Raw genomic sequence first — 70,061 nt, 5'->3', positions numbered from 1 at the left:
AAATTAGCCTCTCATTAAAAAAAAAAAAAATCCAAACCAAACCTCACAAATGTATAAAATGTTTTCCAGTGCTGGGCTTAAATTTACCATAAATATTTTTTCTCCTATGAAATTATGTGTCACATTTTAGACATCAGGATACTGGGTCCTAAGCTAGCCCAATCTGAATTTAAACTTTTCTACCTTTTAAGAACTAACCAATACACTATAAAGAATGTACCAGTGTTGGCAATAATAGTTCACAGCTAGTTTCAAATCTCAAATTCTGGAAATGCCTTTGCCTGGCTGGCATGTTTTGTTGGCTTTGGGCATTGTGCAAATAAGATGCCTTTGAACAGCTCTTTCTATTTCCCCCCCAAATAATTTGAAAAACACTCTTGACTTGGTCAATGGCTTGGGCCACCAGCTGGTTTGCCATTTCATTGTTTAGACATGAAATGGATTCATCTGTCCATCACCAATCAAGCTCTATTAACTACTAACATAATCACAGTGTTCATGCATATATTTCTTTTGACACTTCAAGTTTCATGAACTTGTTCTTAGAAATCAGTGGTAAAAGAACGAGGTGAAAGCTCTTCTCACCCCCCTCCAACAGTTGTGTACTCTGTGGAAAACATGTACTATGTTCTGTGTCTCTAAAATAGGCTGGGTGCATTGTCCTAGAAAGAGCCAGCTTTTTTGGTAAAGAAGCTTAGCCGACTCTAATTGTACGATAGGATGTAGTGTTCCAATTAATAAAGCAGACATTTCATTACAAATAAACTGGAAGTGAATTTTAGAAATATGATTTGATTGAGCCAGAGAGTAAGAAAAATAAATTGAATATTTCCTTTTACCCAAAGTGACATTTTCTTCAAAAGTTTTAGCACCCAGATAATCAAATGTGTCAGCAATTGTATTGAGTTATAAACATTATTTGACTCATTAAGCCACCCAGTTCAATCTTTTAATTTTTACTTGGGAAGTGCTTCTATTTCCAGACCAGTGGGACAACCTCTGTGGGGCCCCTTAGTTGAAGGCTCCTGGTCAGTGGCTGGCTCCCCCCCCCCCCCCCCCGCCCCGCCCCGCCCCGCCCGGGGATGGAGCACAGACTCTTGAAATGTTTAGATTCCAATGTGCTTTTTGTCTTCAGATGCCTCCGTTCTGTTCATGTTCTGTCTGTCATCTGTCTGGAGCATTGCGAGGTGAATACTTTGGGACTCTTCTGGTTCTTTTATTTATTTATTTTTTTAAATTTAAATTCAATTAGCCGACATCTAGTGCGCACTTAGTTTCAGACGGAGTGTGCGATGATTTATCCGTTGCGTTTTCTGGTTCTTTTACAAGACCTAGTCGCTGCTTGGCCCTGGGATGCAGGGGTCCAGGGACGCCCCCGGTTCCTCCGTGAATCACCCAGGCGGGGTGGGGAGGGTGCAGGCGGGGGAGGGTGCAGGCTGGGTGGGGGAGGGCGGGGAGGGTGCAGGCGGGGGAGGAGGAGGGCGGGGAGGATGCGGGCGGGGGAGGGAGAGGGGGAGGGGGAGGGCGGGGAGGGTGCGGGCGGGGGGGGAGGGGGGAGGGCGGGGAGGGTGCCGGCGGGGGAGGGTGCGCGAGGGGAGGGTGCGGGAGGGGGAGGGGGAGGGGGAGGGTGAGGGCGGGGAGGGTGCCGGCGGCTGGCTCCAGCGAGTCACCCGTGGGTACCTAGCGCCTCCCACGGCGGGCCTCGGGGCTGGGGGCCAGGGCTCCGATTCCCATTCCCAGGAGGTGAGGCTGAAGTGAAACACTCTCCCAACTCTCCCAATTCAAGGAAACAAATGAATGGACGAGGGCAGAGAGTTGAGCCTCCCGCCGGGCCTTCTTAGACACCAGTACTTACCATTTCTTCTCCGGTGCGAAACACGCCTTTTTCAGGGCGATCTGTTTAAGCAGGCACTGGAGCATCTTGAATCCTCGGCCTCGGAAATGGATCCCCTGCCCGGCGTTTTTACAGACTGGCCACCCCCGCTCCCCCCCCCCTTCCCCGCTCCCCCCCTTCTTTCTGCTGCGGATCCGCCCTCTTTACGGGGTCACGGGGGGGGGGGGGGGAGGGAGGGGAGGAGAGGGAGGAGGCTCTGGCCTCGTCCTGCCCGGGGACCGGCTCACTCACCTCCTCACCTCAGGCTCAGAAGGAAGGAGACATTGCCAGGAGCACTTCCTCCCCCCCCCCCCCCCCCCCCCCCCAGCCCATCAGAGCTGCAGACAGTCAGCGCCTCCATCTGTTTTTCTGGCAGCACGGAATTCACTGGAAAGCTCCCTGCCAGCCAGTCTCCAGTCTCGGACTGCGCCTGCCTGGGGGCCTGCGACTCGCCCCTCCTCCCCGCCGCCGGCCTGTGGAGCCTGCGCCTTCCCCCAGCCACCCCCTGCCTGCGGGCTTGCGCCTCCCCCTTCCCTGGCCTCCCCCCCCTTCCTTGCCTGGCTGGGCTGAGAAACCTCGCTGTCATGAGAAAAGAATCCACAGGTCCTGAAACTTGCTATTTTTAGGACTTGGTGGACTTGAGCCAGTTTCCTGAGTGTAGTAATTACCCAAATATTTTATTGAATACGGCCTTCGAAAAATAACAACACTCATCAACTCTACTGGGAAATTCAAGCAGGTTTAAAATGGCATGTAACTGATTCACAAAGACAAATGACAGGCGCCTGCGCTCTCCTGGGCTGGCCCCACCCTGTCTTCTTCTGCCCTCACCTGCCCCCACCTGCTCCTGGTCCTGTCCCCTCCCTCCCTGCACCCGCCCCCCAGCAGGGCAGGGTTGGCTCCCAGGCACACCTGGCCAGACCATCTTCTCTACTCAATGCAGGCCGTGGGTCCTGGACATCTCAAACCTTATGTTTCCAAAAGGGAATGCTTCCTGCCTCCCCCAACCACCGGGGTGCTCCATCTGAGGAGAAGACTTGGTCCATGCCTCACTCGGGCCACCAAACTGAGACCTGCTTTTTGCCCTTCCCTTCCGCTGACGACCCAGGTGACCCTGATGACTCTACCTTCAGATGACGAATCGGCCTCTGGGTCCCCTGGAGCCCCACCCCCCTGTACCAGTGTCCATGTCCCTTCCCGTGGAACTGGTGCCCTGCCTCAACGGGCACCCTGCAGCCCAGTTCGTCCTTCACAGACACACGTGAGGACCTGTTAGAGAATGTAAACCCCATTTTCGATTGCTCCCTCAGCGTCCTGCAGTCCTCCCCTTGGTGCCCTGGCCTGTTAAAGACAAGTCACCTACCTATCTGTGTGTCCTGAGACGGATCTTCCCTCTGGTTGCTGAATATCAAGTTCAGAAGCTCGTGACTCCAGGGATGGCTTAGCGAAGACTGCAAAGAGAGATGCCTCCAGCTGACCCACCCCAGTTTACATGATGGAACCAAACACTCATGCCAAGGTTCATCTGGGAACCAAGAATAGTTAGAGAAATAGAAAAATTAATGAGTTCATTAGAGTGGGGAGCAGTGAGCTGTTCCCTTCCATCAACAGGGAAATCTGGAGCCTGCCCAAGAGCAGGAAGCGGGGAACAGTGCTCCCTGGGCCACATCTTCCCTTCATTAGAGGACAGACCTGCTGAGACAAACTCGCAAAGGAAATTCCAGCTTCTCTAAGAACCTCAGAGAGATGGCATCATGAGCCCACATCGGGCAGGTGCAACTCGCTGGTTCTCTGGCAAATACGTCTTGTGTGCTGGTCCTCTTAATCGTCATTCTATCTGAAGCCTAAGTTACAATTCTTGTCCTCATTCTGCAGATGAGCAAACTGAGGCCATAGAGGTTAATCAGCGTGCCGGAGACCTCACAGTCAGGAAATGGCAGAGCCATTGCAAAGAAAACTGGCTCCACGGTCCCCATTCCTGACCAAAGAAACTGATCTGAGTTTGGGAATGCGCTGTGTGCCCTGGTTCAAGTCCCAAAACAGGGAAATTTCAGCGAAGTCCACAGGCCAGACCGTCGGGCTCCGGTACCCTGAAAGGCTTCCCAATGACCTTGGTGGGAGGGGGTACGGCAGCCCAGGGACCACTCAGCTGCAGGTGTCAGGTGTCGGGTGGTAGAGGTAGAGGATCTGGAGTATAACATAGACAGGAAGTGTGCCTTGTGGTCTAGTCCTAAAGGTTACAGCCAGGGAGCAAGGGGAATCAGGAAGTGAGGGAGCCTTCAGTAGGTAAGAATGATACACAAGAAACGGGAACATTCCTGTGTCACATTCAGGTTTGTCTCTTACACCCCAGATTCACATCCATTTATATATGTGTACGTGTGTATATATGCATGAGGAAACGCTGGTCCTATAAATGGAATGCAGGTCACACAGAAGACACGTGCCACACGTCAAGTGTCCTGTGGTGCTTTTAGAATAGATCCATGCTATTCTAAGGCAGTGGCTAAGGCAGTGGCTAAGGCAGTGGCTCCTGTGCTCCACCACCTAAGGCATCCACCCCAAGCTCCTGGGTGGGAAGCTGGCAGCTCTTCCCTCCTCCATATGGGATCAGTTATGGGGCCCGATGATGATTTTACGTCTGAAACATTTTGTGGCAGAGTCAGTAGTGTCTGTTGGCCAGACCCGTTTCCTTCCTGCTCTGGGCTCTCAGCTTGACGACACTTTGGAGACTCTGCCACATGAGGTGGGGCCACAGGCCCGAGTTCTGTGTGGGGCCACCACAGGCCTGGCCCCTAGGCCTCCAGCAGGACCTCTGACCCTGTATGTTCCCTCTCAGGCCGGCACTCTTCAGGGGATGGCAGGGCCCAGGGGGACAGCAGAACTTCTGGACGGAAGAGGCTGGGTCCCTGAATGACTACATGGAGTGGAGCCTCCCTGTCATGGCCAGGCCCCATCACAGACCCACACTGGGCTGGGTGTCAATAAGAAAGAAACTGACTTGGCCATGTGCTGGGACTTTAGGTTGTTCCCTCCAAAAATGATGGCTACTTGCTGAATCTCTCCTCTCCTAGATATTCCTTCTGGAGCTGACGCTGTGCCCATTGCTGCCTTTGTACCTCTCTCCAAGTCCTCCCCACCTCCACCTCACCTTCAGCCAAGATTTATTTCATTTCTATCACTGTTCCAGCTACCAAGGCACAGTGAGCCTCTCAAAGCCCAAGTCAGTCCCATCTGCTCCTGGGTGTACACCTTCCTTCCAGGGGCTCCTTCCAGGGGGCACCTCCCAGTGCAGCCTTTGAGTGGTCTCACATGGCACACAGTCTTCCCATGCCTGCTTCGGTCCACACCGCCGGCCTCATGTTGGTTCTCTCATAGACACAACAGGGCCTAGCCACAGGAGCAGCGGGGGGCCTTTCTGTCCTCAGGGCTGCTTCTCTCACCGCCTCCTCCTGGAACCTCCTTCCATCTCTCTGCCCTCTACCTCCCTCTGTTGGCTTAATTCTTCCTCATCTTGTAGGATCAGCTTGGCAACACCTCCTCTGTATCCTCCTCACCGCCCCTCCTCCCCCCAATAACCTGCCCACCATGCATGCCACTGTGTTTTTGTGTTTTCTGCACCAAGGACACTTGGCACAGAGACGGGGTTGGTTGTCTGTGTGCCTGACACCACAGGGCCTCAACAACTACACATGGGCCCTGACAATAAAAAAGATGTGTCTGGATATCGCCGGACGTTCCCCAGGAAACAAAATGGGCCCCCTTGAGTGAGAAGTCCTGCTCTAGGGTCATGAAGCAGGTGGAATCATCTGCTAAGCCTCACAAGAAGTCAGAGGGCACCTCACAAGAAGTCATCTTGATGAGGTCACCCTAGTCCGTGTTAACCTGAAACTAGATTTTGTCCAAAGTGGCTCTCAGAAGCAAAGTTGTAGGGACCAAGTTCAGACCAGATTCAGGGCCTACAGGATACCCACCCGCTGCTGCTCCTCTGCGAACAGACTCCACTCTTTTTCAACGTGGCATATGCCCGACACAAGCAGTATCTTGACATTGGCCTAGGCTGTTCTGGATCATTCTGTATCTTAACATCCCAGCCTTTCATGCAGGTAAGGGAAGCCTAATAACCAGTTCCAGTCAAGGAGATACAGGGGCAAGTCTAGTGTGGGAGTTTGACATTTTTGCTTTTCTGAGAGAAAAGGTCACAGGCAGCAGACACCACCCTCCTTCCTTGATGAGGGCACGAGGGTTAGAGCTGGGGCAGCCAGGGAACAAAGGCTGAGGGGCCGGTGGGGTCACAGCGGGGCCAGGGTGGGCCTCCTGGAGCCCAAGCCCAAGCCCTCTACTTATTGCAGGAGGACAAGACCTCTTGGCTCTGGCTCTGGGTGGAATCAGCTCACCAGGAAGGGAACGGAGAGCCAGTTGGGAGCACAGCCTGGGGTTTTCATTTCCAGGTGCCCTGCCCCGATGAGAAGGAGAGCAGGGCAGGGGGAAGGTCACTCTGGGGAGAAACAAGGCCATTTCTCCTACTTCCAGGTGGAAACTTTTTTTAATTAGGCTCCAAATATTTACCACTACTTTATTCCTTAATTTTCATCATTGAGACATGGAAAAGGTAGAAGATTTATATGATCTGAAGAGAAACCAGAGTTATCACTGAGACTTTTAAAGTGGAGAATATGCCTAATACTTCATTTATCTCACACTGTGAGGAAACAGGACTTTCTACACAAATTGGTATCACATTTGACAACTGAGACTTATCATTTTCTGTGTTCACAGACTTCCAATATTCTCTGCTTTATACCTATTTAATATTTAATATTAATTTTAAACACTGTCAAATATCTATTTTCTGCTTTTTCAAGCCAATGTTTTTAAATGTGCTGTAACTTATGTAAGAACTTTTTAAAAAATTCAATCTCATTTATATTAATAAAAATTGTATGTATTTAAGGTATACAACAAATATATACAAAATTCCATCTATTTAAGGTACACAACGTGGTGATTTGATACACCTCTACACAGCAACAGGATGATTACAGTGAATCTAATTAACATATCCACCTCCTCACCTAGTTTACCCCCTCCCTCCCTTTTTTAGGTAGAGCCTTTTGAGATCCTCCCCGCTCCCCTCGCCCCCCCCCCCCCCCCCCCCCCCCCCCCCCCCCGCTACTGCCCCCCACCGCCCCCGCCATAGAGCTCACTTTCTGGTGAAAGACCATGTGTGCCTACCAGGATGAGGGCGTGCCTCCCTGGACAAAGAGAGTCCAAGCATAAGTTGGGGGAACCCTCTTTCTACATTCCCTACAGACCACTCCCCCAATTCTCCCATGTTCCATTGTGTCATATTCCAGGTGACATAAAGCTAATTTTTTTGTGGGGTCCCATTCGTAGGATTTGCTTTGCTGAGCCCCCAGCTCTGGTTGTCCCTATTGGGCCTTGATTGTGGGCCAGCCTCAGATTCCTCATCTGGAAAGCAAAAAGTCTGAGCTGACCATCTGCAGGGCATCTGCTTCTCAAATTCCATGAGAGGGGCAGTCCTGGGATCCTGTGTGGTTTGAAGGGGATGTTTCCTACCACAGAAACACTGGAGCAGGGCTTGAGGCAATGTTCATCGAAGGAGCTCACACTCATGTCACCAAAGAGAGCACCAGATGCTGTGAGCCTCAGGAGGGACACAGCAGCACCTCTGCAGTGAGACTGAACGCGGATTCAACGCTCAATTTACAAAAAATATAGATGACAGGGAACGTGTTAAATGATACCACAGGGAGGCATAATTGGCAAAATCCAGACTGTAGGACAAATGAACCATGTTTTTGAACAACAGTTTACTCCCCCTTCCCCAACAAAAGATGACAGAGAACAGATTAAAAGCATTAGAAGGTACAAATCAATCAATTGCAATATACAGATCTTTTATTTTGACAAAACCACCAATAAAAATTTTATAAGGTGAATCAAAGACATTTATCATGGATCAGATATTATGGTATTAAGTAAGCCATTAGTTAATACTTTGATGTGGTAATGTAGTTATCTTTCAAAATAAATATGCTTACTTACGAAGCATACTGAGTTATTTATGGGTGAAAGGACATATAATCAGGGATTTGCTTCAAATTCATCGGAGATGGAGAAAGCAGGTGAGGACAACGGTGAACAAGTGTGACCTTGAATTGACAGTTCTTGAAGGGGTTCAACACATGTAGTCTCTCCAATGTTTTGTTTGTTTGTTTTTAGAGATTTTATTTATTTATTCATGAGAGAGAAAGAAAGGCAGAGACACAGGCAGAGGGAGAAGCAGGCTCCATGCTGGGAGCCCAACGTGGGACCCGATCCCAGGTCTCCAGGATCACTCCTGGGCTGAAGGCTGCGCTAAACCGCTGAGCCACCCGGGCTGCCCAGTCTCTCCAATGTTATGTAAGTTTGAAACTTTCCATAATTCAGGACCAAAGGAAGATACTTCTGCAGGAAAACTCACTCCCAGGATTTCCTTTAATGAGTGGCACTGGTGCCTGAAACTTTCAAAGAGTTCAGCATCCACCCTTGCAGGCAGGAACCTACCTCTCTGAAGAAAACCTTTCTTCATGGCTGAACACAGAACCACTAGGGCATGGTGCAGATGAACCACCACCTGCCCTACCCCATCATATTATTTGCCTTCTGGCGGCCAGAGATTACCCACAAGATAGACATGACTCACCAGGTCTTATAGGCTGCCCTCCGCGATATGCTAGCGTTTTCTGAATTGGTTGCTGTGTCAAGGTGCTTTCTGCAACAAATGACAGTGTGGCCTGCCCAGAACATGCAGCAACTCGTGAGGGTTTATCACTTCGGATGCTAGGGGCAGGAGGGCAGGGGGGCGGGGGGCTTGACAGGGGGCTGTGGTGTGGTCAATTCTGCTGCTTGCTGGGGCAGTCTGGGCCATCTTTCCCTCCTCTGGCCTGGTTGCCAGGGTGCTGTCACCTCTCTGGACTCAAGGGGGCTGCAATGATGCCAGGCATCCTACGCAGATAGAACCATGTCCACTGGTGAAGCAGGGAGTGTCCTCTGGCACATCTCTTCTTCACCTGGAAGATTTTCCCAAGAGTGTCCCAGCAGCCTTCTCCTCTAGAATGGAGGTGTACATTGAGCTTATGTTGGCATTGGCAGAAAGAATGACACCATTGGGAGCGCCAGAGACCCCTTCTGTACACCTGGCTGTGCAAATACTTGAGCAGAACCAGGGCTCTTGGGGCTCCTGGGTGGTGGGGCCAAAGGACTTGTGTGGGCAACCAGCAGCATCTGCTTGGAGGTCGACATTTTGAACCAGCAGAATTCAGGCTCATGCCTGCTTGTCTGGGTTCTCATGAGAATGGACATTGCTGACACCTTGGGCAGGTCCTGCATTCCTGCCAGCTGTAGAAGAGTCGCTTTATACCTCTTCACATCAGGCAGGTGCTCTCTTCTCCTGGGTCCTAGCCCCTCCTCGTTCAGGTCACACTGGGGTCTCCATTGTCTGCCCCCGGCATCCCACACCCCTTGCCATGTGACTGCAGCCTCTCTGGTCAGGAGGTGAGGGCTATTTCCCCACCTCTTGAATCTTGTCAAGGCCTGGTCACTTGCTTGGGCTCAAAGAATGGTGATGAGGTGCAGGCACGCCAGTCCTTCATACCTGTTGGCTGGCTTTCTTGAAACCCTTTTAGCCATCCTGAGAACAAGCTGGGGCTAGCCTGCTGGATAATGAGAGACACATGGGCCAATCAACCCTGGTGTCCCAGCTGCCAGCCAGCCAACTGCCCACCATGGGAGTGTGGCCATTCTAGACCAGCCAGTCTCAGCCCATCTGCCAGCTGACTGCAGCCTCTAAGTGATCTGTAAGCCAAGGTCAGCTATGTCTGACCCAGATCAGCAGAACCACACAGTTGGGAGCGCCCGGGTGGCTCAGTGGTTGAGTGTCTGCCTTTGGCTCAGGTGGTGATCCCTGTGTCCCAGGATTGAGTCCCCCATCAGGCTCTCCACAGGCAGCCTCCTTTCCTCTGCCTATGTCTCTGTCTCTCATGAATAATAAATAAATAAAATCTTTTTTTTTTTTTAAAGAACCATACAATCAATCTGTTGATCTGTAGACTTGTGAGCAATACTAAACATTTACATGGAGCCACTGTGTTTGGGAGTGTTTTATTATCCTGTAGTAGCTGACTAATGCACACACACCCGGATTTTTTTTTTTTTTTTTTTTTTTGGTTACTTACATAAACTATTCAGTTTCTGAGAGCAACTGAGTTTGGAAACCCTGAATTAGGCAGAGATTTTCAAACTTCACTGTGCTTAAGAATTGCCCAGGGAATTTACTTAAAATACAGATTCCTGGACCTCACTCTTAGAAAGTTACAGATTAGGTGAGCCCTTGCTATCTGCATTTTAACCAGCATATCTGATTCTTGCACAGGAAGTCCACGGTAGTCTGTGCTTTGGAAACTATTTGTAAGAATGAATCACTAAAAGCATAGTATAATCTCTCATGCTCCTCCTCTAACATAAGGATAGAGAGAGAGAAAAGAGTTGGTTTTGGCCACAGAAGGAAAAAGCTGGGCTTATCTGGGAAAAGTGGTAAGCAATGAGAAAGATTTCCCCTGGCCAGAGTCACAGGGATTGCATTTGACTTAGTATTATTTCTCGTTTTACAGAAAGAAACATATTGCTTCTAATTTGCATAAAAACTTATGATGAAATCATATATAACGAAACCCTGGATCTAATTACAAGAAGTAGACTATGGCTGATGAGCCAAAGTTAGAGGCATTAGCTAGAGACAAACTGCAAAGATAGAGCAGGAGGCTGTAGGGGAGAAACAAATTTAAAACGTTAAGAAGTAAACAGTAATCTGGGATAGATCCTGGAAGCCAGGCAAGGCTTTCATTCCCATTGAGTTGGTCAACCAGTCGGTCATTTCACCAATTTCCATCCAGGACCTACCGCATGGCAATCACAGTCCTCAAGCTCACAGATAGCAGGCAAAAGTACAGATAAAAAGCCATCTCCTTGTGGAACTTAGACTCTAATGGGGGGGGGGGGGGCAGGGACACAGGATAAGCAACGTAAATAAAATTCATGAGATGGCACAGGGGATCGAATTGTGCCCCCCCCTCTGCCCCTCCCCCAGATGAGCCTCAACTCCTAACCTTGGATACCAGTAGAATGTCAGCCTTATTTGGAGTTCGGGTCTCTGCAGATAGAATCAAGGTAACATGAGGTTATTAGGGTGAACCCTAATGCAGTACAAATGGCATTCTCATAACAAGGAGACATAGACACAGGGAAAACTCTATTCAGTGATGGAGGCAGAGTACGGAGTGAGGCCCCTACAAGCCAAAGAAGGCCAAGGAAATCAGCAGAAGTTAAGAGAAAGCTATGGAGCAGATGGTCCCCTAGAGACCTCGGGGACAGCAAGGCCCTGCCAACACCTTGAGTTCCGGCATTTAGCCTCTAGAACTGTAAGAGAATACATTTGTGTTGTTATAAGCCCCCCGGTTTGTGGTATTTCATTGTTTGTGGTCCTAGGAAGCCAACGGAGATAAATGCTAAGAGAATAATAAAGCAGGGAATGGGAGTGGGAAGTGTTGAGGGTTAGGTCTGTAGTTTAGATAGAACTAAGGTGTGAGAGTGGATAAAGGGTGACCCATGTGGGTAGGTCGGGGAGGAGCATCCAGGTAGAGGGAACCGCAAGTGCCTGCTCTGCTATGACTGGAACAGGCTGGGTTAGGGGCAGAGCTGGAAGGTGAATGGGAGAAAGTGGGAGAAGAGCCAGACAATGCAGGGGCTTGCAGAGCAGAGTAAGCAGGAGTTAGAGAAAGAAAGCCACTAGAGAGTTTTGGGCAGGAAAGTGACATAATTTGCTTTTACGTTTTTTTTTTTTGTTTTTTTTTTTTTAAGGATCAATCACAAGCTGCTCTGTGGAGGAACTGCCAAAGAGGGCAAGAAGGGAATGTGGGAAACTAGCAAGGAGGCACTGTTTCAAAATACCCTAGAAATAGTGGTGGCTTGAAAGGGCTGTAGGTAAGAAGACGGAGGGAGGGCGGGGTAGTTGTTGGGTTCAGGATGATTCCTGCAGGTTAGACCCCAGAGAATCTGTGGGTTATGGGCCAGGTAGGCTGGGAAGACTCCAGGGACTTGGGCCCTGGGCCCCGGACGCCAGGGGATCCAGAATAATGGCTGTTTGGTTTGGGTGTGATTTTCTCCAATTTAATGCACATGTTCTAATCCTGGGTTTGTAATTTCCACACACACACAATACACAACGCCTGAACCAAAACAGGCATTTGTGTTTTTAATACCATTTGCCAAAAGGCCGTAGTGGGCCGTGCACGGATTTTTCCCGTTGTTGCGGCGTCGGGAGGCTCCCAGCGCCCGGTACCCGGTACCCGCCGCGCACTGCGCAGGGGCCGAGCCGGCTCGGGCCCGTCTCCGCGTCGGAGCATCCTCGGGGCCGGGCTCCGGGAGGCGCTCGGCGTCCGTCTCGGGCTGGGCTCGCGGGGCACAGGCTCTTACGTAAGGACACCCCGGCGTCTGCTGCGCACTCCCGGAGCGTGCGGCCGCGGCACCGTCCCGCCCCCCCCCGCCCCCCCCCGGCCCCGGCCCCGGCCCCGGCCCCCGGCCCCCAGCCCCCGGCCCCCAGCCCCCGGCCCCCGGCCCCCAGCCCCCAGCACCCAGGCGCGCGGGCCGCGGCGCCACGGCAGCACTGCCAGGGCCGCCCGGGGAATCGCGCCAGTGAGCTAACTGCAAACTTCGGACTGCGTTTTCTGCACAAGAAACCGTTTTTAAAAGGGAACAGAAATGCCTGCACGGCACCCGCCGAGGGGGGCCCGCTCCCCCGGGAGGCCGCGGGCGAGCACGTGGGCGGGCGCGGGCACGAGGGACGGCAGGGCGACCGGCCGCTCGCGGACCGCTGGCGGCCGGCGGCAGAGCCCGGGGCACGTGTGTCCTTTCCCTGGGACGGCGGCCGCAGCGCGCCCCGTGCCGGCCCGGCCCCCCACGGATCGGGAGCCAGCGGCCGCACAGCCCGACCCCGCCCCGCGGCGCGGAAACTTCCACACGGCGGCGGCGGCGGCGGCGGCCGGTCTCTGCGCACGCGCAGCGCGACCGGGCGGCTGCCGGGGACCCCGGTCCCAGCGCGCATGTCTCCACGCCTCGGCCTGCGCGCCGCGGCGGGAGGTGGGGCCGGCGGAGGCTGCCGGGGCGCGGAAGGGCGGCGCAGCGGCCTCCTCGCTTGTCCCTCGCCCCGCCGCAGCCCAGTCTGGTCTAGAAGGACCTACGCCGCCGTCGCCGCCCCTCCCGCCCCTCCCGCCCCTCCCAGGCGCGTCTCCTTCCGACGCGGCGCCCTCCCCGCCGCACGGGGAGCGGCCCAGTGCGCAGGCGCGGTAACCAAGGCGGCGGTGTCTAGTGAGGATTTGAAATCGGCCGCGCGTGCGCACTGACGCCCGGGCCCCGGCGAGGGAGGCCGCGCTTCCTCCCCGCCCCGCTCCCTCCCCGCCCCTCATTGGAGCGGAGGCGGCGGCGCCCCCTCCTTCCCCCGCGCCCTGTCGCCGCCGAGAGTGTCTTTTCGCCGCCGCCGCCGCCGCTGCAGGAGCACGGAGCGAGCGGCGCGAGCGTGACCGAGGGCCCGGCGCACGGGGCGGCCCTCCCGCGGGTCCCGGGCCGCGCGGCGCCTGGGCCCGCCCCCTCGGCCCGGCCGCCCGCCCCTCTCCGATGGCCTCTCCCCCCGGCCCGAGTGGAACGCCGCCGCCGCCGCCGCCGCCGCCGCGGCCCCCGCGCCCGCCCCGCGCCGCCTGAAGGCCGCCCGCCAGGCCCGCCCGCCCGCCGCCGCCGCCGCGGCCTGCCCGGGCCCGCCCCGACCCGACCCGCCCCGACCCGACCCGACGGGAGCGCCGCCGCCGCCGCCGCCGCCGCCGCCCCGCCGCCCCCCGGCCCGAGCCGCGGCCACTGCCCCGCGCGCCGTGTGCCCGTGCGTCCGTCCGTCCGTCCGTCCGTGCGCCGCGCGGCGGGGGCTCGGGGCGCGGCGGGGGCGGGGCCGCGGCGGGGCGGGCGGGCGCGCGGGCCCGCGGGGCGGCGCGTGGATGGATCCGCGCGTGGCCTGGATCCAGCCCGAGCAGAAGGGGCCGGCCAATGCCCTGTGGATGCAGATCTGGGAGACGTCGCAGGGCGTGGGCCGCGGCGGCTCGGGCTTCGCGTCCTACTTCTGCCTCAACTCGCCCGCGCTGGACACGGCGGCCGCGGCGGGGGCGGGGGCGGGGGCGGCGGCGGGGCTGGGCGGCGGCGGCGGCGGCGGGGGCCTGGCTGGGCCCGCGCTCCCCGCCGCGTCGCCCCCGCCGCCCGCGCCCGGCCCCGCCGCGCTGCCCCCCGCGCTGCTGACGGCGCTCGGGCCCGCGGCCGAGGGCGCCCGGCGCCTGCACAAGTCGCCGTCGCTGTCGTCGTCGTCGTCGTCCTCGTCCAACGCCGAGTCGGGCACCGAGAGCCCCGGCTGCTCGTCGTCGTCCTCCTCCAGCAGCGCCTCGCTCGGCCGGGCGGGCGGCGGCGGCGGCGGCGGGGGCGGGGGCGGCGGGGGCGGCCGCGGCGGCGCCTTCTTCCACTTCGCCGACGGCCCCCCGAGCGCCCCCGGCGCGGCCAACGGGCACCCCGGGCCCCGCGGCCCCGCGCCCGCCGGCTCCCCGCCGCAGCACCAGTTCCACCCGGGCCGCCGGAAACGCGAGAACAAGGCCAGCACCTACGGCCTCAACTACCTGCTGTCGGGCAGCCGCGCGGCCGCGCTGAGCGGAGGGGGCGGCCCCGGGCCCCAGGCGCCGCGGCCCGGCACGCCGTGGAAGAGCCGCGCCTACAGCCCGGGCATCCAGGGGTGAGTGGGGGCCCCGCCGGGAGGCTGCGCGCCGGGAGCCGGAAGGTGGCCGAATCGTTGACTCGTGCTCTCCGAGAGCGCCTTTCGGGAAAGGATTCCTGGTGCTTTTTCTTGGGTTTGGTTTTTTTCGGTTTTGTTTTGTTTGTTTGTTTGTTTTTCCGGTACTGATACAATGTAACCAACAGGGAGTTTAGAAGTAATTTTTTTTTTATTTTTTCATTTTTTTGGATGACGGCTTGTGCGTTGGCATTTAATTTTAGGCAGAAATTTACGTAAAAAGCATCTTTTGCAGTCTTTGAAAAAAGCGTTAAATAGCACCCGGAAGGAAATAAAAACGTTTGCAGCACGTATTCTTCGGAAGATGCCACCCATGTTCTAAATCTTTGCATCTCAGTTTACAGGGGTTTACAAATCCGATTTAGCTTTAGTGCAATTACAAATGACAAGGACGGTTTGAGAAAGAAAACCAAAAACCTCAGGCTGGGGGGGGGGGGGGGGCCGGAGTGTGAGTTGAGGCAGTTCCAGGTGAGGCTGCGCAGGTGGGAATGCCACTTACCGAGCCCTTTTGCTGCCCTTTTCTCAGCACCTGCACACAAAGCACTTGTACATAGGTTTTGTGTATTTCGAGACTGAAATCATGAACTTTCATCGCAAGTTGCATGCTCTTTGAAGAACTATGTAAGGATTTTCCAGGATTTTTTAGGGTTTTTACAAATACTAAGTTCTATAAATCTGGCAATTGCTACATATTGAAGTTACTTCTTAAAGTAACTTTGTTTTCTTCTAAAACGTTCATTCAAGTTGGAAGATACTTAAGTTGGTACTATTTTAAAGCATGTGAGATATACCCTCAGAGCTCATGTCCTACAATTTGTTTCACCTGGTTTGAGTTAGAAGTGTTACTTTCTCTAAGTTCCCTGAAGCCCCCAGCTTGCATTTCAGTCCCAAGTGGGAGCCATTCTCCTCCCGCCTCTCTCTCTCTCCAGTCCTTACTTGTCAAACTGTCCAAGAAGAGGTGTTGGGGGAACTGATTCCTTGATGTATAGCATTCATACCTGAGTTCCTTGGTTTGGTGGTGGTTGGGGGGTGGTGGTGCAGGTTTCCAGCTGATCATGTCACCGGAACTGACTGTGTCTTGGCACTAGGAAAAGAAGACATGTGGTCTTCACTTGAAGAGCATTTCGGGGGTCCAGACAGTTCCAAGTCTTGCTTCTTCCATGAGCTACTAGGCAGTGGCAGCATCATGCCCTTCCACAAAAAATTCAGGCCCTGGAAGAAGCTGTTTCCTTGCCCCTGGGCTTCTAGTAAGCTTCAATATGTACGTGACTGTTGCTTTTTTCTCTTTTCTTTTCTTTTCTTTTCTTTTCTTTTCTTTTCTTTTCTTTTCTTTTCTTTTCTTTCCTTTTCTTTCCTTTTCTTTTCTTTTCTTTTCTTTTCTTTTCTTTTCTTTTCTTTTCTTTTCTTTTCTTTTTTTAAGTAGAGAAAACACGAGTGGCCGGGCTGGGGTAAGGCAGAGGGGGAGAGAGAGAGAAGCAGCCTCCTGGGGCTTGATCCCAGCACCCTAGGATCTTGACCTGAGCCCAAGGCAGAAGCTTAACTGAATGAACCACCCAGGAGCCCCTGTTGTTTTTATTAGTAAACAAGCCCACCATGTACCACTTTCTTTGCTAGGATCTGAGGCACTGGTTGGCCTGGAAGAGGCGAGTTTCTTGATCCTGACTCTGAACCCTGCCCCTGTCCAGCACACACTAGCACGGTCTGTCCTGTGCAGGTGTGCCGACCTTCGCTCCTCCTTGTCTGTCTTTCATCAGATCCTCTGTACCTTCTCTTTATCCTCGTGCAGGTTTGTCCCCTCTGGTGGAGATTGCTCCAGTGGCCAGAGGTGGTCATCTTACACGCACTGTTGCTGGTCTCTGGGCCTCTCCCAGAACTAGCTGCCAGTGGCATGTTATGGCATGAAAGAGGGCCAGTGAGATAATCTCTTCCATCAGGTTTGGTTAGGTCCGACCCATTTAGAACCCTGTGATGGCACCCCCGTGTCCTCTTGAGGTTAAAGACTAAAGCCTGAGACTCTTAGCCTACCTCTAGGGCGCAACTGCCTGGGGGTCTGCTGAGGGGTCCTACCCCGTCAACCCCTGCTGGCCTGTTAGAACTCTGCTCAGAGGCCACGAGGAGGGTTGCAGAGTAGGTTCTGAAGCAGTGGAGGTCCACATTTTAACTTACCTAAGTAGGGGCCCTGCAGTAATGCTCTTGGTATTAATGTTCCTTTTTTCTCCCTCTTTTGCTGCCCACCCTTCTTTCCTGTGTCTGTGGGTGCTGTGTACCGCTCCGGGTCTAGCCACTTATTGCCATCTCCGCCTAGAGGAGGAGCCTGCTAGGATTGCCTGCCGTGTGTCTAGGAGGGTGGGGTGCCTCCTATTGGTTTGCTACTCTGAATGCTACTAGCAGGCCACCGTTTCAGGAGGGACAGAGCAGAGGAATAGTAAGGCAGAGCAGAACTTGAGCAGTTGAGCTGTGTCTGTAGTCAGAGGTGGGAGATGGTTCTCATGATCTTTCCATCGAAGTTCGCTGGGCTTATTATGGCAGCTCATTTTTTGGTATCAAGAAATAGCTTTGTCTAGAACTTGCTCCTGGCCACCAGCTTACTCAGAGTGATGGGAAGACCACCACCGAGTGTCTGTAGTTTAGAAGGGGAAAGAACTGTGATGAGAGAGCCCTTAGCCTGGGCAGGAGAAAGGAAGCTTGTTGATGAGCAGCTGCGCAGATTTACCGTGCAGTCCCAGGACAGGCCATTCTGGAAGGACCGTGTCTGCTGTCCTCAAGAAAGGATAAGCAGTTCCCTGATGCTGTGGGAGGTTGAGTAGCATCAGCCAAAGCCAGTTGGGCATTTGCGTGGTACCCCGTGTAGCAACCTGCAGTGTTTGTTCTTTTCTGGGGTGGAGGACTCTGCCCTTAGAAACGTGACCAGTGGTGTGGCTTCAGGAGGCTGCCAGCCATCTCATCCTTGGCTGAGGTGAACGAAAAACAAGTGGAGGAGAGCAGGGATCAGGATGGGAACCCTCAAAGCAGTGAAGGTGAAGTGCTTGCTTTGGAGCCGCTCTAGTGCTGGTTCTATATTTTGGTTGGACACTCAAACTTTTGTTTTGGGAGCCGTGTGAAATGTGCTCTGTACCTGGGCTTAGAGACTTAGAGACGCGGGCAGGTGCAGACTGGCTCCTGGGCCCTGTGCGTCCCAACCTCTGGCCCCTGACGCTTTCACAGGCCCTCAACTCCACCACCCTGGCCCAGCAGAGTGCTGTTACTCTGTCCTGGTCAGTCCTGGCAGCTTCAGAAACCTCAGCTTCAAGGCAGAAGTCCCAGGTGAGGAAGGGTGGGAGACTGGATCCAGCTACATTGCTGCATCCTTACTAGTGCCCCGTAGAGCCCCGGGAAGAGCATAGTGAGAGAGAGGAGGCCCCCGTGGCCCTGGCCAGGTATCTGAGTGGGCTTTGGCCTTCTGCGGGTTGTCCTCCGGAATGCTGATAGCGTGTAGCAGTCTTGCAGCATCCTTTCTGCAGGTGCCTCAACAGTGTTTTAATTTTTGACATCATTGTACCCTCAAAGAAAATTCAGTTCTTCCTCTGGTGAGAAATGGACATGTGTCTTTCACAGGATGTGGTTAGCCACACCCCTCAGGACCCTAGGTGGTCTTACCCCATGTGGGTGTGTTCTCTTCACTCTGTTCCAAGAGTCAGAGCCTGGAGGAGGAGTGTCCAAGAACACCACCCCCCCTCCCCTCAACCCCCCCCCCATGCTTCCAGCCTGACTTGGCCCTTCCTCAAGTACTGTGCCTATGCCTCCCTTCCCCAGCACGTCCTCGTGGGGACCCAGTGGGAGGGCGCAGGTGAAAGCCCGGCAGGGCTCGTGGCAGACTACAGCATCGTCACTCCTGTACAGGCCTCGCTGTGTCTCCCACCTCTGCCTGTAAACATCGTGGGACACACAGGAGAGGTTATTGCGAGACCTGCCTCGTGAGGTAGTGGTGGCACACACAGGGAGTTGATTTCTCAGTGTGCGTCATTTGCGACCCCACGGGCGTGAGATTGTGGATGGAAACAGCAATGACCACACCGTGCACACGTTAGCTGCTGCACTGACCCCATGAAATTAGCTCCTATTTGGAGGTTCCTCCCCCCCTTAATAATAACATTGCTTGTTTCTGCCCAGTCTACCACGGCCTGTCACTGCCAGGTGAAATTGAAAATCTAGTGCAGGATGCTGGTCATGACGAAGTTGGGGAAGGTTGCGCCTAGTCACAGATAAACGTGACCAGGGGCACAGTTAGGACTGCTGACGGGTAAATATGACCAGGGGCACAGTTAGAGCTGCTGACACACAGAAAAGGGGTTGCTGCAGAAGAGGAGGGCAGGATAGATGCTCTGGAACAGGATTGGAATGTTAAACAGGCTGGAGGGGATCCTTGGGGAAAATAGAGACCTCAAATGTTTTTTTTGCAGAAAATGGCCTTGTTAACGCTCATGCTGTGGAAGTCAGAGTAGGGTGGAGTGGACCACATCTTGTTGCTGGGGGCTTGTGATGGAGAAGCAGTAAGCAGGGCTGTTTGCTTCTTAGAAATTGTGATGGAGTGCTGTTGAAAATAATCTTTAAGTGAATGTTTTAAAGTATCAATTTTTCATAACTTTAAGATTTGTTTTTCAGGGTAAAGCCTCAGACTTTAAGGTCACTATTTAATACAGAATTTTTGTCTCCCATTGTCAGTGGAGTCCTGTACCTGCGATGGGAGGAGGCATGATAGTTACCCCAGGAAAATGAGGACTTTTTGTGTGTTAGGGTAGGTCGGTATCGTTTAGGATCTGCTTTTTTAGTTATGGCATGAAAGAGGGCTGTAAACAAAACAAAACAAAACAAATAGCACACTGTGATGTTGAAGTTGAGAAACCTGCACAAGAACACAGCCGGACAGGTGAGGGGTCACGGTGTCATGCTCACTGGATCCCGAGGAGATTCCTGTTGGCCGTGGCTCTGGAGAGGCCGCTCGGAAGGCTCTGGTCTTATAAGGCTGCCGAGGGTGTGTGGCACCAGAGTAAAGGCGTAAAGGCAGGTGGGTGATCTTGGTGATTAAGACGGTTGCCCAAATCGCTTCTCGGCCTTTTGGCTAAGATGGTTGCCCAAGACACTTGCTCTCCACCCCCACCCCGTGCCAGTACGTGTCCCAGGTGAGGTGGTCAGGGGTGTATCTTTCTACAGTGTGGGACTTGCACTGCAAATTAAATGTCTTTCTCTGAGATTTCTGTCCTGCAATGGTAGTTTGTTGCTGTGTGACAAATGAGCACAAACTTAACGGTTTAAACCAGTACTCATTTACTCTTTTGTGAACTCTGTGTATCAGAAGCTGGGATAGCTGGTTGGCTTCCTGCTCAGGCTCTCACCAGGCTGCAGGCAAGGTGTTGGCTGCTGTGTTCTGGGCTGGAGCTCAGGGTCCTCCTGCAAACTATTCCTGTTGGCAGAATTCAGTTCCTTGCTGTTGTAGGACTTAGGTCCCTGATTCTTTGCTAGCTGCCAGCGGGGGGCCTGTCTCAGTTCCCTAGAGCCATCTCTGCCTTCGTTGACTTGTGGTCCCTCCATCTTCACACTAGTAACAGGGCTTTGAATCTCTCTGACCGTGTCCCTGCCAGCTGGAGGAAGCCCTCTGCTTTCAGGGCTTATGTATTTGCCTACCCAGGTCATTGTCTCTCTTAAGGGCATGCTATAGTACAGCATGATGACAGGAGTGATGATGATTTTGTCCTGGCCACAGGTTCTGGGGATTGGGGTGTGGAATATCTTCTGGAGGCTTCCTGCCTCGCATGGAGGTGTGCTCCTGTAGGTAATGAGGAGGATGTGGTTTTCTTTTCCAGCAGTTCTCTCCTTTGACTGGACTCCAGCCCATCATGATGACTCTGGTATTGCTGGTCCTGTCCTCTGGTTTTGTCTTCACAGCTGAACTCCGGCAACCAGAGTGACTAGCTCCCAGTGCTTTTCTGTGCCTCTCATAGGTCATCTAAGAGTGGTTTACTTGAAAGCCATGTGAATGAAAACATGAGAATGATGGCGATCAAAGAGTCCCATTTGTGAGACACCCTGCATTGGCCAGCTTAGGAAAGCTGTCATTCTTGTGTGTTGGGCAGGTAGGCGGGGATGCCAGGTGATTCATTCCAGTAGCCTCTGGAATTTAGGTGTAAGTACATAGTAGTCTGTCTTGGTTTGCACAAAACCCCACCAGTTGTATGGCAGCCCAAGTTAGTGGGAGAGCCCTGTGCCTCCTGCGGGCAGAGCAAGAACACTGCTCCGCTGCTCTTCTCTGGTCCCTTCCTGTGGAGTGACTGCTGCTCTTACACAGGTGACAGCTGACCCTTGTTCTCTCGCATCCCCTTAGGGCGAAGGGGCTGTGTCTTTGCCTGTACCCAGTGCCAAGCACGAGCTGCTGCTAGCTACCTCTGAGTAAGCGAGGAAGCTTCTGATGAACAGTGAATGAGCAAGCGAAAGGGTCTCCTAGCTTACATGAACACGGGAGGGGTGGCCAAGCTTCATGGTTTAAGTCAAATGCTAGAGGTAACTTTTGTTGTTTGTTTTGGAATTTTTGAAGACTTGATTGCCAACTCTGAAGTTAGTTAAAAGCAGAATTTAAAATTGATTGCGGTTTATCTGCTTGTTTCTCCCAAGGAGTGCGGTTAAACCAGTTTTATACCTTGCAATGCAGAACTCAAAAGCAGAAAGCTATCAAAAAATTCTGTATTTGAAGGACATCACCATTTAGATTTAGTTGGTTTCTCTGTTATTATGAAACTAATACCTATCCAGGTAAAGTTAGAAAACTCTGGAAAGTATGAAGATATGTTGCCTGTCCTTCAGCCACCTGGTGGGTGTCCTGTGATCGATCACGCTAGGGGAGGCCTGAGCTCCATTTGCCAGAGAAAAGGAGGAGGCACCCAAGCTCCCTCCAGACACACCAGGTGTCTGCACAGAGGTTTGTCTGTTTCCACACGGACAGACGGGGCAGACTCGGTGGGAGCGTCTCTGAGGTTCCCGTTGTCAGAGAATGTCTTTCATTGTCAGCAACATGCCTTTTTATTGTGGGTTTGTGCTCTTTTTTAATTCCCAGATCAGCTGCTCTGCAGAACCATTTAGGTCCTCCTGTGGTTTAAGATTGGAGTTAATTTCCTAAGTGATAACATGTGGATGTAGGTGGTTTCTGTCTTTCTATATTGGAGAGAGATTTCAGGTGATCATCATGTTTCTGGAATTCTGTGGATCTGAAGCAGTGGCTAGGATGCAGGAGTCAAAGGGAAATGAAAAATCAAATCATTTCATTTTTGCTTAGAGCTCTTTGGCTGGCATGTGTCTCCCACCGTTTGGGAGGCATGCCTGTGGCCTTGGGCTCGCTCCATTAGCCTGCATCCTGCACCCCTGGAGCCTCCTTCACAGGCCTGTTTTTCACTGGTTGCATCATGGGTTCTGACTTCTGAGGCTCAGCTTCTCCACCCATGAAGCTAAGTGTCCGTACGACATCCCCCCCGGTAGGACATGCTACATAAAGGAGACTAGGAAGTGCCGTGTGAATTGTCACGTGGAGGTTTGAGAAGGCCACTCCTTTTCTTCCCCTTTCTCCTCTCTTCTCTGAGGAAATTGAAACCAAAAATTAGGCGGGGCTCATTGCCAACTGGACAGATAAAAGCTTTTTGCTCTGAGTTTGAAAATACAACTTTCCCTCTCAGGCTAGAGCTTTTCTCTGAGAAACTGTTAAAGCCTAAAGTTCCAAGTCTTCAGGGACCAATGCGATGTTGTGAGGATACTTCTCCCTTTGAGTCAAGGCATCCTTTTCTGATTTTGAAAATCTAACCAGTGCCCACATAATGTGTTCTGTAGGTTTTAAATACATATCTTTCCAGAGCTTCTTAGGCCCTCCTGTCATATTTCATCAGGTGTGTCATCATGTGTGACTTGTTGAAAGTTGAGGATTTTTTTTGTTGTTGTTCTGTGCACTTAGTAGGAGTGGATGTTATTTCTCTGAGCCCTTTGCAGCTTCTAACTTCTGTGTACAGCAAAGAAAACAAAAGTAAGGGACAGGGCACTGCAGAGCTAGAGCACGCTGTCTAGCGGCTTGCTCTGTGAAGGTTGAAGAGCTCTGGTTTTGTGCGGTCCAGTACAGAGGCCACCAGGATATGTGGCCATTGAGCACCTGTCATGTGACTAATGCAACTGTGGAATTGAATTTTAATTGCATTTAATTTTAATGAAAACTTAAATAGCCTTATGTTTGGACAGCACCAACCTAGAGTAACTTTAGACTCTTTATTTGAAACACAGTGTTTGATTCAGTAACTGCTGCCTAAATAAATCCAAATGGGAACAACAGCAAAAGCTGTAGTACTCAGCAAGCCACCACTGGAAAGCTCTAGAACTGGTGTTTCTGAGTTTCTGGCGTATATTCTTTTCAAAGGGCTGCTGTTTCAATAGCACAGGAAGCATAGTATCGGCTCATGGCGGAGGGCAACGCGGAACAAGCTCGGTACGGCTCAGAGCATCTAGTCCAGCCTGGAGGTGGTGGCCTGGCGCTCCTGCCTACAGTCTCTTGCCGACCGCTCTTCTCAGGCACACAGTGGCTGTCACAGCTCCCAGGGCAGGGGCTCTACAGGGCTCTGCTCTCTGCATCACTTTCTTCCTCCCTGTGTTCTTAGAGCAGGCTCAGGAAATGGGTAGCACCATTCCCCTTCAGCAGATAGAAAACAGACGCCTAGCCAGGCTCACAGCCTTCCAGCGCTGATGTCTGGGAGCTCCAGGCAGTGTTCAGTGAAGGAGACCTCTTCAAGACGTGCGGGAGGGGGGTTAGCAACTCCCAGCTTCAGTGAGTCTATAGAGGGCCCTTTGCTTTTTTGTTTTTCTGAAGAGAGGTCATATTAGGGGAGAGGGAGCACTGAGGTTCTCCTGTAAGGACTTGGACGGTCAAATGACGAAGATGCTGGAGGTGGGGTCGGAGGAGTTTTATGCCAGTCCTGCTGCCATAGTATGCTGAAACTCCTGCTTTCTGCAGACACTCCAGGACTGGCCTGGGAGGTGAGGTGGTCCTGAAGGGAGCAGGACTCCTCCTATCTGGATTTTTTTCTTACAAGTTGTTATCTAGGAAAAATGGAGTATTTGATGAGTTGCTATTGTAACTGAAGACTACGGAGAGATGAAAGCCGGACTAGTAAGCATTTGTTGACTGCCTCCCCCCATTTCTTCTTGTCAGTAGCTCGTTTTAAAGAGAGAGTAAGCTTTTGTAGATAGAACATCTTGCCCAAGGTGCAACCAGAAGATAGGAGAACTGTAGCTTCCCAGCAGGACCAGACACCAGCTTCCCTGCTGGACCAGACAGCCTGTGCCACCGCTGACTCCCCACGATGGGAACAGGTGTGCCTGAATCCAGAGCAAGAATCAGGAACATGGTGAACTGGCAGAGATGGGAGCCATGGTGCAACGCAGTATTTTGCTATAGACATCTCTGAATTTAAGCAAAGAAATTTTAAAAATTGAAGGACAACTCTGAAGAGATAGCCAGCATATAAAAGAGGATACCTTAGCCTAAATAAATCCAATTGCGGAGATCCTAAAGTATTGTGATAAGTTATCTTGTGGAAGGAAATTGATGATGAATCAGTCTAGAGAGAATGTGGCTCCATCAGACACTGACTCACGGGAGACTGATGTACAGTCCTACGTGCAAGCATGATGTAAACAGAACATAGAACGGAGACCAAATTCCAAAGAATGGGAACCTGCAAGAATAGTCACAGGTTAAGGTTTGGAATGAACTGAAGCTTGCAAAATTATTAAGAGTGAAAATGGCCTTATAGGAGTGCTTTTGGGGTAAGACTGTTGGAAGTAAGAAGTTTATGGTTGGGAAGATGGCCCCTTGTTCTCGGCACCTTCCTTTGCAGGTGGGTGCTTCAGCCTTCCTTTTTTCCTGTCAAGTGAGGGGTTTTCAGCACTTGTCACTGTCATCATCATCACTGGCCTGTTGAGCCCGCACCCCTGCATACAGCATCTTGGGCAGCCCTCCTGGTACGCAGGGGGTGGGGAGCATAGCACAGAGCAGAGTGGGCCCACTGGCTCACCCAGCTGGTGGGTGCAGTGCCGGTGTTGGATCTCAGGCAGTCTGATTCCACAGCACATTTTTTTTTTTTAAGATTTTATTTATTCATGAGAGGCAGAGGCAGAGACACAGGCAGAGACAGAAGCAGGCTCCATGCAGGGAGCCTGACGTGGAACTCGATTGTGGGTCCTCAGGATCACGCCCTGGGCTGAAGGCGGTGCTAAACCACTGAGCCACCCAGACTGCCCCACAGCACATCTTTTTAACCACTAGACATGTGGAGCAAAGAAGGGATTGTTCAAAGAGGTGTGGTAATAGGGAGAAAATAATTATATGAGTTCTCATCTCTGGGTAGAGGGACATGATCCTCTCAGGTTGCAGAGAGCATCGTGAAGTCATTGGGCTCTAAACAGTGCAGGTACCCCAAAATGGACATCTTTGTCCTGATCTCCCCAAGAGGAGTCTGGACTAGTTTCTCACAAACCAGGCATGAGGCCTGGTACTTCACCCTGTGTTTCCAGAGTGACTTCTTTACGTGGTCAGTGATGCCACTACCGTGTGTGACACCGTGCATCTTATAGTTCTGTGTACTAATTGCTAAGAGTGCTTTCTGTGGATTTCTAAATCATTATTTTCATTAAATGGATTTGTGTGTGTGTGTGTGTGTGTGTGTGTTTGTTTAAAAAAAGAAAGCTTCAAAATCATGAGTCTACCACCCAGAGATCACCAAAGTGCTGTTAGATGACTGTCGTTGTGGACCTCTCTCTAAGCCCATAGTGGATGGACACATGGATGAATCAGCAGGACTTCTTCTGTTACAATTCATGTTCTCTCTAAATACAGTTTGCTAAATTATTAATTTTGCTTGAAAGTAAAGGTAACATGGAACTTCCTAGATGGAAATACTAGTTTCTAGGAGGAATTGCTGAGACCAAGAATGGAAGAAAATGATGAAGGGCACCTGGGTGGGCCAGTCCATCAAGTGTCTGACTCTTGGTTTCAGCTCAGGTCATGATCTCAGGGTTGTGACATTGAGCATGGAGTCAGGCTGGGCTCTGGGGGGTGGAGTCAGCTTGAGACTCTCTCTCTCCCTCTTCCTCGGCCCCTCCCCCTCGGCTTGTGCTCTTGCTTGCTCTTTCTCTCTCTCAAGTGAATAAATTTTTAAAAAATTATTAAAAAAAAAAAAAAAAAGGCAGCCATCTGCAGGCCAGGAAGGGGGCTCTTGCCGGAACCTGACAGTGCCCAGGCCCTGATCTTGGACTTGCAGCGTCCAGAATTGTGAGAAATAAATGTCTGTTGTTTAAATTGCCTAGTCTGTGGTGTCCTGTTACAGTGGCCTGAGCGGACTAAAATAGCCTTTTACGTCCTGATTTGCGTTACATTATTTGTCACCATGAGTTAAGCGTTTATATTTTGTTCTGTAATTATAATTGCTGCCATTTATTGAGCCTTTCCGGAGTGCCAGGTCCTTTTCTGCATAATCTGTCGGGACTTATTAAATCTTGATGTCAGCACCCAGTGGGGCACCATCCGTATCCTGCTGGGTGTCTGACCCCGGGTGGCCTGGGCTCCTGGTGGCTCTGCAGTCCTGCCTGGACGCAGGAAACCAGTTTGCAGTTGATTAGTCTTGGTTTTGTCTTTACAGAGCCCTCATGCTCACCCCAGGCTCTTCTGGGATGCCATCAGATGTCTGGGTTCCCCGCATGGTCCCTGTTTCTGCTGGGCTTTGTTGAGGGGGCATCTTCCCCGCCAGAGCTCGCGGAGCCATCTCCTTGCCTTTGCGTGCTGCCGTGAGCCTTGCAGGGCGGCCTGTGTGCCACTCTGGCTGTGACCCCGGCCTCACTCCCCATCCGCTGGCCAGGGCGCCCGGGGCCTGAGCCTGGTGGAGCTCCTGGGGCCCTGCAGCCGCAGCCCGGGGCTTAGTCACCGGCTCTGCCCCTGGAGGCCTGTGTCAGTGTCTTCCTGCTGTGTGTGTTCGGTCAGGTTGTAAAGGGAGCTGATGGTGCTGCGCTCCCTGAGGCCCGCCCTGTGCCTAGTACCCGTCTCCCTGGCTGGGAATGTCGTCAGGAATCTGAGTCCCCCGTCGTGAAGATGGTTCCCAGAGGTTAATTTCTCAGTTGCCTTTCCGAAGCCTTCCTCCTGTCCACGCTGGCCCTGGGAGCAGCGTCTGTCTCAGCATGGGCCCCTGATGTCACTCCTGCTCGGAGTGGAGCTGCACCCACAGGGCAGGCTGTGCCTTGGCTTTAGGGAGGCCGCCCCCCCCCCCCCGCCCCCAACCGCCCTGCCAACCCATTCTCAGTTGTCTCCCTGTTACTGGCAGCGTGTCTGTCCCTCCAGGGGGACCTCTTCCCCTCAGATGACCTGAATCCTTTTCTGTTTCCTCTGCATTCATCTTGTTGAGCTCGGCTCTTGTTGCTCCAGCGCGCGGGGCGTGTTCCTGTTCTGCTGCTTGTCATGGGGGGAACCCCGATGTTAGTGACGTGTCCTGACTGAGGTTGCTTTTCTGTTGAATGAGGCCCCATAGCAGGTTTTTCCCGATTTCAGCTTTTGTGTTTCTTGCTGCTGGGTTTATTGTTTCTGTTGTGTACTGTTCCTTTTCTCTCTCTCTCTCTTTTTTTTTTTTTTTTTTTTTTGCTGTGGTGTGTTCATGGGGTTGCTGCCAGGGCAGACCTCACAGGCTGCCTTTATGCTGATGTGGCATACGTGTGTTCCTGCTGTGCCCTTTCCACCTCGCTGGGAGATTTCAGCCTGGGCCGCGGGCTTGAAAGGCTGGCTGCATTCTGGGCTGGCCTCTCTGGGACCTGGCAGCCCCATGGGTGGAGAGTATGGGCTTGGGGCAGCTGGCAGGCACCTGTGTCAGGGCCCGAGTCTTTCTAAAGGGCCTTGGCTTTCTCAGGCCTCTTTGGTCTTCTTCTTCCTGGCCACTGGGCTTCTTCTGGAGCCTGACAGCCTTGTTTGAAGTTGGCCCAGGGTTGCTGCACCCCAGACCCAAGCACCCCTCTTCCCTGGGCCATTGGGCTTCCTCCCAGTACCTGAAGCCTCCCGAGCTCATCTTTGCTGTGGGGGCCTTGGGCTGCTTACCCTTTTGCCAGGATGCTGTCCCCCAACCCTTGCATGTCTGGCTGCTGCTTGCTCTTCCATCAAGGCTCCAGTACCAGCTCCTCACCACCCCAGCTGTAGATGGCTGTGGGTCACCATTTGAAGGCTGCATAGTTCACTCTACTTTTTTTGGTTATTATCTCCCCTCTCCATGCTGCCCTCGGCCCACTCCCAAACTCAGAGCAAGGGCCTTACTTACTTTGTTGTGCTCGCTACTCCGTAGCCAGTATCAGAATAGTGCTTGCTACATAGTAGGTCTACAGGAAATCACTGTAGAAAGATGAGTCACACCTGCTTTCTGCACTTTCATATTGACTTAAACCTTGGATCCGTTAAGTCCTTTCCCATTCTTATTCCAGTAGTGTTTTCCTTTCTCTTAAAACATTTCCCAGTCATCTTGGTGGGGCCTTGGGAGGTTGGTGAGTGCTGGCCCCCCTCCTGAGACTTTAAGAGGTTGCCACGTCTAGTTTGTGCCCAGGAGAATTGGTGCAGATGACTTGTTTCCTCCTTAAACTGGATGGAAACAATCCTGGCTGATTGAATGAAAAGTAAACACGTGATAGTTAAAAGTTATATTAGTTTTTTCTGACAGTGTAAATTGAATTTTACCTGTACAGATACTGGGTTCAGTGAAGTGAGGTCAGTTCATTGCAGTAGACTTCCCAGATGTTACTGCACTAGTGTGCGGGGCACTGGCTCCCGCTGTGTGCATGTCTGCGGGCCCCATGGAACTGGACATAGGCTCTTCCAGGTGCTCTTCGAGTCTTGGTGACATGGAAGGTGATTGTCATGTCTTCTGTCGGGGCGCTGGGATGCCTTGTCCCCTTAGGACGGCATCACCAGTAGTGAGACTGCTCGTGTCTGGCATCTGATATCTCTTGAGTGGTCAAGGCCAGGGAGGGAGCCGGTGGGAACGGAGCAGCTTAGGGAGGTGGAGGCAGAGTGTGGAGATTCCAGAAGCCTGCAGGAGGCAGACAGGGAGGGGCGGTTGGTGGGAAATGGAAGCTCCAGGGAGTGCTTTGAGCATCAGGAGCCAACAGTAGAGGTGCTGCCCTGCCTGAGCTCTCTATGCGAGACATGCGTCTCTGGAGGCGCTTTAACTGCTGAGCCTTCCATAAGGAGGGGTGATGATGGTGCTTCTCAGGATCATGCTCAGTGAAGTGTGTCGTGCAGTGCCTGGACAGAGCCAGCAGGTGGTAAATGTCAGCTAATAAGAAGAATATTGATATGATATGATCACCAACGAATGACAGGCTTTTTCCTGTAGAGTCTAAACGTAGCCTTCGAATCTTACTCAGCACAGCTCTTTGGCAGTGGTGCTGTGATGAGAGTGGGCCCCTAGAGAAGGCCTTAACAGGGAACTAACGCTCTCCCTGGTGGGATGTAGCCAGAGAGAGTTGGGGTCCTTGAGAGAACACCCCCTTCCTCAGAGAAGTCTCCTCAGGCTCATTCTTCTGCATCTGCAGAGGATTTTCTGGGATTGTGGGGGTGGTGTTTTCAGGAGCCCTGTCTGTTGTGGGAGTGAATGCTGCAGTCTAGAGTAGCTTCCTGAACTGGTGGCTTGGGTGGCACTAGAACCAGAATTTTAGGGTTGAAGGGGCCTGTAGCTTGCTGGACCTCTATGCTGAGCCATCAGAGGGGTTCCCTGGCCTCTATGGTCCTGGCCTAGCTCACTTGTGGGCTGGGACGGAGCCAGGAGATGCCCCTGCTGGAGTGCCCCTAACATAGAAGCAGGAGACCAGAGACTTAACACAAGCAGAAATGTCTGTCCTGTGACCTTTGGAAGTAAAGTAGTATCAGTGAATGAAACCAAAGTGATTCCTTTTTTTTTTTTTTTTTTTTTTGGATGGGGGTGTTATGATTATAAAAGCAATAATATACTTATTGAAGAAACTTGGGAAATATGGAAGAGAAATTACCCATAATTTTCCTGCTAACACTTGAGCATATTTCTTTGTATGGTTTTTAATACTACTCTCAATACATTATACAGGTATCATTTTGTATTTATTTAAATCTAATTCAAGATAAAGTGGTTCCTTCAGTCATCAAATAGCTCTTTTAAACAATTAAAAATATTATACAAATGTACATGATCCTCTAAATAGAATTATTACATTTATGACTTTTTGCTCTTTATAAAGGGACCCACAGTGAATTTCTGCACATGTTTCTCTGTGCCAGGTCACCTGAGTGTGTGACTTCCTAGCTTTGTGGCTAAACACTCAAGTTCCAGAGCTACGCAGCTCTGGGTCTGAGTCTTGGCTGCATGATCTTGGGCTGGTTACCATCTGCCTAATGAATACTTAGCTTTTTCATCTGTAAAATGGAGACAGTAGCATTTGCATTGGAGACTATTTGGGGGGCTCTAATGAAAATGCCGGTAATGTGGCTGGTGCTGTGTAGTGTTCCAGAATACTAATGTTTTCAGACTCTTAAACACTAATCTTCCTTACAAGATTATCCCAGTTTGCCTTCCCATTGAGGGTAGGGATCTCTGGAAAGATGACAGATCATACAGCTATTTTAATTTCAAAAATGATGTAGCTACTTGAGCTAGCAAACAAGGCTCAGGCTCTGACTTTTCGACATGGCTGTGTGGTTCCCTCTGAACCACCTACAGGTGGCTGCAGTGGTTGGTAATTGTGCTGTGGCTGCCATGCATGGCTTGATGGTAGGTGGCCTGAGCCAGCACAGAAGAAAGCCAGCACCGTGAAGAGCCTTCTGGACCTCTCCTTGCACCCCAGCTGCTCTCCTGGCTGTGAGCTCCTCCATAGGCTTGAAGGTCCTGGATTGCACTGTGGTCTCTCTAGGGCACCAGTGTCAGGAGACTGAGTCCTTTGGTCATTTTTGCTGCATGATGGGTTGTGGACATGCTAAAAGCAGGTGGTTTTTCTCCAGCTGGTACCTGCGGCATGGGGTGGTTTTGGGGGTTATAATGCAAAAGTGTAGTACTACTAATTCTATCACTGGACTGTCTACTGACTCAGGTTGTGAAATGCTGGGTTAGCTTCATTCTGGTCTGTAGGAAGCTCTCAGGTGCCTCACTGGTTCTCTCTCTAGAAGCCATATCTGAATGTCCTTTCTTCTCTAGCAGTAGATTCATAAGAAATACATTAAATTAAGTATTTTTGTCATGGCTTAATGATAAGCTTTTGGTGTCTGAGTTCTTCCTGTTCTGAGGCGAAGACTCCTGTGGTTCTTTGGTCCCTGGGCCTTTGCTTGGCACTTACAGCATCCTTGGGTTTGCTTTGCTAAGGTAGAAGAGTATCATTTCCTTTGCTGGCCTTCAGTTTAGGTTCTGAAAGGCCCCAGACATCTATCTGAACCAGGGTTGAAAGTTACCCAGGAGGGGTTTTGGAGGGAAGGGGATGAAGAGCTCACTTTTACTGGGAGCTAAATGTGCATGGGCCAGAGTTATAGCATTGATGATTCCAAATGCAGAGCCTTTCTGACCTGGCTGTTTTGTGAATGCTAGATGATTTTAGCTTTTTCGATCTGGGTTGGCCCTGGGTCATAGCAGCTGTGCCTTCCCAGTCCATCTTGCCTACTCCTACCCCAAAGAGGTACCCTCCTCTTCCTATCTGTTGCTCTCAGTCCCCTCCCCTTGTGGCAGCTTCTCCCAAGGGCCTCACTCTTCCACTAACATTTTAAAAGCACTTGCAGGGGTAGCTTTGTTCAAAGCCTGCCTGGAGAAAGATGTGTACACAGGTAGGTCTCCGGAGTAGAGAGATGCTCAAGTGCAGGCCTTTACAAAGCAGCCTGATAGGGCAGCTGCCACATTAACAACATAAGTAGAGGAACGTTCTGGAAACAAACTGGGTTCTAATTGTAGTTTCAGGTGTTTTCATTCCATTTTTGAGCTTGTATTAAAAAAAAAAAAAACTTTGAAGGCCTTCCTCAAGGTTTTCTGAGTAATTGGTGCGCAGATATTAATTGCCTTGTCACGTAATTAAAAATAAATAAAAATGATTTGTAATTAGTTCATTAACTGTATCAACACATGGGTAATTTAAAGAAGATCGTTCATGCCTGAAAATAGAAACAGCCATTCCCTCATGGATGTCTGCACTTGCCGCAGGCTCAGCAGTGGGTACTTCCTGATTAGGGTCTGTGCTGCGGGGTGGGCATTCAGGTCCTCACAGCTCCCGTGGCTAACTCTACTTGGTTTCACTAAGGCATTGTTTGGGGCAACAATCTAGACCATGAATGTTGTGGAGCCGAGGGGAAGGAGCTCCAGTTTCTGAGAAACCTGGCTTTTAATGCCTTGAAAGGCTTTAAGAAGAGTTGGGGGATCGGGGGAGATGGAATCGATTAACAGTCGAAGGTAGTTTCTGGTATTTTCTATCGTATTTTGCATTGTGATGGAAAGCTTGATTTTTCCCAGAGCGTGTGAATTGACCAGGTTCGTGGGGGGCGTTAGGAGTTAGCTGACAGCATGGACAGGGACCATGGGGACAGGGGAGCCCCGGGAGCCAGTGGTCAGGGTTTAAGGTCTCAGTGAGCTGGCAAAGGTCCAGCGTGGTGACCCTTCACAGCATGGCTTGTATTTAGAGGGTTCAGGGACCAAAAGCTGGAGGCCTTGCTGGAGGCCATGCAGGTGTTCATCTGCCTTCCCTGTTCCCCTAAAACAATGAAGACTAAAATCTGACCTCTGACCATGGTTTTCTGTAGAAGAAACGCTGGGATTTAAAATCGAGGGGAGCAGGCAAGCATCATTCACCTATAGGGAAAGGTGTGTTTCCTGTGCCCCCCCTTTCTTCCCATGGGGTTTTATTTAAAATACAGTACTTTGTCTTCACTTCAGGCATCTTTTTTACCTGCTGTAGCGTATCTTCCTGTCCTTGGTGGGAACAGAGAAGTCACCTTTGGGCCACTTGCAGGTTGTGCCAGGGCTGGGGTTCGAGGGTTAGGGGGCTGAACGCCCGAGTGCCCCCAGTGAGGGTGCAGAACCAGCCAGCCCTCCCTGGCTCCAATTCAAAGTTAGACAAAATTGAGAGCCATGTAACCCCACCAGCTCAGCTTCTGAAATCAAAAATCCCCCTCTTGCAATGGGTTGTCTGTGTTCATCAATAGCTCTATTAGCTGTGAAGTCAGATAGTTTGGTTTGCTAACTGAATAACATTTCACCTTTTAAATAGCCCATGGAGTTGGGTTTCATAAATATTTATGGCAACCATATACCAGGTGCTCATAAGAGAGACACTAAATCGTTGCTGACCGTCATCATTTGGTACTAAAAGCAAAAATTAATTTGGAATGTACTAAAAATTAAGCAGTCCTTTACTCTTTGAATGGATTTGGAGTCTTATAAGAGAGCAACTGTAGATAAGATATGTCTTTTTCATTTTTCACAGAACTTTATTTTCTAGTACTTAGTTTAAAAGTGCATTGGAAAATCATGCTTCAGAAGTCTATGATTTTGTGATTAAAACTGAAATTTACGGGATCCCTGGGTGGCTCAGCAGTTTAGCGCCTGCCTTTGGCCCAGGGCAAGATCCTGGAGACTGGGGATCGAGTCCCATATCAGGCTCCTAGCATGGAGCCTGCGTCTCCCTCTGCCTGTGTCTCTGCCTCTCTCTGTGTGTCTTTCATGAATGAATAAATAAATAAAAATCTTTAAAAAAAAACCCTGAAATTTACTGAAAACTGTAATCTTACCATTGCCATCTTAAAATACCCAGAAAATGAATCCTTTAGGGCTCCGTTCACTGTGAGGTGTCAACTGAGATTCTTCCAGATGGAGTCTCAGGGTTGCCCCTGATCTGTACGGGCCGTCCCCTCGCTGGAGTGTCGGCATTCCGCTTCTCAGAGAAAGCCACCAGAGGTGTAGAGGTGTGCTGTATCTGCGCAGCCAGGGCCCGCAGCCCTCGTGTACACAGGGCAGCCGGCCTCCTTTCCCACTGCGCCTGCCCACATTGGTGACCCACTTAGCATGAGGCTGAAGCGCCACCACAAAGCAGCAGAAGTGCCTTCTCTGCCCAGGCCCCAAGCAGCGTGTGCACTTGGCTCCGCGGCTTAGTAGGAGGTTTGTGCAGTGCAGGGGTTCTAGAGTTTGTTTTCACAGCTCCCTCTAGCTGAGAGCAGCAGTGCAGGCCTCACATTGCCCTGGTTCTTGCTCTACTCTTGTTGCCTCCCCAAGATGCCCTGTGGTCAGCTTCTGAGGCCATATTTTGTTGAATCCAAGGTGCCATTGCATGCAAAGAGTTGAACCATTTGCAGTTGTTTTTGTGGGTCAGAAATACAAACTTCGTATAGACAACTTCCTGTAGAGATCAACTGACCTAAAAGGATGCACCATTGTGAAATGTGCACAAAGGAAGAAAAACGTTTAATTTTGAGCTGATCTGATGCCCAGCCATTGATTGAAAATTGCATTCCAGTTTCAGACATGTTAGAGTGTTGAGGGAGAAAGAGTGCCTTCTAGTGAAGATGAAAGAACAGTCTTTGCTCAATTCCATAATTACATCAGTTCCTTTTGGAAAATGCCCTAATCAGGCACTATTGTTACTAACATCTCGTTACGCTATTAAAGCATGGTTTTGTAAATGTAGCAGTGAGTATGTGTTTAAATTATATCAAGAACTAAAATGTTTAGCTTTGACAGACATGGCTCTTTTTTGTCCATATTTAGCTCCAGGGTTTTAAGATGTTTATTTTAGAGGATGTTGGAAAAGAGAGTTCCAGGACCTATTAGAAGGTGTTTTGTTTGTTTTAATTGAGGTAGAGTTGGCCAGCGGGTTACATTACTTTCAGGTGTACCGCATGCTGCTGGAGGAATTCCCTGCATCACCCCGTGCTCCTGGCAGATAACGTGTGACCACCATCTGTCCCCCATACAGCATTGTACAGTATCACGGATCGCCTTCCCTGTGTTGTACTTTTCATTTCTGTCACTTATTTTATACTTGGAAGTTTGTATCTTTAATGCCCTCACTTACTTGCTCAGTCCCCCTACTCCTCTCGCACCCATTTCTTCCGTGTGTTGATGAATCCGCTTCTGTTTTTTGTTTGTTTGCTGTGTTTTAGATTCTACATATAAGTGAAATCATATGCTATTTGTCTTTAACTGTCTTGACTTCACATAATACACTTTAGGTCCAGCCATGCAGTTTCAAATGGCAAGTGTTCATTCTGTTCTGTGGCTGAGCAATCTTCCACTGTATAAGTGTGTGCCACATTGTTACCCACTCCTCTGTCATTGGACACTTGCGTTGCTTCCATGTATTGTCTGTACAGATGGCCAACAGACACGTGAAAAGATGCCCAGCATCAGGAAATGCAAACCAAAACCACGATGAGATGGAACCTCACACCAGTCAGAATGGGTAGTATCAGAAAGACAGGAAATAACAGGTGTTGGCAGGGATGTGCAGAAAAAACACTTGTGCACTATTGGCGGGAATGGGAATTGGTGCAGCCACTGGAAAACAGTATGGAGGTTCCTCAGAAAATTAAATACAGGGACGTCTGGGTAGGCTCAGCAGTTGGGTATCTGCCTTCCACTCAGGGCGTGATCCTGGGTCCTGGGATCAAGTCATACATCGGGCTCTTTGTGGTGAGCCTGCTTCTCCCTCTGCCTGTGTCTCTGCCTCTCTGCCTCTCTCTCTCTCATGAATAAATGAATAAAGTCTTTAAAAAAAAAATTAAATACAGAACTATCATATGATCCAGTAATTTTACTGAGTATGTACCCAAATCAAACAAAAACAATATTTTGAAAAGATATGTACACCCTCTGTTTATTGCAGCATTATTTGCAATAGTGTGTTTTTATCAAGTTTGTCTCCTATTGGAAGGTGTGCAGGTGGTGGAGCTCTGCAAGTGAGCCTTATCCTTGCGGGGGGGTGGGGATGGAGGGCGCACTTCTGCTTTTGTGCACTGTTAGGCCTGCAGGGATGAGAAGAGGGAGGACCTGGGGGAGGAGACATAGCCCAGGCATCCAGTTCTGGAAAAGCTCGAGAAGTGTGCTCTGATGGGGCTGCCCCGTCTGCTTGCTGTTACGTTTTGCCTTAGGTGAGGTTAAGGAAGAAGCAGCCAGATGTACCGCTGGTCACATATGGCTCTTTGGATTTAAATTGAGTCAGATTAAAAATCCAGGTCCTCAGTTGCAGTAGCACATTTCAGGTGCTCAGTAGCCCCGTGGACAGAACATGTCCATCCCCTGGCAAGTTGTGTCAGCTGTACCCTGCTGCAGAGCACGTGGGTCTCCGCTCGTGTCCCCACAGTGGACTTGCTACCTGTGCTTGGGGCCTGCTGGTGATCCCAGACCCACATAAGCCAGCTCTGCTCTGGGAGCTTACTGCCCTGGCTAGGGTGGATGGGAAGAGACACCAGGGCTTTGGAAGCCTCACTGACTTGATACTTTTTTTTTTTTTTTAAGGAATCTATATTTATCATTAAAATTAGAAAATGTGTACAAGCAAAAGCAATATAAAGATCACAGTCTTGTCAAGTTGTCATCTAAAATGCAGTTGGCTTTTTCCTGTTTATTTTTTAAATTTATGTGATGAGCACATTCTTGTAAAAAACAAAAACACCTCAAGCAGTATAGAGGTTCTGAAGTAGAAAGTGGAGTGTTCTCACGCCAGCCCATCCTGGTGTCCAGGGCATGAAATACTGTAGGTGTTGGCATGTGGCCTTTTAGACCGCATGTATTTGGTGCATATATGGGCCAGACGTTCGTATGAAGTGGGCCCACATCTTTGTCTCTGTACCAGCCGTCTGTCCTGGGCATCTTCTCTTATCAGCTCACCACATCTTCTTGTCCTTAATGAGTGGACGGTGTCTCACGGGGGACCATGTCTTATGGCCAGCACTCCTGCGGTGAGCATGCACTGCAGATTCTCCTGTGTGTTTCAGGGTCTCCTATCACAGTTTCCCAGAAGTGATAAATTGTCAGCTTACCCCAGAGAATGCTGCTAGGGCCTGGGCCTTTCTTCAGAGTCCGATTTGTCCTTTTTCTGCCATGGGCAGTTGTCATTTGGTTTTTAATTTGTTTATCTTCAGCATGTGTTTTGGAAAGAAGTTCTGCATTCTTTGTGTTGTGATTGTCGTTTTATATTGAAGTCTAGAAAAGCCTCTTCCGAGTCCAAAATAGCATTTGATTCCCTGTGGGTTTTTCTTCTCTTTGATTTTTTTCACCTGAAAAATTCAACTCTGCATCTGAGTGATGTTTTCAAGTACAGAACAAGGTAGGAGTCTCACACTGTTGTCTTTAGGTTCCTATGTCAGGATTTGGTTTAGCTACAGAGAACAGAAGTAATGGAGTGTTGGTGGTCCAGTCTAGATAACTATTAGGTTATCCCTCTGTGTCGCCTTCCTTCCTTGCTCTACACCAGGGGCCTTTCCTGGATTCTGTGGGCCTCTCTTCCCTTAAGAAACCTGAGGAAGTCTCCTCAGCCTCTGCCAGGGCTCCCTGGCCACTTGAGGCTGTGGGAGGGGCCCCTCAGTATCCTGGTAGACAGCCAGCCGTCTCTGCCATGTGAGGCTGTGTCCCAGGGCCTCCCATTAAATAATCAGTTTCCTGCCGGTTTTGAGATGCCACCTCTGTGATCTATCGTAGAGGAGAGTTTTCTGTGATGGTCACAGCATGGAAATTGTCATGGGAGATTTGGAGACTGACTGCTGGTGGGCTGACATTGAGCTCTATAAGGTAGCAACTAATTTTGGATATAAGGAGACTTCAGTGTGATTTTATTTTTCAGACTTATCTGCTGTGAAATGCTGTTGAGGTTTTGATATGTGAGAAGAGTGCATGTTTATTTCTGAGCAGTAATGATTATCTGGACATAAATGATCATGGATGTACCTATGAACTGCTTTGGAGCATTGAATATGTGGGTGTACTCAGGATGGGAAGTCACAGACTCATAGAATGACCTGTGTTGTAGCTGATGCCTGCAGTTGGGCATGTGGTTAATAGCATTTGATTGTGAAAGTGCGTTGTCAAAAACATAAAATGCAGCTTCTTAAAGTGATGAGAACTATGTGTAATGTTAGTATCGAGTAAAGTAATGCAAATTAGCACTGCTTGGGATGTGAAGTGGTTATGTGTTTTAGGGAGAGCGTAGACCTTAAATGACAAGGTCATAAGCGAAATATTTTTTTAACCCAAACATGCTTTGGTTCATCCCATTCACACTGGTCACACGAGCAAGCATTGTTTTGGTGCCAGGATCAGGTGGTGAGCCGTGAGCCCCTCACCGTGCTGTGGGAAGGGCATAAGGAAGAGTGTGGGAGTGGCGTGGGGGGCAGGGGTGCCTCCCCGATCCAGCATGGTCTCTCTCAATTCCACTGTTCTTCCTGGGGTGGTCTGCCGCCCCAGACCCCATCCTTGGTGCTTCCTCACTTGGAGGGCTCCTTGAGGAGCCCACTGAGCAGGAGCAGGCAGCTGAGGGGCTCTTGGACTTTGCCCAGATGTCACGATGGTTAGACCTTGTGTCTTTCTGGGGCGATGGTGTCATCACACCATGGAGCCCCTGGTCTTGGGGCAGCTCCGGGACTCAGGCAGCGCCTCGCCTCGCCTTGCTCGCCTCACCTTGCTCGCCTCGAGGAAGAGCCAGCAGGGCTGCTTGTCCAGCCAGTGGTCTGGGAGTGCTCCTTCTAGTCCAGAAGGCAAAGCAAAAATACTCTTCCTGATACTCATTACAGCAGGTCACTTTTAGGCCTGATTGAATATACCTTTCAGATAGGTGTGTCATTAGCGTATCTGATTGGCTGGACGGGACCCTTGAAATCAGGAGGCCAGTGTGTTCTACTTGGCACCACTTCTGCTCTGGGAACGTGGGCGTGCCTCGACCTCATTACTAATCTCTTCTGAAATATGGGCAGGGGTGAGGTGATGTGATGCCTCTTGGCTTTGTCACTTGAGACCAATAGGTCCTGTTGAGACGTATTCCCTTCTGGTATGTGGGCTGTTTTGCTAACTATTGAGCTAACATTATTAGGTTATTATTGAGCAAATTTTATTTATCTTCTCTTTGTTTTACTAATCAAACTTATAGTGGAAACAAGTGAATTTGATTTGTTTTATTCCCAGGATTAGATTACTTGCCCCCTAGAATTCATCCTCCAGACTGACTGGAGATGACCATCTTTCCTTCCATGGAAGGAGTCTTCTGTGTAGATCCTTGGCTGGCCCTGAACCTGAACTCCACAAGCCCTGGCCCGCCCCAGGATGGGCTTTTTCACCCTGGGCAGGCAGATAGTGCGAGAGGTGGCTCCTGAGGCAAGGGGACGAGGCAGCTCTCCGAGCTCCCCTTCTGCTGGAAAGGCTACAGTTAGATGTCTGTTAGGAAAAGAGGGCCGCACACACTTGTGCCGCACCTGCATTGGCCCCTGGACCTCCTGGGGGGCTGGCGCCTTCAGGAGAGGACAGCTGGGTGGCGGCCTCGGGGCTTGGTGGCCTGCAGGCCCCGCCCCGCGCCCCTGGGATGCGCTTCCCTTGGTTTTCTGGCTCAGGCTCCCGGGTGACCGACGGGGACACGGCCTTCAGGGCGCTGGCAGATGGGCCTGCGGGACTGCGGGGCACAGCGAGCCGGGATGGGATGCGGTCTGCCCCGAGCCGCCCCTTTATCCTGTGCCTGCGGAGGAGATGAGCCGTCGAGGCTCGCGCAGCACAGCACGAGGGCTTGGCTGTTCCCGCTAACTTGGGTGTGTCTTTTCTTTTGTCCACCAGACTTCATGAGGAAATCATTGACTTTTATAACTTCATGTCCCCTTGTCCTGAAGAAGCAGCCATGAGACGGGAGGTGGTGAAGCGGATCGAAACCGTGGTTAAAGACCTCTGGCCAGCGGCTGATGTGGGTTCACTCTTTACTCGCGCCCGGGGCTGGGGTCATAGGGTGTCCCTGGCCCTAGGCCACCCCCCGTCCCCACCCCTGCCCGGGCCTGGCCCTCGTGGCAGGGCTTCCGCAGGCGCGGCCCCGGGGAGGGCGGTGGGGCGGCAACTGGGAGTTTGGCATGCACATTCCCACGCCCTGCACCTTCGCAAGCAGCACCCTTGGGGTTGGGAGGGTGGGCCTAAGGGAATTTGTTTCTGGAATAGTGCGATTATTCTTTTAAACTCACCTTGAGATTAGAATTCTACCCATTGCCCTCATTCCACAACATAGTGTATGTTCAATTTTGTAGAACTGGAAAAGAATTTCCAAGAATTACCTGACATGAATGTGTGTTGCTTGAGATGGGGGCCATGGGCACTTGGGTGCTTAGCACAGGCAGTGCGACACATGTCCTGTGGACCACCAAGTTGGTGATGGCCCAGGGTGCCTATGCTGATCAATCATTCCTACTCATGATGGTGACAGGAGACCACCCAGTGATGGATGGATGAGCTGGGCTGGTGGATGGCACCCATGCTCCCAGTGAGCAGGTGCAGTCCCTTGAGTCCCTCTGCTTTTTTTTTTTTTAATTTTTTTATTTATTTATGATAGTCACACACAGAGAGAGAGAGAGAGAGAGAGGCAGAGACATAGGCAGAGGGAGAAGCAGGCTCCATGCACTGAGAGCCCGACGTGGGATTCGATCCTGGGTCTCCAAGATCGTGCCCTGGGCCAAAGGCAGGCACCAAACCGCTGCGCCACCCAGGGATCCCTTTTTTTTTTTTTTAAACTTTATTTATTTATGAGAGAGAGAGAGAGGGAGAGAGAGAGGCACGCGCAGAGACACAGGCAGAGGGAGAAGCAGGCTCCATGCTGGGAGCCCAATGTGGGACTCCTCCTGGGATCCCAGAATCATGCCCTGAGCCAAAGGCAGATGCTCAGCCCGCTGAGCCACCTGGGTGTCCCAAGTCCCTCTGCTTTTACAACAACATTCATGACATTCCACGTTTTTGTACTTAAACTTTAGTGCCTGGGGGCTAAGCCCTGCCTTTGCACCTTAGCTACGAGTTTGAAAATTGTCAGCTTTGAGCAGTTGTGGGAAAGGCCAATAATTGTTTCATCTCTTCATTTGAGTTTTTAAAAATTCCCATTTCGGGTGGGTCTTTAACTTAAAGGGTAAGAGGATTTTGATGGTGTTTTGCCACCTTTCCCCCTTGCCCCAGCTTGCAGGGCAGTTCTAATTTTTCCCCAGAGTAGGAGTGCGGCCTTTCAGTGAGATGTGGGAGAAGGCTGCCTGCTTGAATTGTCCTGTGTCATGAGACAACCTCTGTTCTCTTTCAGGTACAGATATTTGGCAGCTTTAGTACAGGCCTCTATCTTCCAACCAGGTGAGTACTAGATCCGAACGGCTCGTGTTGTGGGGATGTGGGTCTAGTTGGGGTGGGGAGTGTCTGCGTGCCTGTGCCTATTAAGGGCTAAAAGTAGGTCCCTCAGCTTAGGAATGTAAGCTAAAGGAAAAGACTGGAGTATAGAGGAAAAATTGCAGGAAATAAAATCTAATTTAGTGTTACGATAACTGTTGTATTTTTCCTCTTGCACGTCATTTGTTGTGTTACAAAAATGCTAGACACCAGACACATAAAGATGAGTGGGAGGGTCATGGGAAGAAAATGCGGTGCAAAATATTCTGAAAGTTTTGGGTATGTTTTTGAAAATCGATCTTCTATTTTAATGACGATTCAAGCAAACAGTCTATTTAAACAGAATTTTGTATTTTTTAATTGAAAAATAGCTAACAAATTTGCATCCTAAAATTGTTCTTCAGTGTTTCCTCCTCAAGAACTATCTTGATCCCAGAACAGTGTTATGTGCACTGTTTCCTTAAGCTTACTCTCCTCTAACCCACTGTTAGCATTTGGACACTGAAGAGACTGTAATCTCAGGATTTGGGACTTTAATCTCAGGGCCAGTGGGGAAGTGATCAGATCCCAGGTGCCCAGGAAAGCACAGGTTGACAAGAGTGATGCAGTATATGTAGACAGCACAGGAGGAAGAGCCAGGAAACGTCAAAGGGGCAGGCATTTTCATTTCAACCTCCTTGATTACCTGGGAATGCTGGGAAACTCTTTCAACCTTTGGGTTCTCCATCCTTATGTTAACCAATAATTCATAAACTGTCTTCCCTTCCTTCAGAGGGATATGCTTAATAGGTGGTGTGTATGGCCTGGAAGGAGATGGGAGTATGCAGGCCCTAGCACCGGTCCACCCCAGAGGTGTGTGTTACTGGATAGTGATGTGAGCCAGGGGTTCATGGTCACTTCTTCTTCTGTCCAGTGACATCGACTTAGTGGTCTTTGGAAAATGGGAGCGTCCTCCTCTGCAGCTGTTGGAGCAAGCCCTGCGGAAGCACAACGTGGCTGAGCCGTGCTCCATCAAAGTCCTTGACAAAGCTACAGTAAGTGTAGGGGCCTCGGCCCGCAGCCCCAGCGGAGGCTTTCGCACACCTGCCAGCAGTTGCGATTCACCCATGTCTTTAGCTTATGTTTATAGGAGTTGCTGCTTAAACTTTTGAAGGACTTCCCTCTTGGTATAAATGTATTTGTATTTCTTTTGAATAGTTAGGATTACCAGCTGAGAACGTATTTCATGACAGTGTGAGCTACTGCAGGGTGTGAGAGCATCATGCTGTACTTGGCACTAAAATACATGATTGGTCAACTTTTGTTAGGATGTCTTTATAAGAAAAGGATGCATCCAGGTGCTGCCTGTTTGGGTACAGGTAGTACAAAAAATGTTTACCATTTGCCAAGTTCTCTTTAAGAAACAAAACTTGCCTATTCCTTTCATTGTTTAAAACTGTATCTATATAAAAACCTTTTATCTTGGAGAGAAGTTGGAAGATGAGGGTGCTTTGATGTGTGCTTGTCGAGGTGTGTGCTTGTCGAGGTTTATCTAAGTCCTGGATTAGAGATGCCTCAGGAACTGTAAGTCACTTGCCTACTGGCAAGTGGCCCTTAGTAGAAAGCCCCCACCATGCCCTCTTGGGGCTCTGCCATTTGTCCCGTGGTGTTGGCTTCTTGATGAGAACAAGGTGGTAGTTGTCTCTGACCAGGTATGCTGGTTTGGATGTAGAGGCCAGGCCAGGCTGGGGAGCAGGAATATCTTCATGAGGGAGTTAGCGTGTTGTGGAGGCATGGGCTCCTTCTGAAACACTTTGTGGTAAGTTCTTTGGGAAAGCATTTTGTTTTTCTGTCTTCTTGACCATCATGCCTGGTGGTCTTGGTGATCTCCAGGAGTTGCTGTCATCCCCTGCTGCCCATCCCTGTCACATGTGTATCATGGGCAGTTTGCCACCAGGTGTGTGTTTCAGGACCTAGATGAGGTGTGCACTCTGTATTCTACTAGGAGTTTTAAACCTTCGATTAGACATCACTTGTTTTTGGTAAGGGAACATCCTTTTACATTCCTTAGAGGCTGAAGGAAACAAAGTCTTGCCTTTTGTTCCTGGAAGAACATGGGCTTTGTGTGGGGGTAGGAGGAAGTGTGGTCTGTATGGCTGCTGGGGCAGCTTTAATGAGGCTGGTTTTGAGCACCTTGTGGTGATAAGTCTTTTTGATGAGAATCCTTTCAAAATAGCTGCTTCTCTGGTTTTATAGGGAAGTGTTTTTTTTGGCTCTGTTTTTATTTTTTAAATTGTCTTAGTGAATACCCAAAGTAGAATTGTTCAAGAGAAACAACATCAGCACAACATAAAATTGAAAAACTGGCTTTGAAGTTACTCTGTTTTCAGAAATTCTTTCAAACGTAATTTGGGGACCTGGAGGCACCCCTGGGGGCGCAGGGACTTAGCCAGCTTCTCCTCCTGGAGCCCAGGACTTCCCGTAATTAGTGGCTGATGCTGAGTCTGGCCAGGAGGGCTGGGCAGAGGTGAGCAGTAGCTCTTTTCGGGGGCGGGCAGGTGGAGCACGGGGCTTGGGTTCAAGGGACTGATGAAGTCGACATTGGCAAAAATCCCTTCTCTTCTCATTTTTAAAGTCTGGGGTTCATGATCTCTCAGCCCTTTGGTGAGTTAGGAAAAAAACCCTCTGTACAGCATAGGAAACATTTTGAGCCAGACTGTGGTGAATGTTGGCCATTAAAGCATAGTTTTTTTCAATTAAATCTTTGCAGGTACCAATAATAAAACTCACAGACCAGGAGACTGAAGTTAAAGTCGACATCAGCTTTAACATGGAGACTGGGGTCCGGGCAGCGGAGCTCATCAAGAATTACATGAAGGTGCAGTTGTCAGCGAGTTAGCACTCACTGTAAAATTAGGGAACCTGTCGTGTCGGGTGTCTCATGAAACTAAACTGATAGTTTAGTCTTTAATGATAAAGACTATACAATTGAGTTGTTTATCATACAATATTGTTTCTAGAGATGCTTTGAAATTCTTTAGCTGTTTCCTTGGCTAACCATAAAGCTGAGTGATTTTTAGAGAGCTTTCTCACTATTACAAAATGACTCTCCCTAGAGCTCAGTGTGCCTGATTTCGGAGTTTAGTTTATTGCAAGTGGAATGCATCACAATGTAGTTTTTGCTTGCTTTGGATCGTCTCCGTGCCCAAGGGTGGGGTAGTGGACTTATTCACTGAGCCAACCAGGTGCGTGGTCCAGTTGAACAGCTGGTCTTGCCCTCCTATTTTAGGGAAAGTGGTAAAATCCCTATAGAGGTAACCCCAGGGTCATAATCTGGATAGTGCCTTTTCCCACAGGTTCAGGGACCTTGCTCCTTCAGTTTTTCCCTAACCCTGCAGCAGCAGGCTTGTCTGAAGGATCATTTCTGTGCCCAGCAGAACACAAGAGCCTCAGAAGCTTCCAGTGCCCTGCCCCTCCCCTCTTTACCAGCCTCTCTCCGTTTCCTCGTTACCTTCACCCTGCTCTCCGTGTTCTTCTGGTGTTGTCCTTCTGCCCCACGAGCTGCTCACCTCCCCACCACCCTGGTGTCTCCTCTCATGGGGGCCTCTGGGCATGGGGATCTTGTGCATTGCCTCCAGGACCTTCCTGGCTCACTGCCCCATCCCCTCCTCTGCTTCCTGTCGCAGAGCAAGCTAGGCCATGGGAAGTAATTTGAAGGAATACACTCATTCATTCTTCCTGAGCTCCTCTTTGTTTGGGGATTCTTCACGTAAGCTTCCTCATCTCCTCCCTGCTTAATTGTGACCTGGGGTGTGGCTCCCAGTGGGGTCTTAGCAAGCCCCTCACATAACTAACTCTCAGGCCCCTGAAAGTTGAGGATGATTGGCTTTAGAGCCTTCCAGGTGTCAAGAGGATGGAGTAAGCTTTTCTTTCTACTATGGGAAATTTGCTATGTGAGAAATCTTTCAAGGTATATTAACAATTAACAGAAAAATTTTTCTTTTGGAATTTACAGAAATATTCATTGCTGCCTTACTTGATTTTAGTATTGAAACAGTTCCTCCTGCAGAGGGACCTGAATGAAGTTTTTACTGGTGGAATTAGCTCATACAGCCTAATTTTAATGGCCATTAGCTTTCTACAGGTGAGTGTGCGTTCTCTTTAGAGACCTTGATACTGAGACTTAAATTGAAACACATTCTTCCTTGACGTTGTGAAGCCGTTGCTTCATGGATTCCAGCAGTCCTTGCTCTCTCTCCACTCTTCTGTTTTGGTTTAGTGGAAACTGACTTCTGATTATCATAATAAAACTATTTTGGTCAATACTTACTCCTTTTTCTCCTTTATAGCTTGCTTTTGAGTTTGAACGGTTTGAGGAAGGGTGGGCTCTCCTGGTCCTGTCCATAAGGGGTACACCAGTCTGAACTGAGGACCCTGTACATGTAGAGACTTTCATGCCTTGATGGACAGTTAAAAAAAACCTGATTTTTTGTTTACTGACTGATAAAAAATTTGTCTCAGAAGAAAATTTGGATACTATATATGACAAAAAATACAAATTGCTAAAGAGAGAGCCTTTCTTCTCAGATTGACAAGAAATAAATATTTTGTCTTAAATTTTATATTGCCCTTTGTTGAGTAGCTTAGAACAGCTGTCAATAGAAAACCTGCCTGTATGTGTTAAATGCTGTGGTGTTGATGAACCATACTTACATATTTTAATATATTAAGTAGTTCCTAAGTGAACGGAAACAGTAACTACCCCATTTATATTTTCTTGAATGAAGAAATTCAAGCTTTGTTTTTCACACAGTCTTCCCCATATACTCTAGCTGTTCTTCCAGGTGTATATCATTAATTTTGTATTTTGATTATGCTTAGGGTTTAGAATTTGGCCAATTTCCTCACCATTGATATGGCTGATGGAAGTAGTGGTTTCGCCATCTTTCATTATTTTGACTTCCATGGCCCGTCTTTGCCAGAGAATCTCGAAGAATAGTGAAAATGGAACCCCACACCTGTTTTTTTACAGTTTCTTATGGTTTAATCACGTTGCTTTGCCTTCCACGTTTTCCTCTGTGAAGTTATCTTGGTGCCATTCTCCCCTAGTTTTTGGACATTATTTTGAACTAAAATACAACCTGCTCTTTCCTCATGTTTTCCTGATTGGAACTGTTTTAGTAGCCTTGCTATCATGTCTGCTGCTTGTTCCTGTGGCGCCAGGCCCCGGGCTCAGTGCCTCCTGGCCCCTCACCCCTGGGGTCCTGGCAGCAGTCCTCTGACCCCACGGAAGGCCACACGTAGCATGGCTGGGCTGGCCGCTGACCTCTCCATGCCCCTTGCCCATCCTGCCTCAGAGCTGTGCCTTTCTTGGCTAACTAAGGTAAGAGAGCCCAGCCTTGTGCTGGCAGCTCTCACGTGTTTGATTTTGGCTAGAAGGCTGGCAGGAAGGGAGTAAGGTAAGGCAAAACTCAGAATGCTGCCCTTGAGCCTCTGGCACATGCAGATCCTCAGAAGCTGAAGTTCTTGGGAACCCTAAAGTACTTATAGTAAGCGTCAGGAGATGCTTCTCCTCAGGGAGTTGTATGTTGTATGTTTTCAGGCTTTGTGCTTCCGTCAGGAACTGTGCTTTCCCCTGGACATGACTGTCCGGATCCACACCTGCACTGTCCAGTAGAAGTTCCTACGTGGCCAGCAGGGTGGCCACGATCCACACGTGCTTACTGAGCACTTGCCATGTGGCTAGTAAATGCAGCTTTTTAAAGTAATTTGCTTTAATTAATTGAAATATAAACACTCGCCTATGGCCTGTGGCTGTTGTAATGGGCAGTGCAGGTCTGCTGGTGGGCCTCTTGGGTTGGAAACAGATCCATAGACAGCAGCTTAGGTTCAAAACAAGTCCGTTACCTGCTTAAAGAAACCATGGCACCAAATGGGAGGCTGGCGCTAATCTGTGTGACAAGCAGGGATGTAAATTTGGTGTAAATATTATGACACAATACTAATCACCTGTACACAGTTAAAATTAACCTTTCCACACGCTGTTTGTCACACTATGACACTGTTCAGTCTAACACTGCCCTCTATGGGTTGTCTTTTGCAATAATGGGATTAAGGTTAGACTTACCATTTACCATTTAGATGACTTTATATTGCGGAGAACGTGGTCTGCTTATGGATCAATTTTTGGTAACTTGTGGTTACTCAGATGTCTGTGTTAGTAGGAAGACCCTCAAGGGATTATTAATTTTGGAGAATTAAAGTATAATAAAAAATTCAGATTAGAAGGTTTTATTTTTTTTGAAAGCTACATCAACAAAGACACTCCAGGCTATTTTGCCTGTAGTGTCCTCACAGAGCTGGTGACTAAGCAGGTGCCACAGATAGCCTGTCCTTGGAGAGACCACTAGGTAGCAGATTGCATGCGGTCTTCTTTAGAAAATGACTTGAATCCAAATTGTGGATCTGTCGCTTTTACAGTTGCATCCAAGAATTGATGCCCGGAGAGCTGATGAAAACCTTGGAATGCTTCTTGTAGAATTTTTTGAACTCTACGGAAGAAATTTTAATTACTTGAAAACTGGTATTAGAATAAAAGAAGGAGGTGCCTATATCGCCAAAGAAGAGATCATGAAAGCCATGACCAGTGGATACAGACCATCGATGCTGTGCATTGAGGACCCTCTGCTGCCTGGTAAGGGCGCCTTGCTCCTCACTTGCTGTGAGCCAGGGGACGTGGCCGGCGCAGGGTGCAAGGAAGGGGGTGGGTACCTACTATCCCTGCAGCCAAGGGTGGCTCATCTCTCATGATGTGGGGTCACACAGTCCTTACAGTTAATGGGGACACCTTCAGAAGTCTTTCTTTAATGCTCCTAATTGATTTCTTATAAAGTTGGAATTTTGTTTACATCTCATAATTAACCAGAAAAATGTAGAAAATGAAAATTAAGGAAAAGAGCTTATTTTTTTTTCTGATTGGGAAAGTATTTGTCACATATTCATCATAAACCATTCACTTCTGAGAAGTATGTCACATAGAAAAGCAAAGTGTGTCCTAATCCTCTTGCATTCCCCGGATGTGTATTTCTCCAGTTCTTCTCTACAAGGATATTAATATTTTTATTGCAATCTTTATTAAGTGGATCACGTAATACAGTTTTTCGGCTTGTGTTTTCAATTAACCACAAATCCTAGCCCCCTTCCCTGTGTGTAAGGCATGTTCCATTGCGAGGATTGCTGCATTGACTGTCTCAAGGTGGTCTGTGGTCTCCCCGGTGTTAGTCCATCAGCTTAGTGAGGGGTGCTTGTTCCCCTTCCTTTAGGGACAGTCTTTTTAGTCTTTGCCGATCTGATAGAGCCGTGCAACATACATGTTCATTTAGTTTACATTTCTTAAATGATGAGTGAGGTGAAGCAAATTTTTATTTATCCATTCCACAAATGTTTATTGAGCATCTATTAGGTGAGACACTGTTCTTACTGTTGGTGATAAAGTCAGTGACGGACAGGTGACAGAAAAGGTGGTGGAGAATGTCCGCTCCAGGTACACTGCCCTTGTATTTCTGTTGTGCGAGTTCACATGCTCCGTCCATCTGTCTGCCGACTGTTTCCTGGTGACTTTGTGAGATCCTGCGTGTGTTAGGGAAGCCTCCTTGTTGTCATGCTGTACATTTTCTCCCCAGTTTGTCCCTTGCATCTGTATTTGCTATTTTTCACTGTTCAGTTCCTATATGTATATTTTAATGTCCTCAAATTTAGTGATTTGTTTTGTTTCATGGCTGCTGGAATGTGAAATTCACTTCTTAAAAATCTTGTGACAGGAAACCTCCTGACTGTTCTGTTGTTGATAAATGACAGGACTTCGGCCATGCTTCTTCAGAAGGGCTTTCCCTGGCAGCAGAGGAACATGTTTTCACATCTGTTTGTCTGTGTTCGATCAGTGAAGTTGGAGGGATTTCCAGTGTCTTCAGTGTCTGTTTAAATGTACTTGAAAGATGAAAGCCCACATTATTGCTGGATTGTACTATCAAATCTAGAAAAGATAAAATTCCAGAGCTTAGAATGGCTCCTAAAAACCCTGCTCACTTGAATTGTGAAGAATGTATATGTGAGTTAAAATTCCAAACTGTGCTGTTATAAAAAGTTAAGTTCCTCGACTGGGGCTCACTTGGTGACTTCAGTGATGGCTTCATCTGATTTGCCACCTGTCTGGTCCTTAAAACGGGAGCGGTCAGCCCTGGAATGTCCTACCCTAAAGGACTTGCTTCCCGCAGGTCCCAGTGCTAACTGAGCTGCGAGGTGCCCTGGCCAGGTGCCCGCCGCAGTGCGCGCGCTTGGTCAGCGCGGCTGGGTCTCACAGAGGCTGCCGCCCTGGCTTTCTGGTGTGTTCACCACCTCGGGAGTCACCAGACTTCAAGAACTGTCACTCTGTCTCTGTGAATGACATCTCATGGAGGTGGACCCGGATCTGAGGCTGCAGGTCAGGCCCCGTGGCCGTCGGGAGATTTCCCAGGTGCCTGCTGCAGCCCCGCTGATGTGGTCTGGGAGCGTGTCCGCAGCGAGGGCCCGCTTCAGGATAGCTTACGTGAGCAGATCAGAAACATCTGGATAAAGGGCCCGGCATCTGCAGAGTCATACAGCCGCCTTTCTGTTTCAGGAAATGATGTTGGCCGCAGTTCCTATGGGGCCATGCAGGTGAAGCAGGTGTTTGACTACGCTTACATTGTTCTCAGTCACGCAGTGTCGCCCCTCGCGAGGTCCTACCCCAACAGAGACTCTGAAAGGTAACTCACGCCCCGGGTCGCTGTGCTGGGCTCCCAGCCCCCGTGGCATGGCAATTCCAGGCCTCAGCCTCTGCGCAGCTGGCACCACTTACCTGTCACGGGCTTCAGGAAGTGTGTTAGAGGATGTGCCGGCACGTGCTAGCTGGACGTGGAGCTACTGATAAGGAGGCCTTGCGGGCATTTGAGGTGGCCATGTTTGGTTCATCCGTGGCTGAGCACTGAAAATTTCTTCTTTGGGGAGTTGACCGTTTCTTCAGGGTATTTTATTGGGGAAGTGATTTCTGGCCTTTTAACGCTTTGGAATGTGCTGCTTTCTCTTCAGGCCGTCCTCACGGTGCACATGTCGCGTTCTAAGTGAGTGCTCGTGGGTCCACAGGCCCCACCCCGCCTCTCCTGCAAACTCATCCCTCACTCTGCATCACAGCACACTTTTGCAGTGTACCCTTCTGTTGGTAGTGAGAAATACTTGCAGAGTGGTTGGGAGGTGGTGGGATTGGGGGGCGGAGGGAGGGAGTGAAGGGGGCGGGCAGTGGAAAGGAAGAATAATCAGATGGTGGGAAGTGGTTGTCTACACAGTGCAGCATGGTGCTTCTGAGGCCTGGCACCCCTCTGCCCGCTCACAGTGCTTCCCAGCAGGGTGGTGGGCCCTGTGCTGGGTGCTTGGAGTCTTGGCACCCACCACGTGCCTGTGCCAGACCTTCAAGAGTGTTGGGCAGGGGCGGGGGATGCTCCCCTGCTCAGGCCCTGGGTTGAAACAGTCTTTCGAAGTAGCTAGCTGTAGGTTCAAGGATGTGTGTGGGAGGGAACCCACTTCTACATTGTGAGCTCAGAGCACATTTGGGCTCAAGCATCAGAAATTATATGTATTTTATAGAATTATTTTAGCTTTTTTCCTCTTTCACTTGGCAAAGTGATATGTTGTTAAAAATACAAAAGAACTGGTCAGAAGGGTTCGTGGGCTCCGTAGTAGCTCTGCGGCACGTTGATTCCCCACTGTGTCCCTTTGCAGTACTCTAGGAAGAATCATCAAAGTGACTCAGGAAGTGATCGACTACCGGCGGTGGATCAAGGAAAAGTGGGGCGGCAAGGCCCCCCCGGCGCCCGAGCTTGGTGAGTGCCCATCTGGTCATTACTCCTGACCTTCTGACACCTTGACGTGGTAGTGTCTCTTTGTCCCTCAATGCTAATCCTTCACACTAAGGAAACACTGCATTTTCTCTAAGAGTTTACAGCTGGGAGATTTAGGCCAGTGGGAGTACAACGCATGCCACACATGGACTTTAATGTTTCTTCTAGTAATTACATGAAAAATGCGAAGAGAAACTCAGGTGAAATTCATTTTAATGTATTTTATTCAATTTTGTGTTCAAAATAGTAACATTTCACCATGTAATCAGCATAAACAAGTTTGGAGAGATTTTGCCCCCATTCTGGCACTGGGCCTTTGAGACCACGGGTCCTTGCTGCACATCCTGCCCTAGTTTCCCCAGAAACTTGCACTGGGTTTACATTTTGTTAAGATTTACAGTTGAAAACTGTTGATGTATCCAGGTTGTTCTAGGCACATTTGAAGGTTTTCCAATAACTGAAACAAAAATAATTTTAAAAATTAAGTAAAATTAGAAGTTCAGTTTGTCAGTCTGGCTAGCAGCATGTCCAGTCAGTGGCAGCTGTGGCTGGAGGCTGTCCGGTGGGGTGTGCACATCCGTCCTACGGTAAGGGACTCAGCCAGGCTGTTTTCCCCACAGATAACAGGATCAAGATAAAAGAGCGAATCAGTGCATGTGATGGGGATCAGCCGCAGCGCCGAGACCCGGAGTCCCCCTACAGCCAGCGCCTGACCCTGTCTCTGCCCAGCCCCCAGCTGCTCTCATCCGGCTCCTCTGCCTCCTCTGTGTCTTCGCTTTCTGGAAGTGACATTGTGAGTGTGCGTGCTGGGGAAACATCCATGGTGGGTGTTGAACCTCTACTGACGTGCTCATTTCTCTCCCTTCCGTGTGTGTGTGTGGGGGGGCACCCCAAGACTGCACCGAGGGGTCCCCGCTGTGCCTCGAGTGTCAGCTGGCAGTCAGAGACTCCGTCCCTGGGGCCTGGGAGCAGCTGTGCCGCTCATGGTACAGCTGTGGGAGACTTCCTTGGATAGTTGTTGTAAACACTTGTTTGGAGCTGAAACATTGAAGTGAGGGGTCTGTCCTGTGTCACTTGAACGTTCTTGGGTTTTGGGAGGACTTGAAGCAGCAGATACGGCCGCATGCTCGTGACCACACTGCAGACACTGCTTTCCTAACTGAGAAGCAGTGCGCCTCTGTGCAGCTCTCCCTCTTACTGTTTCCACTCACAGGATTCTGACACACCACCCTGCACAACGCCCAATGTTTACCAGTTCAGTCTACAGGCGCCAACTCCTCTGCTGGCCAGCTTACCCACCGCCTTGCCCATGCCGAGTGGCAAACCTCAGTCCGCTACTTCCAGAACGTTGGTCATGACAACTAACACTCAGGTACATGGCTGGCTGGCCCCCCTCCTGGAGATGGGCCCCTGGGAGCCACGTCTGAGCTGTGACAGCTGCTCCAGGAGTAGCCGATACTTTGGATTAGAAATAGATCTTTGGAAATCTTTGGAAGGTACATTTCTGTCTTGCAGGACATGCTTGTCCTTTTTTGGGCCTGTAGCATGTAATTCCTGTCATTCTGTAAAAGACCGTGTCCCCGAGGTCCTCCCTTTCCAGTGAGGGTCTCTGAGCTCACGAGCACTGAAGGGGCTTTAGACAAAGTCCAGGGTGAGCATCTGACCCCAGTGTGACATGTCCAGGACAGGTTGAAGATCAAATGCTGGTGCCATGGTCTCATAGGTCACTTTGCTAACAGCCAGTGAGATTAAAGCTAAGATTGCTCATATTTTAAGCCAAGGCTCAAGGCCCACTTTCTCATTTTATTTCTAAACTGCAAACTTGACTTTCTAGTGTAGTAACTATGGAAACACCCACCATACAGCATCATGGGCGCTCTCTCCCATGAAGCTCACCAAGAGATGAAGTGCCTCACTCGGGATGAAATGGGCACTGAATGCTGGGGACACCAGGGGGCTCTTTCTGGTGCTGCGGTGCCCGGGGGGAGCCAAGCCCCCACCGAGGAGAGGGCCTATGTGCTACAGCCCCAGCGGGGTCTTAGGTAAAGCGTAAGGAAGGCTCCCTGCATGTGCTCTATAGCCCCTGTTGCCCTGCAGCTGCTTGGTCAGCCCCCCTGGAGCACCATCTGGGAGACCCCAGCTCCTGTGGTATCACTGCTCTCAGAGCGGGGGCCACAGTTAGTCTAGATGTGAGCAGTGCGGTTCTTGGGGGCCTGAGAGGGCTTTACACCGGCACCCGTGTGCCAGTGGGCACCGTAATGCAGAGATAGATGTCGTCCAGGACCAGAGGGGCAGAGGAAGCAGGGTTACCAGCCTTACCCCGCATCTCTCCACGGGCCTGTGTTGTGCGGGGGTGGGAGGGGGGTGGTGGCCACGCTTCTGTTCTTTCCAGAGATCGAGGGATGAGTGTTAGTCTGAGGACTGATTTATTGAGTTGTTGCTTGGTCTTCAATGAATAATGACACTTTATGACTTGGTTACTTTCTATTGTAATTGCTGTATGAGAACGTAGAATGTTTCTGATGCAAAACAGAATCCTGTCGGGTTGTAGTAAAATGCAAACTAACCGAAAGCAGTGCCCTCCGTTGGCGGGCTTGGCGTGGGGACTGTTGACCTCTGTCCACTCGATGTCTCACTGACGTCTCTGGTCGTTCTGTTCCTAGACCAGGTTTACAATACCTCCGCCGACCCTAGGAGTGGCCCCCGTCCCTTGCAGACAAGTCAGCGTTGAAGGGACTCCAGCATTGAAAGCCGTTCACCACATGTCTTCCCCGGCCATTCCGTCCGCCTCCCCCAATCCTCTTTCCAGCCCTCACCTGTACCACAAGGTAGGCCTCCCCCCGCCTGGGCTCCCCGCACTCTCTGCCAGGCACAGGGCTCCGCAGAGATGTGTTTTGAAATAGAATTTGTTTTCTCATCATTTAGCTTCATTTTTGCTTTTCTTTGTGGTGGATAGGGTTTAAAAGTGTTATTTTAAATGTCATACGGTTTAGCATCACTCTTCATTTTTCCATTGAACTTGTTAGCATAAAACTAAAGTTCGAAATAAGGTTCAAAGTGAAGAATATTTTATTTTCACATTTATCTATTGAATTAATTTATATGCCAGCTACCTTGGTTTTCAAGAAGCAAATGACACCATCAGGAACAAATGCTGGTGTGACCCGGTGCGCAGTGTCACCGGGCCCATGGGGTTTCGCCCCCTCCCCCTTCTCTGGGGCGCTGTAGGGCAGAGGGGGGCGAGGCCTGCTGCCGGGGCCTGCACCTGGGGTCCCCACGAATGCACTTGCCTGCTCCCTTGTGGCTTCTCTAAGTCCAGATTCTGCACAGGAGAAGCTGTTCTGTAGGAGGAAAACAGGTTGTTACTCGTTTCCTGTGCTCTCGAAGGGTCCGAGTATTTCCGAGAACTGTGATGGACCATGCAGGTTCTGAGGGCGCATGTTTTCCCTCAGGTGCTGATGGTATCGGGGACGCTGACCTCCAGTACTTCAGACGGTTCCTCTGCTATTTATCTGATCGTTTTTTGCCAGTAAATTTTTAATGCTTAAGGGTTGGCTCTTTGAAGCTGTGTCATTAAGTCCTACTGTTACTCTTATTTGGAGCTAAGTAATAGAACGTTCCTCCTCGGATCTGCCCCTCCTGTCACCATGGGGTTTTCAGTGCCCTGCCAGGCATATCACGCCGGCCTGCTGGAAACACTCAGGGGGAGGTGATGACTTTGCAAACAGGAGCTCGAGCACCAGCCTGCTGGACGTTGGAATTCCTGCAGGTGTTTCCAGAACATCAGAGCTGAGGTGGGGGAAAGAAAACAAGGGCCCGTCTTAGTTCTGTGGACTCATAGGACCAGTTAGAAGTGTGATGCTCACGTCTGCGGATGTGTGCATGTGTGCTTTGATCCAGGTGTACGGCCTCTACCTCGGTGGGTCACTGAGTGGGCAGGGTATTTGCCATGTCACGCGTGGTGGCCACCGTGACCTGTAAGCATGGCTTGCTCTGAGCTCCTTCACATTAAATGTCATGCGGATGCTGCACTTGCATTGGGGACGGGACCACTTTGTGTGAGCCCTGGGCAGCCTCTGTACACAGTCCCTCTCCACAGGCCGGGCCTTGTCTCTGGGGAGGAGGGTAGGGACATAACTCAGGGACACTGAGGCTCGCTGCCCAGCGGTGGGAGCGAGGTGGGGGGGGGGGGCCCACCAGGGTCTCCAGCGCCACCTCCAGCATCACTGTCCCTCTCTGTCTCTTTAGCAGCACAGCGGCATGAAGCTGTCCATGAAAGGCTCGCACAACCACAGCCAGGGGGGCACGTACGGCTCTGTTGGCAGCGGAGGCGTGCGGCCCCCGGTGGGCAACCGTGGACACCACCAGTACAACCGCACCGGCTGGAGGAGGAAAAAACACACACACACGAGGGACAGCCTGCCCGTCAGTCTGAGCAGATAATGGCCCCTGAGGGCGCCGCCCGGCCCCCCGCTCTTCCACAGACTAGCGCCCCGCCGGGACCTGAGACCAGCATCCAGCACGTGGGCCCGGGCCCCGGGGGCCGCCCGCCGCTGATCACTCTGCATGTTCCTTGTGTGGTGGTCACGTCCATCTTAAAGAACAGCTCCTTGTGCTCATCTGTGAAGCCTTATTAAACATGGACGCAGTTTTCTGCCTTCCCGGATCCTTCCTCCGTGCCCGGTCAGGTCTGGACCGGGAACCGCAGGGACGGGACGCAGGCCTCGGCGCTTCTCAGCAGCCAGTCTGGTTCCTTCGCGGTTTGGGTGTTTTCGTGTCACGTCCGCCAGAGCAACAGAGATCAGCCCCCGTTCTCGTTCCTTCCCCAGTGGGTAGGGTTGGGAGGTCGCCATTGTGTCACTGCCCTCACGTTTTGTTTCAGATTTCAGAACTGTTTTTCTATGTAAATATTGAAAACTTATGGTTTGTGCAATATCAGATATTTTTATTTAATTCATATTTTCACATAAGTTATATTTAAGGGAGGAGGTTTTTTAAACAAGCTTAGATCCTTTCCCGAGTCGCATTTTCTAAGTTGGGTTCATCGTGTCGGCTGGTTGAGGAGCACCGCTACCAACACCGTGAGTGACGGGCTCGGGGTTTATTTTTGTGTTTTTCCTGTGGTCAGACACAAGGCCTCCGAGTTCGTGGCGGGGTGGGGCGGGCGGGCGGGCGGGCGGGCGGGGGGCGCTTCCTTGCAGGGGGCTCGGCTCCCCGGCCTTCTGACCAGCTGCCCGCGGCCCTGCCGGCCGGCCTGTCTGCTGTCTCGCTCTGACCGCAGAGCTTTCACGTTTTGGTTTTCGGTTCTTTTAAAGTAGACAACAAATCCAGCGTTTAAAGTGCCAGAAGTATAACTTTCTAAGGGGACGAAGGGTTGTCACATTATAAAATCTTAAAAAAAAAAAACAAAAAACAAAAATGTGAAGTTGAAGTGCTCAGTCCGTGTCAGTCACAGAGCCTGTTGTAAGGACGAGGCCGGTGAGTACCCGTCCGGACAAGGGCGCCCAGATTTAGGAATGTGGAGAAAGGAATTATGTTGATTCCGTTGAGGAATCTGTATAGCAGTATGTGTTCGTTCTGTTAAGAGCAAATCTACGAGAAGTACTTCAGCTGCTCATTGCACCGGGGGGGAGTATTTTTACCGTATGGCAGGAGAGCACAGCCCAGGGATGGGCCGGGGCAGCTGGCGCCCGACCGCAGAGGCGTACAGGAATACTATGCAAGTGTAGTCCGCCATGACAACCACTGTCTTTGTTACCTTTTTTTGAACAAGAATATATCCATCCTGCCTAACCCTGAGTTTTTGGAGCACCACAGTTGTCCTGGGTGTGAGTTGCATCTCATAGGTCATCTGACTCCCCATTTTTGAAATGGGGGGTTCTGGCCCTGCTGAACACTACAGGTAGGTCGGTCTTTGAAGTCCACTAGTGGAGAGTGTCGCGTTGAGAGACTGAACTACCATGACGCCTGGTTGATGTGCAGAGTGGGGAGCTCTGGAGTGCGGACTGAGGGCCAGGTCCAGCCAGGACGCCTCTGATGCGCGCGTGGCTGGCCTCCGCCCCGGGACCGGTCCCCCGGCGCCGTTGGGAGCTGCGAGCTGCGGCTGCGGCTGCGGGTTCTCCAGGGGCATTCCAGAATAGAGTAGCACATGTTGTCTGCAGTTCTTGATTGAAAGTTATCAAAAATATTTAAAGATATTTAAATTGTGAATCTATTGATAAAGAAATATTTATAAAAACTGATATGTAGGCCTGTACTAATCTCCACGCATTAGCAATATTGACTCACCCTACATTAAGGAACCCCCTGCGGGGCGAGTGTCCCATGGGGTGTGCATTTTAAAGCTCGATTCACAGACACAGGCGCCATGCTCCATCCCCGTCATGGTGAACCGAATGAATTGGCCTGGCTACCACTGTGGTCACGCACTACAGGTTGAACAAAACGATATCATGTTTCGATTTTTTTTTGTGTGTAGACAACAATGTGGAAGCTAAAATTGACATATTTTTATGTAAAGTTTTTCTATTCTTTGATTTTTAATAAACTTTGGAAACCAGGTGGTGTTTGGAGTGTGTGCTTTCCTTTCAAGGGGAAGGGCAGCTTCTACCATTTAATGTTCTTGAACCTTCTAAATAGAGCCATTTAAAGTAATGTTACGGTCGGCTTAGGAAATTCAGGATCTAGCTGAGGTTGCAGGCTTTGTACAGAAGAATCACAGCTGACACCCCTTGTTTGCCCTCACGTTCTGTGCCCGGGGGGTCACTCACGTCACTGACATGACACTATTGACGTGCCGTTCCTGAGAAGCCAGCTGCGGGATACTGCACCAGTGAGACTCTCCAGGGAAACCATGCCTTCTACATCTGGCTTACATCAAATTAGATCACTTAAAAATAACAAAAACATTTTTTTTGTTTGAGAGATGGAGAGCGTGGGCGGGGGAGGCGTGGACACCCTACTGAGCAGGGAGCCTGATCGGGGGCTCGATCCCAGGACCCTGAGTTGATGACCTGAGCTGAAGGCAGACGCTTCACGACAGCCACCCAGGCGCCCCTGAGAGTAACCCATTGTAAACAGCCAAGCAATCAAAAGTAGCTTAGAATGTAACATACTTAGAATTTGTGAGGAAGTATCTAAAAACTCACAGAGCAGTGAGTGATGGGAGGACATGCCTCGCCTGCCGCCCAGAGTGTGTGCTGGAATGCTCCACCACGGAGCCTGGGACAACCCTTGTTCATCTGCTTCTGCAAGGGTGTCGGGAGTGCTCCTAGCAGGTGCTGCCCTGAGGACACAAGGCCCTTTCCACAAAGAGAGGGCTGCTGAAGACCCCACAGAGCAGGAAACAAATGTGCCAGGTGTCAGTGCTCTGAACAGTGTTGGAGGCAGAGTGACAGAGTGTCTATGAGTGGGACACTGGGAAGGCCTTGAGCTGGGGCTGAGTGGCCCACGGGAGCTGGCACGGTGGTGGCACAGCAACAAGGCCCGATGGCTGGGAGCAGGTGCAGAAGCAGAGGCTGGAGGGAGGTGAGCCGGGACGGGAAAGCAGGGGGTTTCTATGTCCCCATGGCCACTTACGGGAGGATGGACTGTTGGCGGGTGGTCCTGGGGAGCGGCGACTGCCATGGGAGGGCCCTGGTGGGCTGGGGCTGCCAAGGCCCCCTGATGGGCTGGCCAGGTGGGAGGGCAGTGCCCCGGCCCCGGTGGCTGGCGGCCCACAGCCCTCTGGATGGCACCACGGGCAGGAGCCCCAGGCCTCCGGAAGGAGTCCATTGAGTAGGTAAGTCACACCTGTGAGCTGGAGCCCCAGGGAGGGGGAGACCGCGTTACCTGCAGAGTGTCACCCCATCTGCTCAGGGGAGGCGAGAGGGTCCCTGTGTTCCCGCTGGACTGTCGGGAGGTGCCCAGCATGGCCGCTCGCCGCGCACGCCGCCCATGCTCGGCTTCAGGGTGGTCACCTGCAGATCGCAGTGGTCCCCAGCCACGGGGGGTCCGAGGGTTCGGCCGCGGCCCGGGACGTCCTCGCAGCTTGATCCTGGGCCTGGGCGCCAAGCTGCAGGGGCACGCGGGAAGTGGCGACGTCCCGGTGTGGACAGGCCAGTGCACGTGTGCACATTTACGCTTCCGTCGCCCTGTCGCCTCGACGTCCTTGGAGCGTCCAACCTGCGAAGCCCGGGCCAGTCCTCAGGTAACAGACGAGCGCCGGGAGCTGATGGAGGAGGGGAAGCGGCTGCTGAATATCCCGCGCTCGGGCTGGTTCTCTATCCCCAACGGCTCGGCAACAGGCTTCGGGTTGTTTCCGCGGCTCCTGGGGCTGGGCAGCTCGTGAGCGACTGGTCACGGGGGCCCTTGGACTGAGCTCGTCCCGTGTCTCCCAGCGTCACTGGGCCCTGCAGCCGGGCCCGCCATGACTCCCGGGCCCCGGGGCGCGGTCCAGGCCACATCAGTAGGGCCGGCTTGGATTCTTCCCGACGCCGTGCTCAGCATCCACACCCTCTGAACCGTGGAAGCACCAGCAGTGCTCAAGGCCATACAGAGGCCCTCTGGCGGGTCACTTACAGTTTGGAAACCAGTGTGTGACCCGAGGCAGATTTGGGTCCTGCCTGCCTGTGTTTGCAGAGTATCTTCGTGGTGATGACTGGGTGGCTGTGGCAGGTGTGAGAGACCCTGAAAGGTGGCCGGGCTCTGGAGCCCGGGGGGCAGCCCTGCCTGGGCGAGGACACCCCAGCCCCCCGACGGGAGCGGTGCCCCAGGGCCGGGCGTGCGGCACCCCCGGAGCCCCCAAGCTGGGACCAGAGTGAGAGCGGGCATCCTGACTGCGGAGGGTGGGGGGCCTGCAGCCTGACGCCCCCTCTGGTTCTCTGATGGTGTGAGAACAGCTGCTCATTTTGGGTGGAAAATCTTCACTTTACATTACTATTGAGCCTGTTCACGGCTCCCCACAGAGCAGCCCACTGGGCAGCAGAAATTGCTCGGCCCAGCATGCAGGGTGAGGAATCCTGGGGCCACGCTGGGCCTGGGCCATCTCATGGGATGTGAGCTAATGACGTCAGGGCCCGGCAGACGGGTAGCGCTGTGGTTTGCACACCAGGGCGCAGGTGTCCTTCCCAGCTCCAGAGGGATGCACCAAGGCCCAGAGAGGAGCATCCTCTGCTAGCAGCTCTGTGAGAGAAACTCAGGTGGGCAGAGCCCACAGAGCCTGGCCCTTGGAGAAGCATCTGCGTGGTCAGGGTATCATGAACGGTGCTGAATTCTGTCTTGAGTTTGTAGAACAAAGAGCGGTTGGGGTGTTTTGGGCTGGCCTCCCTCCCTCTCCATGTCCTCAATTTTCAGCTCAATGCAGTTTTATTTTTTTTATTTTTTTTTAAATGCTGTAGCCACTTTTTTTTTTTTTTTTAAGATTTATTTATTCATGAGAGACACACAGAGAGAGACAGACATAGGCAGAGGGAGAAGCAGGCTCCCTATGAGGAGCCTGACATGGGACTTGATCCCAGGACCCCAGGGTCATGCTCTGAGCCGCAGGCAGATGCTCAACCACTGAGCCACCCAGGGATGCAGAGTATAGAGGACCCCAGGGATAGGTCTGGTGCAGGGAGGGGGTCCCGCCCGAGTTTGATCTGCACCTGCGCGTGCCGTGCCAGGTGGAGCAGAGTGATGCTGGCCGTCCTTGGGGGTGACCCCATCCTCCTCGATTTCCACCCTCCCTTTTGGGACTGACCCCTTCGTCTATGTCAGGTAGGGCCCTTCTCCCCCCAGAGCCACCTGGAGGGGGCCAGAGGATCGTTTTCCTCTCTTCTAATGTCAGGTCCTGGAATCCTCACTGGCCAGTAGTTAATCAGCTATTTCTGACATCTGCTCTGTCATGGTCAGAAACACGTGGATCGTCTTTCCTCCGTACAGATCGTGAGCCCTCTGGAGTGTGTACGTGTGCCTGTGCTTGGTGTTCCTCCCGGGTCAGCTCCGTGCTGGACCCCTTCCCCTGTCCTGCTACCACGTGTCACAGAAAGTCTGCAACAAACAGCAGAAGTTGAGTGAAGGAAAAACATGTTTTCGCGTTAAGAAGAACGGCCGCAAATCGGTTAAGACTCAAGGTGTCTTTTTTTCTGTAGGAAACTTGGGACCTGGATACGTACCAGACTTTTTAAATATCAAGTCCTCCTTGCAGGCTGTGGCTGGAGGGTTGTGTGTGGTGCTGTGATCGTGAGCCTGCCAGCTGTCAGCCCAGGAAGGGGGAAGGCTGAAGCCACAGCGAAGCCCCATCATTGCCAACATTTTGTTTTGTTGTTTGGCCTTATCCTGGCTCCCTGGTGTCCTGTGTCCTGCCCCTGGAGGGGGCGCATCTACTGACGAGTCCGTCCCCTACCCCGCAGGCGGGCCCACCTCCCTCCCTGCTGCCGCCTGCCCGGGGAGGGGCAGTGCCCTCCCACTGGGGTCCTGCAGCCGGTGCCCCTGGGCCCTTCCAGAGGGAAGTTCTGACTGTGGGAGCGGCTCAGCGCAGGGAAGAGAGGGGGCGCTCCTGCCTCACCACTGGGTTCCTCAGCCCTGCGAACCTCTTCCCCGTCCCCACGGCCCTGCCCTTCCTCCGCAGAGCTCGCACACCTGCACATCAGCCCCGGGCCGGGCCAGAGGGTCCCCGGAGGGGGTGGGTGGCCCCCCAGGTAGCCTGTGATTAAGTTAATAGTTGAAACCGTGTGCTCTGGTTAAAAAGAAGGACCGGGAAATAAGGCTGCCACTTGTTTCTCCTGCTGGACAAAGGAAAGATCTGTCGAATCCTAACAGTGGCAACGGGGTGGAGCTGGAGACCTTGGATGTGGGAGCGGTGGGGGCTGGGCCACTTTTGCCACCGCAGCAGGGGGTGCCAGGCTCCCGCTCTCTGTGCAGCACCTGTAGCTGCTCTCAGCCCAGGGCAGGAGGTTGTCCTTCTTGTCACCCTTGTCCCCAGTCCCCAGCGTGCTGAGAGGAGACCTGCACACCGACCCCCAAGCCATGGCTTCTGGGGGACTCTGGGGGTGTTGGAGGGTGGGAAGTAGAGCAGGAGCTGCGTACAGGGCTGAGGACGCTCCTGATCTGTCGCCCTCCCTCAGTAGCCCTGTGAGCCCCCCAGGGCCAGGGAGGGACTCTGTGTCTCAGCCCCTCCGCCTGGAGACGCCTGGGGACAGGGCATTGCAGCCTGCATCCGGGCCAGGGCAGGGAGCCCACATGGGAACCTCTGCACCAAAGCACTTGGCACAGCGCCAGCTGCCCCACGCACCTCTCCTGCCCGGGCGTCTGGATCCTGGGTCACAGCTGCTGCCCCCAGCACCCACTCCCTGGCTCTCATTCCAGCTGCCTTGGGCCCAAGTCCAGGGCAGGCCTCGTGGCAGCGACCCCCAGGAGCTGCACGACCGCAGCTGGGTGCCGCACGGGCCTCAGGGAGAGGTTGGCCGGTGACCAGGGCCCTGAGGCCGAGCCCACCCCTCCCGCAGGGAGGCCGCAGGGGTCTGGGGAGGGGTGGAGTGGCTGCCACACCCTGGGGACAGGATGGGCCACCCCCTCCCAGTCTGTGGCCGCAGGCGTGCGCTGGCCAGCCGTGGCTCCCGAGGGCCGGGAACCTGACCGTTAGGTTTAGGGCCCCCTTACGAGAACGCTCTACACGTAGACACGGGGAACCTGCGTAGATGCGGAAGAAATATTCCTCCTCGTGTGAGGACAAACACCACAACTCGCTTCACAGCCTGACTCTGCTCTTTCTTCCGGTCACGGCCACCTCCCTCCGCCTGCGTCAGCCCTGAGGGGTGGGGTGCCCCGGGGGGTGAGCTCCCCTGGTCCCCACCCCCCGCCCCTGGATGCCCCTGGACCTCCCAACCTGCCCTCCCCTCCGGCGGGAGGGGACAGGCCAAGACGCCGCGGGGATGGAAGGCCGCGCACAGCTCAGCAGGTGGACGTGCCCTGAGGTCCCTGAGGTTCCCGAGGCATCTGGGAAATTCCTGCTTTTTCTCAGAAACCCACCTTGTCCCCAGAATCCAGTTTTTTGTGTATCTGACAGTTTGAACTGAATGATCATGAAAGCTACTTCAGCTCAGGAATGGGCAGCTCTCCCAGCTTTTGGTGATTCAATCCGTGTCACCACTCACAGGGGGCTCCTGGTTCCCCCACTGGCCCCCTGCCGGCCTCGTCCACCCCTCCTTCACTGCACGACAAAGGTGGGGGCGGCGCCCAGGCCCCCGGGGGCTGCATAGCAGTTGGGAGGGTGACCCCGGAGGGCAGGCATGAGGAAGTTCTGTGTAGACAGGAGAGTGGGCTTTCCTGAATATCGCCTATTAGGGAACAGGTGACAGATTTCAGAGGCGGACACCAGGATCTAAGTCTTTGGAAGGTGTTGGGGGGAGCAAGCATGGCCTGACCCCTTGCCTGAGCCAGGAAGACTTCCTACCGTGGCTAACATGCCACCCTGAGTGATCGAGGGTGCCGGGGCCCTTGGAGGTTCAGCTCGCAGGGGCTCCCAGGCTGGGCCCTGACTGGGTGCCCTGCACTCCGCATGGGTGGTAGGTGTGAGTGACCGCGGAGTCCACCTCAGCCTCACCTGTCCCAAACTAAGAGTGCGTTTCAGATCTGTTGCCCGGCCCAAGGGGCTTCTGGTTGGCAGAGGGGTGGGCCGGGGGGCTCCTGGCTGTCTCAGATCCAAACAGCTCCCAGCCCCCACCAACACCTCCCATGAGGCCCCAAAAGCCAGCCTCAGGGAGAGGGTCCTGACCAGGCAGGAGCCGAAAGCTCTGGCCATCCTGCAGTCCTCACTCGGAGCAGCTTCCACTGGGCTCGAGGGTCCCCGACACCAGGGCGGCAGCTGACGTCCAGCGTCGATGGAGGTGTGGTGTTCTCACCTGCCTCGTCACCTAAGTCCCCTCATCAGGCCAAGGTCTTCAAAACGCTGCCAGGTGGGTGGCGGTGAGTGTGCTGCCAGCTTCGTGATGTCAGCGTTTCCCAGCCCGCGCAAGTCCCCCTCCGCGTCCCTCTGCCTCTGGCAGCTTGTCCTGCTGCTACCCTTGGCTGCTCCGTAGGTGCTTGGGCAGGTGGCTCTGGCTGGGCAGGGTCAGGGGCTGCCTGCCTTCGGGACGGCAGCAGGAGGCTCAGCCCGTCTCCTTAGTGTCACAGCACAACATCCTGTGTGGGGCTCAAGCCCACGGGCACGTCCTGAGCACCAACCGCTCCGCTGGTGTGGGTCCCCCGATACTTGGTGATCATGTGGGGTTCGTGGTGAGGTTCGCAAGCCCATCCCGTCGCAGTGATCTGCTGAGAGGGCCCCAGGCTGCAGCAGGGAGTCCTACTGATGGCTAAGATCAATTCCAGCAGAAGGATTCAGAGCAGAACCAGCAAAGGGAAAAGGTGTGTGAAGTCCAGGGGAGACCAGATGTGAGCTGCCAAGAGCCCCCTCCCCTGGAATCCCACAGGACGGGCTTCATTCCTTCAGCGAGGGGTTGAGGATACGGGTGAGATGCCGTCTACCAGGGAAGTCATTAGAGTTCAGGGGGTTTTCACGGAGATCTGGCCACATAGGCTCCTTCGGCCCAGCAGGGACCAGCGTGCCAGACCCGAGGGAGGAAGCAGGTGTTGGTCTAGCCTGGGCACAACCAGTCCCTCCAGTCAGTCGGGGACTGGGGGGACCAGGGAGACACAGGCGCCGAACCTCCTCCTCGACAAGGAGAGAGGCTTGTCTAGGGCACTTTATCTGCAGGAGCAGAGTGGGGCGGGGAGCTTTTTGAGGCCCCTCTGACCTGATTTCACCAGGTGTGGAGGTGGCCCTGAATGTTGAGTCTGAATTTTAGGCTTTAGCCCAACGCACAGCAGATGCTCAGCAGCTGTTTGTCGAGGGAGGGCAGGAATGTATGGTGTGGCTTCCAGAACTCTCCCTGGGGACTGCTCCTCCGCCGTAGCAGCTTGGCAGGAATCACACCGCCCCACAAAGCCCAGCTCGGGCCTGACCTCAGCTGGATGGGGAATCTCGGACCACGCTTGACTCACTGGTCCCCTTGACCTGACAGGGGAGCCACGGGGCTGCCTTGCCTCCCACGAGAGAAGGACTTAAATCCCGTGACTTTGCATTTTCAGCTGCCGTGTTCCCGGAGTCCTGAGCACTCCCAGCTGCTCTGGGCCGCGCTCCGCCTCTGCCCCTGGGCTCTCGCCTCCCGTGTCCTCTAGCACAGCAGTGCCAGGGCGGGGAGGGTGCAGCGGCCCCGGCAGGTGCCCCATCCCCGCCTGACACCCAGGCCCACGTGGCTGTCCTGGGGGGAATGCCTGGGGCCCGGGTTAGCGTCCCCAGGGCGCCGGGACAGCGCCACAGACGCGCGGCCAGCACGACCTGATTCTCCCACACTTGCGAGGCTGGAAGTCTGAGGTCCCGGCGTGGCAGGCCCATGCTGTTTCCGGAGGTCCCCGGGGAGCAACCTTCCTGCCCTTCGGCTCCTTGTGGCGGCCGTGCAGGTACTGGTGGTCCCCGGCCTGTGACATGTCCCTGCAACCGCCACCTTCGTCTCCCCGTGGCCGCCCTCCATCTGTGTCCGTGGTCGGATGTCCCTCCCTCCATCAGGTTTGGGGTGAGGGCCCACCCTCATCCAAGGGACCTCATTCTAACCTCATTACCTCTGTAAGGCCCTGTTTCCAATCAGCGTCGTATTCTGAGGTTCGGGGACAGGAGTGTGTGGAGGCCACTGCTCCACCCTGTACCCCAACCCACGACTCACTCTGCCCTGTCTGGGCCAGCTCGGCCCTGTGACAGGTGCCGTGGCAGAAGTTTCTCTCTCACGGTTCCGGAGGTTGGAGGCCCAAGGTGGGGTGCCGGTGGCTTCAGGTCCTGGCGGGTGCGTGGCTGCCTCCCCCTCGTCCTCGGGCGGCCTTTCCCCGGCGCAGGCCTGTGAGGACAGGTGGGCCTCCCTCTTCCTACAGGAAGTGCACCGATCCTGTCCTGAGGGCTCCCTCTCATCCAGCTGCCTCCAGAGGCCCCGGATGCCGTCCCACTGGGGGTCGGGCTTCCGCACAGGGACCTGGGGACACACACACACAGCCACGGTGCCCTCCTGCCCCAGGAGGCCTGCGGCCCAAAGAGGCCTCCTCATGTTGGCGAAGAAGGGACCTGCCCAGTGGGGAGGGCTAATGGTGGGGAAGACCTGGGGCGCAGCGGGGGAGCGAAGGGGAGCCAGGTCACCTCTTCAGCTGCTCATTACTTGGGGTGCCAGCAATGCTAAGGCCATGACGTGTCACCAGCCTCCTGGGGAGCAGGACAATGGGGACCAATCCAGCTCAGGGACTATGTCCCTGCCTCTGTGGGTTTCCCGAGAGAGAGCTGGCGGGGACGGGGCCGGGGGGGGTGTCAGGTGGGCCTTGCCACTGGCCTGGAGGGTGATTGCAGACCTGGGGGCGGCTGTGGAGGGCTCTTTCCCTATCCCCTCAGGAGCACGTTGCTCTGGGCTTGAGTTCTGCAGCCGGCCAGCTTGGTTGGGGGGCCACCCAGCATCCCCTAGACCAGGTCTTGGCCCGGGACTGTTTTTGTCTCTAAAATGGGGATGGAATACTCTCTGCTTCGGGGTTGTGGTGAGGACCAAGAGGCAGCACCTGTGCAGAGCGAGGCTTCGCTGAGGCCGTTGCTGTTACTCCTACCTACCCCGCTCTTTCCGCTCACGGCCACCTGCTACCATATTATTCCTGCGAATGGGATCCTGCAGGACATCCCCTCTGGTGTCTGCCCTCTTTCACTGAGCAGAAGTTTATCCCTTTTTACGGCCGACTGACCCTGGATTGTATGGGCATGCATTTCATTGATCCCTGCATTGGCTAATGGATATCGGGGTGGTTCCCCCCCCCTCCTTTAAGCCGTTTTGGACAGTGCTGCTCTGAACATTCATGTACAAGTCTCTGTGGACATCTGTTCTCATCTCTTGGGCACACCTACGGGTGGAAGTGCTGGGTCATAAGATCGTTCTATGTGCAACCCATTGAGGAACAACCCTGTGTTTTCCACACTAGCTTTGCCATTTTACAGTCCCAGCAGCAGTGGAGGAGGGTTCTGATTTCTCCACATCCTCGCTCACACTGGGTACTGTCAGACTGTTTGATCGTAGCCATCCTAGGGGGTATGAAGAGGTATCTCGCGGTTTTGAGTTGCACTTCCCTTATAGGCAAACCCACAGACGTAGAGCAGGGTCATGTTTGCAAGTGCAGGAGGGGGAATGTTCTGGAGTTAGATGGTTATCATGTTTGCATGATACAGCCAAGATGCCAAAAACCACCCAGTTGTGCAGCACGTTAAGATGGTGAACTTCATTTTGTTGGACAAACAACTTATTCCTCCCATGCCACCACATCCAAGAGCCTCAGAGGGTCTCTCTCTTCCTTGTTTGTATCACTTGTGCTGTGACCCTCCTGTCACTGTGCTGTGGTGTGGACAACGGATCCCTCTCACCTATAGATTCAACGCCCGTGACTTAGCTCTTCACTGCCGTCCCCACACGGCAAGTGGGAAGTTTCTGGAAGCAAGACCCTGGGGGCAGGAGTGTGGGAGCAGTGGCTAGCATAGGGGGCTGGCCACACTCTGCCCAGCACGTCCTTGCCACGACTCCCCACAGAAGGACCGAGTACCTAGAAGTAATGGAACTTGGGTTTCTTTGTAAGAAAGTTGCTGATGGAAACCAGCCACTCGTGGCCGAGTTGGACGCCACATAAGAGCATGATGGTTGTGGGCCAGGACATAGAACTTTTGGAAAAGTGAGGCTGACATGCCACATTGACAGGCGGCTTTGATCTCGGGTTGCCCCGCACAGTGTCTGCAAAAGCAGCAGGACTTGTGAAACCCTTTGTTGACTTGAGAGGTACAGCTTTTCACAAACTAAAATGTTGGCAAGTGCTGAGCGGAGCATGTGCACAGGAAGCATCAGCTGGGTGGCACAGGACCCGGGGAGGCCGCGGGCCTGGGGCTGGGTGTGGCTTGAACCCCCGACTCTGGGGCGAGGGCACCCGGCCAGATGTCGCCACCCGGCCGGCGGTGCTCAGGAGACCTGGGGCCCCAGGGCGCCTGCATACACCCAGGCTGGGATGGGGGCCGGCGGGGCCGGAGAGCCTGTGCGGCGGCTGAGGGCTTGCCCGTCCTGAGGCCAGGGAGCAAGGGGCCTGCCCCAGCATCCCTCTGCGGTTAGAACCAAAAAACCTTGAAGGAGCCTCGGTGTCCATCGAAAGGTGAATGGATAAAGAAGCTGTGGTCTATGTATACAATGGAATATTCCTCAGCCATTAGAAATGACAAATACCCACCATTTGCTTCGACGTGGATGAAACTGGAGGGGATTATGCTGAGTGAAGTAAGTCAGTCGGAGAAGGACAAACATTATATGTTCTCATTCATTTGGGGAATATAAATAATAGTGAAAGGGAATATAAGGGAAGGGAGAAGAAATGTGTGGGAAATATCAGAAAGGGAGACAGAACGTAAAGACTCCTAACTCTGGGAAACGATCTAGGGGTGGTGGAAGGGGAGGAGGGCGGGGGGTGGGGGTGAATGGGTGACGGGCACTGAGGTGGGCACTTGACTGGATGAGCACTGGGTGTTATTCTGTATGTTGGTAAATTGAACACCAATAAAAAATAAATTTATTAAAAAAAAAAAAAGAACCAAAAACCTTGGAAACAACCGAGAGGGGCCTCCAGGGGGCAGTGGTGAAGCAAGCTCAGGCACACCCAACCCTGGAAATGCTTCCTGGCCCTTAGGGACAAGGAAAAAGGCCCAGGACTTTGCTTTTCTTCTTTTAAGTCATAAAATGACATATTGGAACATGCAGTGGACATGGGTGGATGCTTTACTTTTTTTGATAATGTGAATGTGTTCTTTTTTATTCCTGTAATAAAACTATAGTTAAGGACCTATGTACTTAGGTGCTTCCCTGCCCCGCCCCCCAAAGGTCTAACTGCATGTGGCTACCAGCTTCGTGTGTGTGTGTGTGTGTGTGTGTGTGTGTGTGTGTGTGTAGGGGGAGTGGGCAGCCTGGCCTTGCCCTCAGGGCAGCCACCGAAGCACCTTCTTCCTGTCTGTTGTTAAGCACAGGGGCGGCCCAGAGAGGTCCCTGTCTTCCTCCAAGGACACACAGCCACACAGCGAGGCAGGGAGAGGGCTGCAGGAAGGGGCCAGGTGGGCAGGCAGGCCGAGCACCCAGCCCCGCAGGCAGGAGCAGGGGTCAGGCGCCAAAGACCAGCAGGTTGGGTGCAGCGGCGGCCTCAGCGATGCTGTTCCCATTTACAGGCATCCAGTGTTTGCCCCCAGACCCGGGGCCGGGCAACAGGCTGGTGGCCCCCAGGGACCGGGCTTCCAGTGCGCAGGCACACCCCACAGCTGGAGGGGATGCCCTTGTGGGTGCCCCGAAGCCCAGGTGGGCGGAGCCAAGTGGGGGCGGGGGCGGGGCCTGGGCAGAGGTGGGATGGGGTGGGGGGCGCACCCACCTGGTAACTGGAACCCCATCCTGTAATAGGGAGGGAACACACCGAAGTGCTCTTTGCCTGACTTTTTGAGTCTTTAGTGAGCATGTAACATGCAGCATGAAATGTTCTGTAATTGTGCCGAACCGACCCTGCAAACCCAAAGTCATGTCAAATGTTAAGTCACCGTCATTGACATTTGAAGAATGCTAGTGGAAAAGAACACAGGCCCCAGAGGAAGCTGCCCTGATTTGTATCCTGTGTGACGTCGGCCAAGTTACTAAGCTACTCTGTGCCACCTCCATGCCTTGTCCGTAAAATGAGCGTAGTACCTACCTCTGTGGATTTGTGTGAGGAGCTGAATCATTCTATACAAAGCTGTTCGGATGCTCCCTGGTTCACAGAAGAGGCCCAGTAACACAGCAGAGGGAGATCAGGGGACAAGCCTGGAATCTCTCTCTTCTCTGAGGGCAGAGCTGACTGTGACACGTCCCTGTCCCTGGACTTGCAGACAAAGTGCCAGAGCCAGT

At 52.0% G+C, this 70,061-nt stretch overlaps 1 protein-coding gene across 2 annotated transcripts; it reads left to right on the top strand.

Annotated features, from left to right (window-relative positions):
* The first annotated feature begins 13,974 nt into the window (after positions 1–13,974).
* On the top strand, positions 13,975–57,656 carry TENT4A (terminal nucleotidyltransferase 4A). 2 transcript variants are annotated; one of them, XM_038583339.1, is made up of 13 exons: positions 13,975–14,750; positions 39,641–39,764; positions 41,127–41,173; positions 42,120–42,240; positions 43,956–44,063; positions 45,201–45,329; positions 47,666–47,879; positions 49,842–49,968; positions 50,978–51,078; positions 51,717–51,889; positions 52,310–52,468; positions 53,760–53,924; positions 55,345–57,656. In XM_038583339.1, exons 1-13 carry the CDS (start codon positions 13,975–13,977, stop codon positions 55,537–55,539), a joined length of 2,439 nt encoding a protein of 812 aa, XP_038439267.1. In that variant the 3' UTR covers positions 55,540–57,656. The 2 variants fall into 2 exon arrangements, with proteins under 2 accessions (XP_038439267.1, XP_038439268.1); XM_038583340.1 differs by having other exon boundaries at positions 55,348–55,539.
* The last annotated feature ends 12,405 nt before the right edge of the window (positions 57,657–70,061 follow it).

Source organism: Canis lupus, chromosome 34 (genome assembly GCF_011100685.1).
Source record: "Canis lupus familiaris isolate Mischka breed German Shepherd chromosome 34, alternate assembly UU_Cfam_GSD_1.0, whole genome shotgun sequence".
In the NCBI taxonomy this organism is placed as follows: Eukaryota; Metazoa; Chordata; class Mammalia; order Carnivora; family Canidae; genus Canis; species Canis lupus.
This window is presented reverse-complemented; position numbering and strand designations above follow the sequence as displayed.

Excerpts from the sequence above, each read along its gene's own strand:
- TENT4A (XM_038583339.1), top strand. The coding sequence starts at position 13,975 with ATGGATCCGCGCGTGGCCTGGATCCAGCCCGAGCAGAAGGGGCCGGCC. Across the intron at positions 14,751-39,640 it reads TACAGCCCGGGCATCCAGGG|ACTTCATGAGGAAATCATTG; the intron begins GTGAGTGGGGGC and ends TTTGTCCACCAG. Across the intron at positions 52,469-53,759 it reads TCATGACAACTAACACTCAG|ACCAGGTTTACAATACCTCC; the intron begins GTACATGGCTGG and ends TTCTGTTCCTAG.